The sequence below is a fragment of the Dioscorea cayenensis genome, chromosome 14 (assembly GCF_009730915.1).
Source record: "Dioscorea cayenensis subsp. rotundata cultivar TDr96_F1 chromosome 14, TDr96_F1_v2_PseudoChromosome.rev07_lg8_w22 25.fasta, whole genome shotgun sequence".
NCBI lineage: Eukaryota > Viridiplantae > Streptophyta > Magnoliopsida > Dioscoreales > Dioscoreaceae > Dioscorea > Dioscorea cayenensis.
The window spans coordinates 13548683-13620771 of record NC_052484.1 but is presented as its reverse complement, the minus strand read 5'-3'; the positions used below and the strand labels follow the sequence as shown (position 1 = coordinate 13620771).

At 35.1% G+C, this 72089-nt stretch overlaps 1 protein-coding gene, 1 long non-coding RNA gene, 1 other non-coding gene and 1 pseudogene across 3 annotated transcripts; 3 read left to right on the top strand and 1 right to left on the bottom strand.

Moving 5' to 3' along the window:
* The first annotated feature begins 3225 nt into the window (after positions 1-3225).
* LOC120276152 (phospholipase A1-Igamma2, chloroplastic-like) lies at positions 3226-4686 on the top strand. The gene has a single exon (XM_039282883.1). The coding sequence runs from the start codon at positions 3226-3228 to the stop codon at positions 4684-4686; it is 1461 nt and encodes a 486-aa protein (XP_039138817.1).
* Positions 4687-27267: 22581 nt separating this feature from the next.
* Positions 27268-28158, bottom strand: LOC120276151 (annotated as a pseudogene).
* Positions 28159-39341: 11183 nt separating this feature from the next.
* Positions 39342-39497, top strand: LOC120276596. Its single transcript, XR_005541311.1, has one exon. It is a non-coding gene; the product is annotated as a 5.8S ribosomal RNA (ribosomal RNA).
* A 9402-nt stretch (positions 39498-48899) lies between these two features.
* Positions 48900-49664, top strand: LOC120275148. Its single transcript, XR_005541066.1, has 3 exons — positions 48900-49024; positions 49109-49272; positions 49396-49664. It is a non-coding gene; the product is annotated as an uncharacterized LOC120275148 (long non-coding RNA).
* The last annotated feature ends 22425 nt before the right edge of the window (positions 49665-72089 follow it).

Here is a 72089-nt window from a genome sequence, read left to right as displayed (position 1 = left end):
TTGTTACACTTTCAAAATTTTGTCACAAATTTTACGATGCAAAATGAGAATGTTGCAAGACCTCATTGCAATTCATGGGTCAGGTGAAACGATATTGCAATTTGATTTGCAATGATATGTGACTCTAGTTTTGTGTCATATTTAATGTGTCGCAAATCATATTGCAACTGTGTGAGATTTTTTTTGCGACACATTTTGATTGTAGTGAATTGTGTTGCAAATTAATTATTTATGAAATTTCAAATTGCAAAACAGTTTACCATTATTTGCAATAATTTTTGGAACAATTTTTTGCAAGCCTATGAATGAGAAAATTTAGATTTTACCTTTGTTTGGATCTCCCTTCTTCTTATGTATGTTGAATTTCAGATAGAATTTTCTATTTTGATTTGTGCATTCCAGGGCATTATTTTAGAATTATATAATTGTTCAAATATTTAAAATTTTTAATAAAATTTTCATTTGTATTTTGTTCTATATTGAAATTTTATGATAAAATTAATCTCTTATATTATTTTTTTGTTCAAAGGATATATTTCTATTATTTTTGTAAAAATATTGTAAATTTTACTATTTATTTAAAAGAAAATTTTTCATTTAATTTTTTGAAATTGTTTTAGAGGTGACCTCTAAAAGTTTTCATAGTTGATTTAAAGTGTCATTAGAAATCATTTTGAAAACTAACACCTATCCCAATGATCGCCAAAGAAAAAAAAAACTAACTCTAAACTATAAAGCTGATTTTATAAAAGGTAGTTTACAATTAGATGAAGGAACTGTCACTAAAGATATCGAGCCAATTTTAACCTATTCTTTAGACTTTGAAAATAGCTAGCCACTATTTTTTTGGTTTGTTTTTGATCTAGTGTTATTTGTTCATTAAAAGTAGATTTCAATTTATAGTTTGCATTAGGGTCTTGTTTTTAATTTTAATATAATGCCTGGATATTTGTTTGTTTGACAATCATATCAAGGGTTAATTGTTTTGTTTTGTTTTGTTTTGTTTTTTGTTTTTTTTTTAGAACAATCCTTTGAAGTGAAATATATATCACAAAGATATATTTTTAAATCAAATTGAATTAATTCAATGAAGTGGCACTACAAGAAAAAATGATATTTGCGACACAAATTTCAATCATTTGTGACAAAAAAACAAAAATGTTGCAGATTTAATCAAATTGCGTCGTGAAAAAATGACCATCCAAGAATGTCTCCGATTTTTTCGGAAAATTTTTTACACCTACCATATAATGGTTTGCGACATATATTGCGACACATTATTTGCAACGATTTATTGGCGTCACAAACTTTGTCGCAAATGTTGGCACCTAACATGCAATTGATTTGCGACACAAATTACGACACATTATTTGCAACGATTTATTGGCGTCGCAAACTGTGTCGCAAAATTTGAATCCGTTGGGTTGAACTTATTATCAATTTTTATATCATTAATTATTTTTTATTATTAATTATTTTTTCCAATGTGATCTTGAGTGCCATGTTACTTTTAAAAAGGTTAAAAAGAAAGTGTTATGCATGAATTATAACCAAGTCCAGAAATATTTGAAAATCACCACACATTTGCATATGCATCCTTTTCATTTTCAAATTTCAATTATGTAATTTATTTTATTTGTATTTTATTGTATTTTTCGGTTGAGACTCTATATAAAATTTAATTTTTAAACAATTAAAAAGGTTATATGGGATAGATATATCATAAATTCCATTTTAATAAGGGTATTTCTCAAAGCTCTATTCAATAATAATAATAATAATAATAATAATTAAAATTTTTTTTTATCAAAATAAGGGATCCATTACTGTATATATGGCACATAAGCAAATAGAAATTTATTTTTTAAAAATTATAAAAACTATATTTTTTTATAATTAGGGTCATGTAAAAAAATTATTAAAAAAATAAAAAATCTTTTGAATTGTTATTTTGTAAAATTTCAATAAAAATAATATTGAAAAAAAAATGTTTTTAAAGAAATGATATCAAACCAAAAAATTTATAGCCTAGTGGTAACGATGATGAGTTCAAGGTTCATTTGAAAAAATAATAATAAAGATCATAGATTGTGGGTGTACGAGATAATTAATTCTCAGCTCATGTTCATACTCTTGATATATATAGTGTTTGTTGTTTTTATAAAAAAAAATTATCAAAATCCTATTTTATATTTTTTTTAAATAATTTTATTTTATTTTTTTATCAATCAACTATTCTTGATACGAACACGGTGACAAGGTAATTTTTAAATAATCATGGGCATGAAGCCCATGATTATGATTAATTAAATAATCCGATATTTAAAAAAATTATATATTAATATATATATATATATATATATACAACTTGGGGCTGAGTATGAGAGTCCCTTTTCACCGGGCAGTGGCCTAGTATGAAACGAACTTCAGCTAAGGTAGACTGAATTATTTCACCCATTGGTATCTTAACCATGGTAGCACAGCCATCAGAATAAAATGATTTTATTTTATCACCTCCCAAACTTCCAATGCGGCCATTTAAAAAACAGAGATACAAATTTGACTAGGGAATTTTCTTCTTGCCCTCGTGCACTGTGACCAAGTTCCCTTAGACTAGGCTTACCCAGCCACAAATAAACATAGAATGTTTCGTTGTAAATTTCTGTTCAATTTGTTTGGTTTAGAAGTTCAACACCACATCAGTTTCGAGATAAATGTCCATGGAAGCTAAAGAATACTTCAGCAACCTTGACAGTCAATTGTAAAGACTTGGACAACAGCTAATCCCAGATAGCACCAAATGACTCTCTATCTGGGATTAGCTGTTGTCCAAGTCTTTACAATTGACTGTCAAGGTTGCTGAAGTATTCTTTAGCTTCCATGGACATTTATCTCGAAACTGATGTGGTTTAAGAAAATAAAAGTCCCTCCATTTTCTCTAACATTAATTCTCTCTATTAAACCCTTTCAAACCCTCTCCTAAATAATCTTTCAATTATTCTAATAAGTTAATTGACCATGCACACACCAAATGGAATTTAAAATTACAAATCCCAACCAAACAAACAACCAACAACTTTGGAGCCATAATTTGTCTCTCTTTGTCTATATCTATCTACATAAAGACATGCATACATATCATTCCATCCAATAACACAAAGAAGAAGAAGAAGAAGAAGAAGAAGAAGAAGAAGAAGAAGAAGAAGAAGAAGAACTGTTCCATTGATGACTTTGGCCACCACAAACCACCTTCCTCTTCCTTCAAACTCCACCAAGACCATTCTCCAGCCCCTGTCCAACAACCGTACTAAGACACAGGTCCAATGCAGTAAACCCAACATTATGATCACCATCCCCAACATTATCTCTAACCTCTTACACATCGGCACTGCCAGAAACCCTTTTCCAGAGAACCTTTTCATCCAAGCCAGGCATAATCAGACCACACCGGCTGCATCTCCAAAAGAAAACATATCATCTCTGCAAGCTGAGCTCCATGGCAAATCCAACTGGTCCAACCTCCTCAACCCACTCCACCCTTGGCTCCGCTGTGAACTCATCAAGTTCGGAGAGTTAGCCCAAGGTGCCTATGATGGCTTCGACTACAACCCATTCTCTGAGTACCATGGTAGCGCTCTATACAACAAAGACCGTTTCTTTGAAAAGCTCGGTTTAACCAGCAGTGGCTACAACATCACCAACTACATCTACGCCATGTCCAACATTGAGCTCCCACAATGGATAGAACGCTCTCTCCATGCAAACACATGGAGCAAAGACTCAAATTGGATGGGCTTCGTAGCGGTGAGTGACGACACTGAGTCTCGCCGTATTGGTTGTCGTGACATAGTTGTTGCATGGCGCGGCACCGTCGCGACAACTGAATGGTTTGAGAACGTACACTTGAAACTTGAATCTATAAAAATTGGTGATGAAGAAGGAAAGGCCAAGGTAGAGCATGGATTCCTCAGCATCTACAAATCAAAGAGTGAAACCACAAGGTATAACAAGTCCAGTGCTTCAGAGCAGGCAATTACCGAAATCAAAAGGCTTGTAGCTAATTACCGAAGTAAAGGTGAACAAGTGAGGCTCACTGTCACTGGCCACAGCCTCGGTGGAGCGCTAGCACTGCTCAACGGCCACGAAGCAGCTTCGACCATTGCTGATCTTCCAGTGAGTGTCATCACCTTCGCAGGGCCTCGTGTGGGTAATGATGCATTCGGCGACGAGCTAAGAAAGCTGAACGTCAAGGTACTACGAGTGGTAGTCAAGCAAGATGTGGTCCCCAAGTTACCAGGAGTTTTACTAAATGAAGGGCTTGAGAAGTTGGAAGGCATCATTGGAGAGCTTCAATGGGTGTACGAACATGTGGGAATGGAGCTGAGCCTGGATGTGAAATCATCGCCTTATCTAAAGCATCATGAGCTTGATTTGGCTGGGTTTCATGGTTTGGAAACATACTTGCATCTTGTTGATGGTTATGTGAGTGAGGAAGATGAGTTCAGGAAGAATGCTAGGAGAGATGTTGCACTGGTAAATAAGTATGGAGGGATGTTGCGTGAGGAGTTGAAGGTGCCGGAATCATGGTATCAGTTGGAACATAAAGGGATGGTGCTCAATGCTTATGGCCGGTGGGTGATGCGGCATCGAGAGCCGGAGGATATACCTTCGCCGGATTGCTTGTAAGATGAGGACGATAAAGCTTGGGTTGTTGAAGCACAAACCATGCGTCTACTAAAAAAGTATATTTGACACATTGTTTTAGTAATTTTTTTTATTCCATTTAGCTTGACTTCCAACGTCCGATTCCAATATTATTATTATTATTAATATATATAATGGAGGGTGGAGGGTTTAAACATGATCAAGCATGGATCATGGATCATGGACCAAGAATATCAAACACATTATACAATTGTTTATTATTATTATTTTTTAACACTTGACTTAATTTGATTGATTCTGCTAATTTTTTTTATATAAATATGAATAAACTCTAGAATAAATTTAAACCCCGAGTTTGTAAAGAATGAAATACCTAATGATTTTATTGGAGGGATGGTTGTTTATACAGAAAAAAGATTCAACAAGACTTGTCCCTTCTCTACGAATTTAAACCCATAGAGTCATTAAGTTGATCTTATATCTTTTCCAAGTCATCTCCGATCTCAATATTAATTTCAACAAGTCTTGTCTCTTTTTCACGAATTTCAATACTCTTCCCAATCAGGGTGATTTAAACACTCTTCATTGCAGCGCTCATTGCTGATAACTTCTTTGGGTGTACTGTTAGCTGGGAGGCGACCTAGGAGATAGAATTGGAAAAAGCTTATCGCCTTAATCAGGCCAAAGCTTGGATTCTGGAAGGCCAGTTTTCTATCTATAGGAGGCAGACTCATTTTGAAAAACTCTATATTGTCTGCTATTATGACATATTGGATGTCTCTATTATCAAACTTCCCTACTAGGTACTTAGATCTAATGATCGCATTAGAAGAGACTTTCTCTAGAGAGGACTGGATATCAATAAACCCAAGTGTCATTTGGTTAATTGGAAACGATTGTGCCAGTCGAGGGAACAAGGGGTTAGGGCATTATCAACCTTGAGGAGTTTAACTGCACCATCCTAGGCAAATGGTGGTGGAAAATCTCTCAGAAAACTTCTAGTGTGGTCATCTCCCTATCAAGTTCAACTATTTCCATTACACACCAAATTGGAGCCTCTTTCCAAGAAAGTAAAGGCGGTGCTCCTTTTTTTTTAAAGGCATCAAATCGTCTCTTGAGGCATTCTGTTGTTGCTCACAAATGGTCATTATTGATGGAGCATCCATCTTATTTTGGCTTAATAATTGGTACGCCGATCTAGCTCCTAAATATATTTTGCTTGATGCTTTCGCGCTTACGTAAACACCCTAGGTGGAAGTCAAAGACGACATTGTGAGCTTCATGTTAGCCCTGCCCAGGCATGACCATTTCCTAGAAAACACCTAGAACTGAATTAATTCCATTCTGTTGCCCATTCCGACTGCCTGGTCTGGAAGTTGACTACAAATGGTATCTTCTCAGTTAGATCTTTTTACAGGTTTCTAATGGACTAGGGGAAGCGATGTTTGATTACTCCGAGCAATTTCAAAAGCTTTTGTCCTTGGAAGATCAACATGTTTCTCTGGCTTATGTGGGATAATAAAATCCTCACTATGGATAATCTCTTTGATAGAGGGTGTAATAAGCTTTCCACGGCAACATGCTCCCTCTATCACAGTGACATTGAGATAGTGGACCATTTGTTTTTTGGTTACAGTGTTGCCTCATCAACTTTTCATGCATGTCATTGGGTTGATGCAACTCCAGTTACAAAAGACAGAAGTTGGAAGGCATTGCATTCAGTTCTCAAGGTCCTCACTGCGTGACGAGCGCAACCCTGATGATAATTATGAAGCGTTCACTAGCTACTTGTTCACATTATGCACGTCTGCTAACTGGTTTCCTACCCCTAGGAGATGGTAGAGACCGTCGTCCAGTTATTGTGCCTTTGCTGTGTGCTCCCCCTATGTGTTTCACCACTGCGTGTTGTCTTATTTTGTTCCTGGTGTTTGTTTTCTTGTCTGTGGTCTTGGGTACTTGGTTTTAGTACCATGTCCTGTGGTTGTTTTGCCTGTTTTCTTTGTCTATTCCCTCTCTTGTTTGTACTCTCCCCTATTTGTTCGTTCTTTGTTTTTAATGCATAATTTATCCACTTTTCAAATAAAGAAAAAGAAAAATAAAATGATTGAAGTTTTAAGAAAAATATATGGATATGATTTGGATAAAAACAGGTAAAAAAATAATAAAAAAATACATAAAAAGGGATAATTTTCAGAAAAAAAGAGGTAAGAATAAAATATATTATGAAATGCATCCGATGAAATTGGATTTTAAAATAAATAAATAAATAATATTTTTATCATGGTTTGATATTTAAGATTTCTCTTGTTTTTAAAAGATCGAATTAAAATAAATAAATAAAAACTATCTTGGAGAAGGGAAAGAGGAAAAAACGTGAGGAGAGATGGGAGAAGACGAATAGAGGAAAAAGATCCTGTTGGTCCGTCCTCGGGCAAAAAGCAAGAGTCCCCGGAGCTTGACTGGAGAAGGTATGTTATTCTGCTTCATAGAAAATATTTACATATATGACATGTGAGGGGATGTCTGCATGATAATAATGGTTCCAAAATCGAAGTTCAACTCATTTATCATATACACCCTGGCGGTCCCCATCTACTCATGTTATTTTTTTCGTTAATCTATGCTCCATGTTATGCATTTTTTTTAGGATGATCCATGCACTTCAATGCTTCGTGCTCCATGTTATGTTGGTTTTTTAAAAAGTTGATCCATTTACTTCCACAGCCTATGTTATGCTTATACTCCATGCTCTGTTTTCTAATTTTTAAATAAAATCAAAATTAAAATTTTCAAATAAATAAATTTAAGATAGGAAATTTTTTTTAGGTATAATACCCGAATTGGTCACTGTACTTTTCTCTCTCTTCCCTTTTGAACCCTCTACTTAAAAATGGGTCCCACTAATACCTCTACACTTGAAAATGACTCAACTCATTTTCAAGAGCAGAGGGATTAGTGGGGCGCATTTCTGAGTAGAAGGACCAAAAGAGAAGAGAGAGAAAAATAAAAAGACCAAATATTATACTTTTTTTTATTCTTATCTTTCCTGGAACTAGTGGGAAAAAACACTCAGAGTAAAACAACAAAAAAAGAAAGATAGAATAAAGGGTGGAAAAAAGAAAGAGATGGAAAGGAGAGGAAAACATGAAAGAAGGGACTCAGGATGGCCAAAGCTTCTTGGGGAATTTTTCAAGAGGAAGAAAGAGATCAGATAAAGGAAAGAGTTAAGAGAGAGAGAGAGAAAAAAAAGAAAAAAAGAAAAAATAAAAAAAGGAGATCAGATCGGTAAGGAAAGAGCTTGCAGAAAGGGAACCAAAAGAAGTCAAATCGAAAAAACCTAACAAAGATAATTTACCATCATCAAGATCCAGGTTTTTTCTTCTTTCTTTTTCCCCATCTCTCTGTGGTTTAAAAAATTTATGAGTGTACACAGTTTGTTAGTCTTGACATAAGAGAAATAGTCTCTCAGCTTTTTATGGGACCAAGCATCACATAATTTTTTGTCTCTATTATCTTGATATTAGAACAATAGTGTTTCAGATGTCTTAGGGACCAATCATTACAGGGACTTACTCTCAAGAAAACAAAACTAGTAAGTAGTTATTCTCTTACTTTCGGTCACCGGGCCTTAACACAGGTCTTTGTCCTTTAAATGGTCACTCACGACCTATCCTCAGATAGAAATAACCAACACATATGAGTTTGTTCCAAACCATGTAAAACTCTTATTTAGATGAAATTGAGGTGCATCATATGAGTATTTACCTGAGAAATAATTGAGGATTGTAGAAATTATGAATAGAGAAATTCGAGGTCATATTTGCAAAATATGTTAAAAAGTGCAATAAAAATAAATTGAGGATTCATTTGCAAAAAACTATGAAAAAGGTGAAAAGTGAAAATTTAAGGTCTTGTATACAAAAAAATTGTACAAGAACATGAAACGTTGAAATTTTTTGGACTTATTTTCAAAATTATCACAAAAATGTAAAAAAAATATAAAAATCTCTTATTTATTTACATAATTATGTAAAGATATAGAAAAAGAGTTCGGGATTTATTTGCAAAAGCCTGATGAAAAATATGAAGAGTTAGAGGTTTAACTTGCAAAAATTATGAAATTTGTGAAAAGAAAATAATTCAAGGTCTAATGTGCCAAAATGTCATGAGAGGGATTAAGATACATTAAAAAAAACCAAAAAGTAGGAAATTTTGTGAAAAAGGAGGACTTCTTTCAAAGTTTACAAGAATACTCTTCTTTGACCAACTAATGAGTTCTAATGTAAGATGTAGGGCATGTTTGATTGTTATTTCAGAAAGAGTTTTCTGTTTTTAAAAACAAACAAACTTGTTTGGCCTAATTTTTTGAAATTGTTTCAAAAAACTAAAAGGAAAAAGATATTTTTAAAAACAAAAAACTGAAAACAACTTTGGGATATTTCAAAACTTTTATTTTTAAAAACAACCTAAAATAAAAGTGAGACTTATCTATAGGGTTTTCAAAACAGGCCCTTCTCTCATACATCTAAATTGGCTGGCACTACCCACTCCACTCTATCTCTGGTAGGTTTCTTTCATTTCGATTTTAGCACCTCAAGCGCAGTTCCCCTGGGCTACACCTCCGATAGGTTTTTTCTACAACATTATCCTTTTTTCAGAGTTTAGTTTCTCTTGTTTTTTATGAAAAAAATAGTTAAATCAAGTTTGCTAATTAAGTAGATTACCTATTTTGTAGTCTCTTATTCTCATAATTTTTTTATTTCTTATATGACATACATTATAGATGGCAACTAGCAAAATGACTGAGGAACAAGAGAATTTTGTGGTCCAAAAATGTTCTTAAATCCTACATAGATATCATGGTGGAAGAAATTACAAAAGAAAATATGAACAATGGAGTGTTTTGTTCTAAAATTTGGAAAATTATTTTAGAAAGGTTGAATACCATTGTGGAGCATAGTTTTAAATTGATCCTTTTCTAATGTCATATATTAGAATATTCCTTTTATTGGTGTTCTTGATTTTACCTAGATGAACTACTTTTGTTTAATTTTAAATTGATCTTTTTTCTAGGATCATATTATCTTCACTACAAGAAAAGGGTGATTTGGCGTCACTCATTTTGTGGCGGTTTTAGCTAAATTGCCACTATAGTTGTACTTTGTGGCGGTATACACGGCAGTTTTATCAACGGGCAGTGTTATATTTTAAATGGTGACGGTTTGTGGGTAAAACGACCGCGAATACTAATACATTGGTGGCAGTTGTATCTAAACGACCGATGAATCTGTGCAATTTCCGGCATTTTTATAGACAACTGCCGTGAATGGAATTTTTCATCACCCACTTAGTTATTTTTCTTTCGCTCCAGTTAACTCCTTTCTCTTTTTATTTATCCATATTCCCTTTTCCAGTCAAACCCCTTTCCTTTTTCTATACATTGATATACCATATAGATCCATCCGATTCTGAGAAAATTCTCCGGCCCCTTTGTTCGATCCATCGATCTCTCTGGATTGTTGAACAATTGCATCGGCATCGTTAAGGATCATAGCGCCACCCGAAGGAGAGAGAGAGAGAGAAGATAGGACCTCAGTGCCACCCTTCAAGTTCTTCGAAGATCTGTGAGTTTTCATGGTTTTGTGGTCCCATTTTGTTATTTCTTTTGCTGTTTTGGTTTCGGTGTGACAAATCCCTTTCCCTTTTCTCTACGTTGATATACCATATAGATCCATCCGATTCTGAGAAATTTCTCTGGCCCCTTTGTTCGATCCATCGATCTCTCTGGATTGTTGAACAACAACATCGGCATCGTTAAGGATCGCAGCGCCACCCTTCAAGTTCTTTGAAGATTTGTGAATTTTCATGGTTTTGTTGTCCCATTTTGTTATTTCTTTTGCTATTTTGGTTTTGGTGTGACAAATTCCAATTTTTGAAGAAGCTAGTCAGAATGTTTTTCCTTTATATATATATATGCTAAAGATTTTTCTTTCAATTTCCCTCTAATTGTATCTTTTGAGAAGGTTTTCTTTATGTGAAAATTCATTTTTGTAACAAATATAGTTCATATTTTTCTTGAAGTTGAGGAAATCTTATGATCTTATCAATCTTAAATGTAGGTAGCTATTGGTTGTTTCCAAAGGATTTTTTTTCATTATCTAGATTTTCTGCATAAGTATCTATTTTCATAAGGTTTTTTTTGACTTATAGTATCAGTAGTAACTTGTTAGCAGATGAACAATGTGATTTCCATGTTCTATTGCATTATTTATGTAATATTATTTCTATATTTCCTCAGTTTTCTTCTGGATGGAATACTCATGATACAGGACTATCTAGTGATGAATTGATTGCTTAGTTAGGCTCCAGCAAACTTTGCTCATTTTTCCGTCAGTATCATTGCATCTCCTGATCTTGGCCTTCCTTCGTCAAGGTTGCTTAACCATCGCAACCACTCAATGTTTGCATCAATGCCTCCACCACCGTCCCTGACGCTTAGAAAATTGTAAGTGTTCTCATTCCACTTCTTTCTTAATGCTACTTCTGGTTCTTGAATGTATTTATTTAGATTCTTCTGGTGCTCTTGAAGCATTGTTTAATTGACCTGAGATTGTTCCTTAATTATGAAATTTTCTTAACTTTGATGAATTATGTAAAACTATATAGTGATTGCATTTATCTATTGATTTTTTTTATACTATTCACAATTCACAGCAGTTTGTTCATTAGAGCAATTTGTTCATTCATTTAAGAATTTGTAGATGTATATGCGTTCACTTGGGTTGAGAAATTGTTTGTTTTGCCATGCTCCATGTTGTGCCTCATGATTATTGTTTCTATTACTTAATGTGAGACTGTAAACACATAGTTAATATATAATGCAATATACTCTTGTGATTATAGTTCTTGATTGGAAAAGAAAAAAAAATAGATCTGTCACTATGAAATAAAAAAGTTAATATGAGTTTTGACTTCCTTGTTTATAAGAATCAGTGAGTTGTGAGATCAAAATGAGGGGAAGTTAATAAGTTATTGAGAAATCTATAGGCTATGGTGCTTTGTTGCCACATCAATTAAGTATCAAAGTACTCTTTGAGATAATTGTTACTGATTGCAAATGAAACACCATAAACTATAATTGTGTAACTATTAATTAAAAAATGCTTATTATTCATATGAATTAGTGATATATATATATATGCATGAGAAGTTAACTAAGTAGTTAGACTACGTGATGTCTTGGATCATGGGCTGAGATTATACACTCTCTTTGATCATGAGCGATGCACTGAATCTCGCATCCTTGCCGGCGACTCCATATGTTCTTCATCATGCCTTCATGCATATATGCATGATCCTAATGAACTTTGGAACTAGTAAACCACTTTATTTATTAACCCTAATTCACTTCTAATGATTTAGAAGTGAGCTTTGGATATATGCATGATCCTAATGAATTTTGGAACTAGTAAACCACTTTACTTTTCTTATTATTCTAATGAATGACTATCTTTTGTAGTTCTCTTTAATACTTTTATATTGTGCATATTTTTATTAGATTAATAAAATGAAAACTCATGTTAACCACTATACCTTTTTAATATGTGCTTTCTAAGTTCATGTTCAATTTTTTTTTCATTATTTCAATGTTCCATTTGCAGTTTGATCAGATTAATAATCCTAATTTTCTATGCTTGGCTTACCAATCATTGACTTCATAGTATGCTCCCCTCATCAAGCATGGTTGGTATGGAGGGCCTTTTTTAATTTGTAATTTTATATCGTTGATGTAAATATTTTTAAATATATGTGTGTGTGTTTGTGTTATGTGGATAAAAGGCACATAAATTAAAATTGAAATTAAGACTTGAGAGAATGTACATGCTTGGGAATCAAATTCCTAAATTTTCCCTAAAAAAAGTTTTAAAATTTGTATTAGCGTAGCATGCACATAAAGCATTTGTCATTTATTTTCATTGTTTAATTATTTTGTGGGAAAAACTGCCCTACATTTTATTCAATCATACATGAAATGGTTGAGTTATTTTTACGTCTCTTTAAGTCAATAATTGGAGCCTTGCAATATAGTTTTGTTGAAAAAAGATGCAAATTCAAACCTAGATTAAAACTTTTCAATTTTAATCAAAAAACTGTTACATGTCCTGTTTAGCACTTGAATATCTTGTTCGTTAAAACATTTATTTCTATTTCCATTTACTAAAGCTTTCTCCCTCTTTTGTAGGGCTTTCTTGCTCATAGCGTGGTACCTTTTTATAGTGTTCTCTTTTGCAGTATTTTCTCGATTGTGGATGCCCTCTCTTGGTGGTGGCGGTGATCTCAATCAATTCAGGTACCATTCAATCTAGAATTAATGTCATTAACTATTGTATTTATGAATTCATGTTTCTAAGTATGACCAATTTGTATTAATAAATAAATGTGGTGTTGTTTGTTTTTAGACAAAGTTTTTAATAAGCATGGAAAAATCATGGATTACAATGCCGCGAAACTCAGATGCATATGACCAAGGTGTTAAGAATTTTATTGAATTTGCTTTCCAACATAGTTCAGTCAATGATATGATACTATGTCCATGTCCTATGTGCCGGTTTAGTAAACATAAAAATCTTGTTGAGGTATATGATCATCTTATTTGCAAGCAATTTCCAAAAGAAACAACTAATGTTCCAAGTGACGTCGAAATTGCTTCACCAAGACATGTTGAAGACTGGTGAACGCGATCCGCAAGTGCACGGAGTCGTCAAGTAATACCTCTCGTGCGAGCACGAGAGGGTCGTATTCCCTGGGCCCAAGGATCTACCCTTACTTCCTCTTCGCTTATTTTCTAGCTGACAGATTCGAAAGGTTTCTCTAATCTATTAATTTAAATAAGATAACTACAAGTGGAGACTAAAATACGGAGAGGGGTATAAAATCAGGGGAAAGGAACGGTCACGGATGCGGATTCCCTATGGGCTACTAAAGTGCACAGGATGCTAAGAATGTCATGCAATTGAAGGTTTGGACCTGGAGATTTCATACATTAGGTCAACCCGATGGTCACGGCCATTGACCCCTAATCCGGTATAAGTATTGACACAGAATTTCTTCCGATCAAATCCTCATAGAATTGCATTAACAAGTGGGGAAATCCCAAATTAGAGCCGGAACACAACTTGGTCTAGCCCTAATGGGGGAGGGGTACAGAATACCCGATGGTCACGGCGTATTCGTACATGAATCCCTTCCAAACTTGGTGTGTCTAGTACAAGGGCGATGGTCATGCTACCAAGTACAACCTAGCAGTTGGTTTACAGAGTTCTCATGTAAGCAACACATCAAATGCACCAAGAATGAATCTCAAAACACAACAATTGCAATAAACAAACTTAAATCATCCAAATACACAAGTTCACCGGCATCCGGTGACCTTGGGGTCTACTCGTCCATACAAACAAATCCAAGCAACAAATCCATGCAAACAACTACAAATGGCATAATAAAAACTCCCTCAAACAATGGAAGAAGGAAGACAAGCCAAGCTAGGTGGAAAGGCTTCCACGGACGCCGCAATGGGGGCGGCTTCCCTCGTCGTCTACAAACTCCCAAAGAAGAGATCGATGGAGATCTAGCCAAATCCGAGCTTCTCCCTTAGATTTCCCTTCTCCAAAACATGTAATCTTGCCTCTCAAAGACCGGTGAAAATCGGCTTGAAGAACTCTCCCCCTAAAACTCCTCCTCCTGCCCTAGAAGAAATCAGCTTCTTATATACCCCGTCAGTCCATGCGGGCTCCATGCGGGCGCATGGAGCCCGTGAAGCTCACAGCCAATTGCCCAAAAAAAACCTGCCGGTGCTACAGTGCTCACGGCATCCATGCGGGCGCATGGAGCCCGTGAAACTCCCAGCCAAATGCTCGCAGCAAGAACAATGACCTGCTACAGTACCGCCACAGTGCCGGGACCCCAAAAATGCCATTTTTGATGTCGAATTCATCCGATTTGCATTTTTGAGCATTGTTTGACTCATTTAAGACCTGCAACACCAAAATAACCAATTTAGACATAAAACTGGCATCAATTCGTTAACATATTCACAAAAGATACAAGATTAATACATATAAAATACATACATTTAGGCGTTTATCAAAGACCCAATTAGGGATATGGTAAATGATGCTTTTGGAGTACATGAACCTATTCAAGAAGAAGGATTTGACACAACAGATGAGGGGATTAGACAAAGAGGTGAAGACATTGAAGACACGCCGAATGTCAACCATGCTAGGAATGCAACATATGAGTTTTATGAGTTATCAAATGATGCTAAACAACCTCTTTATGAAGTTTGTGCAAATTATTCAAAACTATCGTTCATATTGAAATTGTACCACATCAAGTGTCTTTGTGGAATGAGCAATAAGGCATTGACGATGATATTAGAGTTGCTTTGTGATGCATTTCTGCATATAAAAATTCCAAGCTCTTTTTATGATGCGAAGAAAACCATCACGGAGCTTGGATTAAACTATGAGAGAATACATGCATGACCAAATAATTGTATGCTCTAATGGGGTAATAAAAAAGATGAAGAGAGACAAATTTGCAAAATTTGTAATGCTTCTGGATGGAAGGAAAGGAAGGGTCGTTCAGATGTGTCATCAAGTGGTAATAGAGCTACAAGGAAGATTCCTGCGAAAGTGGTTAGATATTTTCCATTGAGACCGCGATTACAACGGTTGTTCTTGTCTACAAAAACAGCCAAGGATATGAGATGGCACAGCTTGGATGGCAATAATGATGGGCTTGTGAGACATCCAAGAGATTCTGAAGTATGGAAAAAATTTGATTCAACAAATAGTTGGTTCGCAGCAGATCCTCGGAATGTACGTCTTGCATTAGCTACAGATGGATTCAATCCCCATGGCAATATGAGTCAAAATTATAGCATTTGGCCTATTATTCTCATCCCATACAATATGCCACCGTGGGTGTGTATGAAACAGACTTCTTTTATTATTTCAATGATAATTCCTGGTAAATTTAGATGTTTACTTACAAACTTTGATAAGGGAGTTGAAAGAGTTGTGGTATGATGGCGTTGATACATATAATTCCTTTGCACATGAAATGTTCAAGATGCATGCTGCTTTGATGTGGACAATTAGTGACTACCCTGGTTTGGGGAATTTGTCTGGGTGGAATGTTTATACTGGGCGTGCTTGTATAAATTGCAATTATGCCTTTGATCCTTGTCACTTGCGTCATAGTAGGAAATGGTGTTTCATGGGTCATCGACGCTTCCTCGATGGTGGTCATAAATTTAGATTGAACAAGATCAGATTTAATGGAGAGCAAGAGTTATGAAGTCCTCCTAAACTATTATCAGGTGCAGAAATTTTTAAGCAAGTTAAGGACATTAATGTCACATTCGGCCGTCCCATGGATAGTCAACTCAGAGGGAAACGAAGACATGGTGCAAGTACTTCTACAGATGAGCCACAACAATGGAGGAAGAAAAGCATTTTCTTTGAGCTCCCTTATTGGGAACAAATTTATTGCATCACAATTTAGATGTCATGCATATAGAAAAGAATGTGTGCGATAATGTACTTTTCACATTGTTGAATGACAGTTCTCACTCAAAAGATCATCTCAATGCTCGTAAGGATCTAAAAGACATGGCTTGCAAACCAGACTTGTGGCCATATGACAATGGAAAGTTTGGTCCAGGTGTCTACACAATGAATAAGCAATGGAAGAAGTTATTTTTAAATACTCTGAAGAATATATGTGTTCCAGATGGTTATGCAAGCAATATTTCTCGGTGTATCGATGCTAATAATCTTAAAAAAATTGGGACATTAAAAAGTCATGATAGTCACATACTACTACAACAGCTTCTTCCACTTGCTATGCGTGCAGGGGTTGATGATAAAGTATCTGCGATACTACTTTAGTTATGTTCATTTTTCTGGCAAATATGTGGCAAAACATTGAATGTTAAGGAATTGGCTAATCTACAAACCAAAATTGTACTAACATTGTGCCACTTGGAGATGCTTTCCCCTCCCTCCCCCCCCGATTTTTTTCACATTAATGATGCACCTCATTGTTTATTTGGTTGATGAAGCCAAACTTGGAGGTCCAGCCCCCTGATTTTTTTCACATTAATGATGCACCTAATTGTTTATTTGGTTGATGAAGCCAAACTTGGAGGTCCAGTCTATTACTATTGGATGTACCCGATAGAAAGGTAGCTAATTGTTAATCACTTCATTTATAATTAATAACAACAACATATATATATATATATATATGTTATATGATTATGAGCCATTTGGTGTTGTAGGTACTTGGGACTACTTAAATCATATGTGCGAAACAAAGCACATCCAGAGGGATCTATTGCAGAGGGTTATATTGCACAAGAAGTTATTACATTTTGTTCGTGATATCTAGATAATATTGAGACAATATGGAATCGATCTAGGCGAGTTGATGATAAACCTATCGCTCTTCAACACTCAAATGCTCGAATTGCAGAATTATTTTCATATGTTGGGAAACTTGTAGGCGGTTTTACATGGTTTACTTTGTCATCCATTGAGCAGTTGCAAGCGCATTGGCATGTGCTAATAAATTGCCCTGCAATTGATTCTTATGTTCAGTGAGTATTGTTATTGTGGGCTCCTTTCTTTTCACCTGATCTTTGATTTAGGGTTTGACCGGTTAAAAAGCATGGATCACAAATAAAATTTAATTTTTTTTTATGACTTCAAGAGATTATGGGTTCATGACTTCCATTAAAGGCAAGCCTTTAATGCTAATTGCCCTGGATAGTGTCGCAGGAATCTCCGATTAAGAAATAAGTGTGAATAAGAAAATAGTTTGTGACAATCAATTTTCATTCATTTCAATAAATAAGAATTCATAAATTTCATCGAAGATACAAGAACTTTGAAATCATCTGTGAACTTGTGTCTGAACTTGTGTCTTGGACGTTTTGCATTTTGGATTTGATTTGCATCTTGAATTTGATTTGAATGACTTCTCCATGTTGATGAACCATAGACTTGATTTTGACTTTTCATAAGCTTCGACTTTTATGCTTGTGAAACTTTTTTGCAACTTATGAACTCTTCAACACTTTAGTCTAGAGGTTGTTGAGCTCATTGGTCGATTTGTTTGAAACTTGGAACTTGGATATTTGGACTTGCATCTTGGATTTGATTTGGAACTTGATTTGATTTTTGTAAGCTTCGGCCTTCAGGCTTGTGAAACTTTTGGCAACTTATGAACTCTTCAACACTTTAATTTTGAGGTTATTGAGCTCATTTGTTGATTTTTTCTTAAAACTTGGACATTTGATTTTGCATCTTATATTTGATCTGAATTTCAAGCTGTAGATTCTCTTGTTAATGAATCACAAACTTTGTTTGACTTTCCATAAACTTCGGCTGTCATGCTTGTGAAGCTCTCTTCTTGACTTGTGAAACTCTTTGAGTCTTTGACCTCTGATGTCTTGAAACTAATGATTTCAATTGTCGATTTATATGATTTTTTTTGTTTAAATATTGACTTATGAAACTCTTCGAGTCTCTGACTTTTGATGTCTTGAGACCGCTGAGTTCAGTTGTCGATATAGATTTTTAAATATTGACTTATGAAACTCTTTGGGTCTTCAACTTTTGATGTCTTGAGACCATTGAGTTCAATTGTCGATTTATATAGATTTTTTAATATTGACTTGTGAAGCTCTTTGGGTCTTCAACTTTTGATGTCTTGAGACCATTGAGTTCAATTGTCGATTTACATGGATTTTTTAATATTGACTTGTGAAGCTCTTTAGGTCTTCGACTTTTGATGTCCTGAGACCATTGAGTTCAATTGTTGATTTTTTATGATTTTTTTAATATTGACTCTTTTCATATCTTGAGTCTTGACTTGGTTTCTTTGGTTTTGATTATGTATATCATGTATGTCGCTGCATATGTGTGAGCATTACATTGCATGCCTGATTGCTGTCTTGAAATGAAAATCTCACGACCGCCTTAAAATTTATATATTTTTATAATAAATTTTTTTCATTGTATCAAGATGAATAAGTCACCATTGCATGTACTTTATCACCGTGTTGCATACTTTGCTGCCACCTTAAATATATATATATATATATATATTATTGATTCCATGATGCAAATTTAGTCACCACGTCAAGATAAGCACCCTTGTTGCTGCTTCGAGATTAGCATTTATTATTTTATTATTATTATTATTATCTTTTTATACTTTTTTTTTTCTTTTGCATGCTTCTTATTATTTCATTTTTTCCTTCTTCTTTTTGTTTTTTTTTCTTCTTCTATGCATGCTTCCCATCCATTTTTATTTTTATTATTATTTTTTGGCCATGCCCGTATGCATGCTTTTTTCTCATTTATTTATGAATGCGTGCATGACATGCTTCTCAGACGTATGCATGTTTTTCTCTATTTTCAATCAATTTTTTTTCTTCTTTTTTTTATTTCATGCACATGAGAATGCAGCATCACCATAAATATATATATATATATATATTTTTCACACATAATTATGATAGAATGAATAGTTCTGCATTGTCCTTGAGTGTCCCACGATTTTTTTTATTTTTATTTTTAAAATTCTTCTTTAAATATGCAAACATGCTTCTCATCATTTTTTTTTTATCATTCATTTTTTTACCATGCGAGTATGCATGCCTCTTTCATCATTCTTTTATTCATTTTTTTTATGGGCCCATGTGCTTCTCATTTTTTTTATTATTATTTTTTAGTTTTATATTTGCCATGCACGTATGCATGCTCATCAGTCGAATCATATGGTAGAAGTGCATGCTTGGATTTTTTTTTTTTCAAAATCTACTATTAGATACCCTTTCTTTTCTCTCTCATTTTACAAGAAGAAGCAACACTAGTACACTAAAAATTGCCATGTTAAATGAGCGGGAATCAAAAACAAGCTCCATTTATTGAAAAATCGGCAAGGCTTCTTTTTATCTTCTCATTAAGGAAATAGATGCATGATCCTCCACTCATGCTTCTATTTATAAAATTTTGTCATGATTCCATTTGCCATGTGTCTTATTCTTAAGTTCGCATATTACTGCCAAAAACAAAAATAGCCACCACATCCTTCTCATGTAATTTTTATCTTTTTTTATTTTTTTAAATTTTTTATATTTCATTTATTCTTTTTTTTTTTTCCATTTTATCATTACGTGTGTTTTCCATGCTTGCCTTTTAAATTTTCCTTTGCTTTTCTTGTGGGTATTAGAATCAGAGCTCGATGATCATGTTGGACCTAAACGATGCTAGTTCCTTGCTTGTCCGAGAAGCTTAGCTTGAAATCAAAACATGAATCGCCAACTTGAAACCCTATGAACACTGGCACAAGCTTTCACTCCCCTTTGATAGCATATAAAGTTCTTCTTGACGGCTTCCAGCAAGTAAGAATTAATTACCTTAATTAATTCTTACATACATCGGTTGATGGGCATCCAAACTAGAAAAAGAAACCACAGAAATTACCAAGGGGTTCATACAAATGATCCTGCGGAACATCCCAAACATAGAAAACAAACAAAAATCACAAATCCCCAATCCATCAACCCCGAAAGGATGAAAATGACCATATAATAACCGTGAAAGATAAACTTGCTTTGGTTAATGTCACTGTCAGTGATGATTTTATTTCCAAAGAAGCAGGGATTGAAGCCATGCAGGTGGTTCCTGTTTCATACTCTTAGTCAACAACATGGCCAGCTTCACTGCCCATGTAAATTCCTCTCATCTCCTTACTTCCATTATATATATATTTTGAAAGACACATGAATAAATAGCATGCTTCTTAAAATGTTTTCTATCTTATGCATGCATATAATGAATCCCTTTCTTTTTATCATGCACATATGCATGCTTATGAATGGGGCTGGCTCCAGACGTCATTAACCAGGGGACAGGAGAAACATACGACTTAGTTACCACCACAGAGGCTGAGGAGCACCGAGTGAAGAGTGGATTTCTTCTGGATATTATAATTAGCAAGGGTGCGGCCACCCTCCAATTACTTCCCAGCGAAGATGAGACACTGCGAGTTTGGAGAGATGCCTTCCTTGTCTTGGGTCTTCGCCATGGCCGAGGAGGAGTAGATGATGGAATCGCACGAAAGACTTGGCCTTTCTGGGCACAGTGTGTCTCGATAGTCAATGACAATCCCTTCATATCGGATCGGGTTTCAACCCTTTGTGACAAAATATCCGACCCGTTATCTTCGTCAGCTTCTTAACGGGTCGGATCATTTTTCATTCCATGTCCAAACCCGTTAAACTTGTAACATTTTAAATAGATTCTTAAAGTTTTGGGATATTTAATCATCCAGTAACTTTTCATAGATATCAAGTTACTAATTGACAAATGAAAAAGTCTCACTAAACACATCAGAGAGAAAAACTTATTTACTTATTCCAAACTGAATCCATATCAACATGCAGATCATGCTTTATTGATTATAATTACATCTAAACATAAATTTGCATAAAAATTCTGGAGCCAATACAAATATATATGTTGTTTCTTTCTGCAGCATTATATGGTACAAGAAACATGCAGATACTAATAAACTTATGCATGAGAAGTTTATCTATAGGCATGAGGCCAGTTTTTATCATGCTATGTACGACTCCAAGGTCCCAAGAACATGACTTTCCATATAGGATCTTCAAAACCCCATTCTTTTCTCCAATCAAGCTCTCCGCAGTTTTGAATATCATTATTAGCTCTCTTTTGGCCTGTCACCATAGCTGAACCATAAGCTTTTCTTAGCTTGTCTCCAACAGTTCTCTTCATTTCATGACTCAACGTCCCTTCTCCAGTTAACTGAGGAAGCCTCATTGCTTAAAGTCTTTTCTTGTATTATCTTAACTTATGGTGTTAAGGAGGATATATAAGCACTGAGAGCATAAGAACAAAGAGCCATCTAGCAATGGTTGTGTGACAAGTGTGCGATTGTGGAGGTTGAGGCGGGGTCGACAAGGGCAAAGGTGGAGAATGATGACCATGTCGGGACAGACCATCTCGGTGGCTATATGAAGAAGGGTTTTACCGGCGATGGGGCAATTAACATCGGCGGCTCAGAGCTCAAGCAAGAATTTTATGACCTTATGGTTGCAGTTCTCAACGGCATTGTGGAGAGCTAGCGCATCATCAAGACAGAGGCAGCATGGTGACAACAGCAACAGAGGCAGTATGATGACATTGAACAATAGCAATAGAGGCAACCGGCAGCAACGCTGATAGCAATGCCAATGAGAACATTAGGGGCGCTTGGCGGAATTATCTCAGCCACTCAAGCAACCACGGCGGCTTCAACAACAAAACGGCTAGCAACAATGGTGTGAAGCTGCTTGGCGGAATTATCTCAGTCACTCAAGCAGCAATGACGGCGGGAGACAGCAGCATCAGGCATGATTGGTGGCATTATCTCAGCCACTCAACCATGACGGCGATTTTTCCTCTTCTTTTTTTTTCTTCTTCTTCATTTTTTTTCTTCAAATCTTCTCTTCTTTTCTTTTCTTTTTTTTAATTTTTTTTTTGGCCTCCGGTCCCCCCAAGCTTCCTTCATTTTTTTTCTCTTGTATCTTTCGTTTCTTTTCTTTTTTTTTTCTTCTCTTTTTTCTCCCTCTCTTTTTCTGTTCCTCTTGTCTCTTTAAAGAACTCATTTACTTTTATCTTCACCACCAAACTTCTCCGCAAAATCATAACCCAACCTCCATAAAATCATAGCCCATAATGAACCAAGTCAAAAGATAGGATAAAATCAAAATTTAAAATTTAAAAATTGATTTTTTTTAATATAATTAATAAAATTTTGATAGAGGATAAAATCAAAATTTAGAATTTTAATTAAATTTTCAAATTTTAATAAAATTCAATCTGCCTCGAGATATGTGTTTGGGAGCCCCAGGATTCGCATTTTCTCAGGTTGCCACGAGATCTGGCTACATGAAATTTAGAATTGCCTCGGGATATGTATTTGGGCTATCCTAAGATTTGAGATTGCCTAGAGATATGTGTTCTCAAGGGCAATCTTGTAATTTGTATTTATGCCTTGAGATAAATTCTCAAGGGCAATTTTGTAATTTGCATTTTACCTCGAGATATAGTCTCAAGGGCAATTTTGTAATTTATATTTTACCTCGAGATATGTGCTCTCGACTAATTTTGTGATTTAAATGTTTTAGATCGCACCGAGATTTGTGCTCTCGGCTGATCTTATGATTTAAATGTTTTAGATCGCATCGAGATCTGTGCTCTCGGCTGATCTTGCAATTTAAATATTTTAGATTGTCTTGAGATCTGTGCTCTCGGCTGATCTTATGATTTGGATATTTTAGATCGCCTCGAGATCAGTGATCTCGGCTGATCTTGTGATTTAAATTTTTTTAAATTATCTAAAAAATGTCTTCTGGACTTATCTTGAATATATCCAAATATAATGAAATTTATTTATTTTAACCATATGTTGTCCCAATTCAATTATAATTTTACTGTATGTAATTTTTAAAAATTTTTATTCGATTTGAATCAGGACATGCAATTTTTTTACATAAACAAATGCCCCCTTCTTCGTAATTTTCTCACGAAGAATTTTAGTGAGATTGAGTGAGAAAAGTACGAATCCTTAGTTTTTTTATAGGCATCAGCTATTTTATATCGTTGTTAGCTTAATCCGATAAAAGGAATTAAATTCAATGTTGTTCTAGTCCTTTCCTTACCAATGGATATCTCGAGCTTGGCATAGAACCTTCTCCATCTTTCTCTCTTTCTTTTTGAATGGGGCCTTGTATTTGTAAACATTTTCAGCCAAATTTGGGATGATTTTATAAGCCATTCATCCACTCGATAGCACCATGGGCGAACAGGGAAATAGACAGACATGGTTCTTGAACCAAAATTTTTTATGATGATCGAATGAACTCAAAATCCAATCTCCACCATTCATTTTAGAGATAATGACCTTATAAATTACTATAAAAATTTTCACTAAAATTTAATATGATTTGATATAGTGATGCTTGACTTGATGATGAGTTAGCTGGGCAGGAATTTAGACAGATTCTGCCTCAAACTTGCCAAATTTTTTATGATAGTCATATGAAATTAGAATTTAATCATCACCATTCACATTGAAGATCAGAACACCTTGATTGTGTAGAAAAAAAATTCAAAAGAATTGGAGCTCTTTTGACCATATGATCTTGAGCTAGAATTTGAATATGGCGTGATGACAATCATCAATGAATTTTGTGTTTGATTTGTGATTTTATTTTAATAATGGATGGACTTGGGGAACAATCATAACCATTCACATTGAGCATTGTCATGTATGGAGCCTTCAAAAAAAAAAAAAATCAGACCGATCCGAATTTTGGCATAGTTCGATTAACATATTGATCAACATTGAGCGTAGAGAAGTGGTATCTTGCATCATAACTGACATTCCTACTCTCTTCTATAAATCATGTAGATTTCAAATCAAATTTCAACCGTACAGATTGAAGAATAAACATGTATTTATGATTTGAAAGAAATTTCAGGGCAATCAAAGATAATTTGGTCACCCAATGAAGACCTTGATTGGAGCAACACCATCAAAGAAATTTCCGACTTTAACATACATAAGTGTCTTTTTCTTTTTGTAGTTTTTTAAAAACACAGGCACACATGTATTTGCCTCAGGAAGCACGCTTAATTGTGCATGACTGGTCTACATGGAGCTGGACGTTGCGTCATTGACAAACACATGTCTCTGAACGTAGCACAAAAATTCATGAAAATGAATGTTTTGCCTCGAGAAGTACATTTGATTGTACATGACTAGTCTACCCTTGTGAAGGACCAGATGTTCCGTCATAAGCAAACATTTTTACATTAAATATAGTATTTCTTTATAAAACGACTGTTGATGGGCGATATCAATCTTTCTCTATTGGCGTCAATAATTTGATACACGCCTCTTTCATAGACGATCTCCATAACATAAGGGCCTCCCTAATTTGCTTTGAATTTGCCATCAGCATGCTTGTTGGTGGCTGGTCTTCTTAACACCCAAACCATATCTTAATACTGTTTGAATGTTTGGATGCTTTGCATGGTTTGTGCTTAATATTTGAAACCTTTTTTACTTGCTTAGCTCAATCTCAATAATAGAGCTAATGAGCTCTAAAGTTAAAAAAATTTAGGCTTGAGACTTCTCAGCAATGGAGTTGACAAGTTTTAAAGTGGAACATATTTAACATGGTTCTAGAAGCCTTTTCACTTGATTGGCTCAATCTCGATAGAGAGTTGATAAGCTTTTAAAGTGAAGTATATTTAGGCTTGAAACTTCTTCAGCTTGTTCTTAATAGTAAAGGTAACAAACCTCAAAGTGAAACATATTTTGGAAGCTGTGGAATCGAAAATATGCATCCGGCATCATGAAAAGACACCAGACGATATATCGAAGCACAAATATCATATTTGTTTTGTGTGGGTTCTTTCATTCCTAATAGGTGCAAGCCCCTATTATTAATTACCCCAGATTAGAAATCATAGGAACCTCCGATTAAGGGCAAAAGTACAAGTAAAGGGACAAGAGAATTTGCGAATTATATATTTATTACATCACTTATATGTATATATATATATATATTTATCATCGCCGCTGCCTGTGCCTTGTCACTGTGTTGCATGCCTCATTGCCTGTTTTAAAATTTTTGTTGACCACCGCCTGTGCCTTGCCATTGCGTTGCGTGGCTTATTGCCGTCTTGAAATGAATAAGTCACTACTATCTATGCCTTATCATCGCATTACATGCTTTGCTGTTGTATGCGGTAGGCATCTCATTATCGCTTTGAAATTTATTACTGCCTTTGGGTTGAAAATTTTAATCATTGACTAACCCCTGATGCTACTTTGGATATAAGGAAATGTTGTTCAAATACTAAACAATACCAAGCCTGATATATATATATATATATGTATATATATATATCCGTACTTGTATTCTTTCTCTTATGGTAGGCCTGCACTCTGGGATGTATTCTCATATGCATTGTGATGCATGCCTTCTCATTATATATATATATATATATATTTGCATGCTTCCTCATGAATTTGCATGCAAACTCTTCATCATTCATCATTTTTTTATTTTATTTCTTTTTTTTTACATATATGTCTTTTTCATGATGGGCCGATATTTTTTTTTTTATTATTTATTTTTATTATTATTTTTGCATGTATATATGTTTTTTATGGTGGGCCCACTATATTTTTATTCCATACTTTTTTCATTTCTCATTTCATGAACGTTGGCATTTTGCTATTTTTATTGTTATTATTTTTTGCTTTCATGCACGTATACTATGCATGCCTTTATATATATATATATATATATTTTTAATAGTGGCCACCTCTTTATGCATGTCTGCATATTTGAATGCTCATATGACATGTTTTCTCAAATATATTTAATACTTCTCATTTTATCTTATTTTGTTTTATTTTATTTTTTGCATTATTTCCCATTTTTTTGTTTGCATGCTTCTCATTATTTCATTCATTATTTTTATATGCCATGCATGTTTCTTTTATTTATTTATTTATTTTTGCTTTTCATCTCATATACATGCATGCCTGCACGTTGTTTTTTTTAGACCGCCACCACCATCCTAACATCATCATCAGCATTATCATCAAAGCATCATCATTAATATGCATGCATGCTTATCTACTCGTACATTGAGATTTATTTACTCTTTTAAATGGTGGCACCGAATTTTTTTATTTTATTTTATTTTATCTTTTTTTTTATACACATAAGCGTGTCATCCACAAACCCTTACATCAAAATTCTGAATTTTTTTTTATAGCAAACAGAAAGTTTTTTTTTAATACCAATAAATGCCCTTATTTTAACATCTTCTAAAATAGCTTCACATCAATCCTGTTTTACAAACTTTGGCCTTTCTTAGTTTCGACGAAAAAAATAAGAGCGTGACAGGCAAAATGAACACTCGAATGGCATGTTAATGTGTATAGAAAATCCTACTTAAATTCAACCTTCTAAGTCAAATTCATCAAGAATGTATCTTCACTATATCTCATAAGCCCTTCACTTGCTTGTCATCTACTAATTCTTTGATGACATCTACCGGTATAACCGCAAGACGGTTCTTGTGATCAAAAGCTGCGAGCTTTTATTATTCAATTGCTTTTTAGGTGTTAGCCTTTGGTTTTCATTTTTACGCTTTGGAGTCCGAGTGATGCCAAGCCGGTCCCTAAACCTACACGTGCACTATTGATGATTCATTTGTCGAGCACAGTACCATTTGATGTAGATCCCGATCCCGATCCCGTACTAGGTTCCTTGTCCCTGTTCGTTCGGTTGAGCTTGGGTTGTGCTCGCTCCGGGTTGATAATGTTGAGCGGATGTGCAAGTTGTGGCAAAGCTTGGGTAGGAACAGCGTTGGGGCGCATTTGGTGGCCTCTTGCTGCTGCTTTCTTTCAGTACTTGTCTTTGCGACTCTAGTCGCCCTGTTCATCGACTCCCCTTCCACGGGGAAGAGCCTTGTTGATCATAGATGAATTAATGGATCGGTTGACTGATGACCTGTTGGCCTTTCCAGAACCCAGAGACGCAGCCTAGAATGCCTATACAAGCTCGGGATGAGCCCTCAAGAAATCTCGACTTCTTGAGCGTGTCGCATTCACCGCCTTTGCCCTTTCGCTTCGGACATTTGCCCTCTCGCTCTCGGAGTTGAAATGTCTTTATCCAGTTTTCTGAGTCACGAGTCCTTGAATCCTCTTCTCCAAGTTGCTTAACAAGTATATCGTAAGTTTTCTTTTCATTCTGGAGAGAGAGTTTGTAGGTACCCATACAGTTGAATGCAATTGCAAGAGCATGATAGCAAAGCTGCGAGTTTGAATATGCTCCGAGCTAAGAAGTCGTTCATTCTTTTTTTCGATGCTTCTTGCAAGTACCGAGTGTAGTATCCATTTTTCCCGATATCCCGGTACATCATAGCAACGTTTATAAAAGTCGCTTTGCAACATCGGGATGATCGGTCCGAGACGATAGGCTAAGTAATAGTAATGTACGAGACATGTGCCGCTGACACTAATTCTATTTGATTGAGGCCATGATAAAATAGAGCCATGTTTCCATAGCTGTGTGCAGTGTCAAGGTGGTCAAGACCGAGACAGCGTTCGTTTATGATTAGCTCTTTGTCTTTGTTGCATGATGGCCCCATCAATGTCACCCGCATGATAGAGAACCATAGCAAGATATCTACAACAACTAGCGACTTCTCGATGCATGGGTCCAGTAACTTGTTGAAATAGTGCAAAAGCTTCGGAGAATAGGACATATGCTTCACTTAACATTCCTTCGATCAATCGAGCTTTTCACGTATCCATGAGATCTCTTGCGTGAGTGGGAACATAAATCTAATCCGATGAGATCACTTTTTGACTAGTTGACAAGCTGTTCCATAATGACAAAATATGCATCAAGGCGTTTCTTCGCTTACGTGATGGTCTATCTTATCACCAATAATACTCATCAATTTGCACAAGGCTTCAATATCTTCACCATTAGGACTACGGTGTCCATCCAACAAGGTCCCGAATGCAACACAACATTATCCCTTACATCAACAATGCGGGTTGAGAGAAAGCGGGGAGGCATGATGAAGAAGCGGCGAACATCATGCACTCGTTGGCAACATCAGCAGCGATAACATCAACTTTTTCTTCTTACTTTTTTTGTCCTCGTTTCCTTCTTTTTTCTCGATTGATTTTTTAAATTTTTAAATCTTCTCTTTTATTTTATTTTATTTTTTTTGGCCAATCTCCCTAGCCTCCTCTTCTCTCCAGGTTCTTGTGATAGCTCCTATGATCTGCAACTCCTGCGTCTTCTCAACGGAGGCACGGCCACCATGATTGTGAGCGGCGGCTACAGGTAATGCAGCGACAATAGTATCAAGTACGTTGTTTAGAGGCATTATCTCAGCCATCAACAACAACAGCGGCAACAACATCAAGCGGCGGCGATCATCAAACGGCAGACAGTAAGAATTAGTGAATATCGGACATGGTTGGCAGCATTATTTCAGCTATTCAACCATGTCCGCGACCTCTTTGATAGGCAGCAGCGGCGACAGCATCAGCGGCGGCGACATGGAAATTCTCTTCTCCTTTTTTTTTTAATATTATATATATATATATATCTATCTCTATATGTGGTAGCATAGGGGAAAAGATAAGAACCTTCAAGCTTTTTTTTTTTAAGAGAGATCTCCCACTTTTTCTTTTTCTCCCCCTTCCCCTTTTAAAAAGATTTTTCCCTTTTTATCATTATCCCCCGATCATCTCGTTCTTACCCTAACCTCCCGTGAAATAGCAGCAGATTAAACCCGTGCAGCGGATCGAAATAGGATAAGATTTTCATTTTTTTTAATTTAAATTTATATGTATAAATTTTAATTAATTAATTAATTTTTTTAATTAATTAAGAATAATTTTTTAAATTAATTAAGAAAATTTTATCATTATTATTATTTATTTATTTTTTATTTTTTTATCTTTTATTTATTTTTTTAATTTTTTTTTAATTTTCTTTTTTTTTTATTTTTTCCTTATTTTGTTTTATTTTATTATTATTATTATTTTATAATTAATTTCAAATTCGAAATTTGAAATTCAAATGTTTTTTTTCTTTTTAACATTTTTTTTTAAATTTATATGTATATATTTTAATTAATTAATAAATTTTTTTAAAAAAAATTAATTAATTAAATATTATTATTATTATTTATTTATTTAATTTTATTTTTTTATCTTTTTATTTTTTTTATTATTATTTTTATTTATTATATTATTTTTTTGTTATTTCGTTTTATTTTATTGTATTTTTTAATTAATTTCAAATTCAAAATTTGAAATTTAAATTTTTTTCTTTTTTATCATTTTTTTTGGTCCCCCTTTTTTTCACGCGAGATCCCCTCATAATCATAACCTTGACTAAATCAGAAGAGGATAAGATTTTATTTTAAAAATTTAAAAATTTTAATTTTAATTTTAATTTTTTTTAATTATTTTTTATTACTATTATTATTATTTTAATTATTATTATCACTATTTATTATTATTTATTTATTTTATTTTTTGAAATCCAATTTGCCTCGGGATATGTGTTTGGATGCCTCGGTATTTGTACTTTCTCAAATCGCCTCGAGATATGTTTTCAGGCTATATGAAATTTAGGATTGCCTCGGGATATATGTTTGGCTATCCTAAGATTTGCGATTGCCTCGAGATATGTGCTCTCAAGGCAATTTTATAATTTGCATTTATGCCTCGAGATATACTCTCAAGGGCAATTATGTAATTTTGCATTTATGCCACGAGATATGTTCTCAAGGGCAATTTTTTTTCTTTAAAAATTTTCTCTTTTTAAATTTTTCATTTTACCTCGAGATATGTCCTCAAGGATATGTATTTTTTTGCATTTATGCCTCGAGATATGTTCTCAAAGGCAATTTTGTAATTTGGTATTTTTGCCTTGAGATACGTGCTCTCGGCTGATCTTGTGATTTAAATATTTTATATCACCTCGAGATCTGTGCTCTCGGCTGATCTTGTGATTTAAATATTTTAGATCGTCTCGAGATCTGTGCTCTTGGTTGATATTGTGATTTAAATATTTTAGATCTCCTCGAGATCTGTGCTCTCGGCTGATTTTGTGATTTGAATATTTTAGATTACCTCGAGATCTGTGTTATTGGCTGATCTTGTGATTTAAATATTTTAGATCACCTCGAGATCTGTGCTCTCGGCTGATCTTGTGATTTAAATATTTTAGATCGCCTCGAGATCTGTGCTCTCGGCTGATCTTGTGATTTAAATATTTTAAATTATCTCAAAAATGTCTTCTGCACTTATCTTGAATATATCCAAATATAATGAAATTGATTTATTTTAACCATTTGTTGTCCCATTTCGATAATGATTTGACTGTGTGTAATTTTTTTAAAATATTTTATTCGATTTGAATCAGGACATGCAATTTTTTTTACATAAACAGAAGCGTTTTCACTTAATTCACTCAATCTCAATGCCAAAGTCAATGAGCCTTGAAGTGAAATACATTTAGTATACAAACTTCCTCCACTCATTCTCGGTGATGAAGCTGGCAAACTTCGAACTGAAACATGTTTGACATGATTTTATTATTATTTTTTTATTTAGAGCTTTTTCACATTTTTTTAATCTCAACAATGAAGCCAATGAGCTGTAAAAATAAAACATGTTCAGGCCTAAACCTTTTCCACTCGTTCTCAACAATGGAGTTGACAAACATCAAAGTAAAACATACTTGACATGATTTTCTTTCATATTTGATTTTTTCTTCTTTTTTTTATGTTCTTTTTCACTTTTTTTTTTACTGCTTGATTTGAAGTGAAAAAATATTTAAGCATAAGACCTCTCCACTTGTCCTCAATGATGTCATTGACAAGTTTTGAAGTAAAATATGATTTTAGAAGCCCCCCCTTTTTTTTTACTTGATTAACTCAATCTCAAAAGTGGAGTTAATGAGTCTTGAAGTGAGACATATATAAGTTTGAAACTTCTTTCACTTGTTCTTAGCAATGAATCTAACATGCTTTGAAGTGACATATGCTTAGCATTTTTCTTTTTTAACTTTCATATTTAAAGGCTATTCACTCGCTTTGCTCAATGAGTTTTGAAGTGAATGTATTTAAGCTTGAGATTTGTTCCACTTGTCTTCAACGAAGAGTTGACAAGTTTTGGGCTAAAACATATTTAACATGGTTTTGGAAGCCTTTTTACTTGACTGGCTCAATACAAAGTTGATGACTTTTAAAGTGAATTGTATTTAGGATTGAAACTTCTTTATCGTGTTCTTAGCAATGAAGCTAACGGGCTTTTAGCAATTTTTAAAAAACTATTCACTCGTTTTGCTCAATGAGTTAAGCTTGAGATTTACTCCACTTGTCTTCAACAATGGAGTTGACAAGTTTTGAGCTGAAACATATTTAACATGATTTTGGAAGCATTTTCACTTGATTGGCTCAATCTCAATAGAGGGTTAATAAGCTTTAAAGTGAAGTATATTTAGGCTTGAAACTTCTTCAGCTTGTTCTTAACAGTAAAGTTGGGAAGCTGACAAGCTTAGCAAGGAATCTAGGATTTTCTTCCTGTTTGTGTGCTATCTCACATATACCGCTTTCGTTTTGCTCCCTTTATGCAACAAGTCAATCAAAGGTCTGTGACTTCAAAAGCAGTCTCATTTTCTCTAATACAAACCTTTTTTTGTTTTTTGTTTTGGTTTTGTTTTTTTGTTTGTTTTTTGTTTGTTTTGTTTTGTTTTTTTTGTTTTTTTTTTGTTTTTGTTTTTGAATTTTTTTCTTTTTATTTCAATATCGGTTTTTCTTTTTCTAGCATGTCATTCCCATATCTGCACCTCATCACGAGGTTCATCCATTATTTCTTTAGCTACACCAACAAGATCTTTATAAAAATTTGAAGACCTCAATGCCGCTACACCTTGTAGTGAAAACTACTTTTCTGTCAATTGGATTGCACTAGATAATCCTGAAATTTAGGAGTTAACGGATGAATGGTTGGATTTAGAGATATCATCATTACGACATCTAACATAGTATTTAAACTTGCGACTTCTTCCACTTATCCTCAGTGATGGAAAAATTTTTTTTTCTATTTTTTTTTCCCTCACCCAGGAGTGAGACATGATTTAATAATTTTTTTTTATTATCATCATTTTTTATTTTGATTTTGATTTTTTTGATTTTTTTTTGATTTTTTTTTGATTTTATTTATTTATTTATTTTTGTGAACTAAGTGAGATGACCTTTTTGCTCAAGTGATTATTTGACCATTTCATTGATCACCTGTACAATATGTACCTTAGGGCCACACTTTTTTTTTTTTTGGACAATAGCTACGAGTAGGGAACCTTATGCCCCTGCCAACTTATTATGGACTTGCCCCCTTTCTGCAACAAAGGTCGTGACTTCAGAAACAACAAACCCTTTCTTTTTTTTTTTTTCAGTTGTCATATCTCAGTCTTCAATTTCAATGAGATTTGGTGACTTGCCCCCTTTGATCTAATTATTGACTAGAATCGAATCTCATCAATTATGGATTTTTTTTTTACAAGTCTGTATATGAGCTTGGCGGTGATGCTGGCAGACTTAGCATAACTTTGATAAAGTCCGGCATCACAAAAATTTGACTTTGATTTTGATTTGATTTTTTTTTAATGACCCGTTATAGATAGAGTCAGAAAGCAACTTTACTTCGTGCCCCCATTCGAATAAAGTATCGATGAGACATGAGGCATTGATATTTCTTATCAACATCTTTTGATTTTTTATTTTGGTTTTGATTTTGTTTGTTTATCTTTTTTTTTTAATAACCCTTTATAGATAGGGTCATAAAGAGACTTTACTTTGTGCCCCCATTCCAATAAGATAATAATAAGAAATGAAGCATTTCTTTAACAACATCTTTTCACACTTAATTTCAAAGATGGGAGAAATTGTGTCCCCACCGGGCGTGCCAGAATTTGTGGGCTCCTTACTTTTCACCCGATCTTTGATTTAGGGTTTGACCGGTTAAAAAGCATGGATCACAAATCAAATTTATTTTTTTTATGACTTCAAGAGATTATGAGTTCATGACTTCCATTAAAGGCAAGCCTTTAATGTTAATTGCCCTGGACAGTGTCGCAGGAACCTCCGATTAAGAAATAAGTGTGACTAAGGAAATAGATTGTGACAATCAATTTTCATTCATTTCAATAAATATGAATTCATAAATTTCATCGAAGATACAAGAACTTTGAAATCATCTGTGAACTTGTGTCTGAACTTGTGTCTTGGACGTTTTGCATTTTGGATTTGATTTGCATCTTGAATTTGATTTGAATGACTTCTCCATGTTGATGAACCATAGACTTGATTTTGACTTGCTTTTATGCTTGTGAAACTTTTTTGAAACTTATGAACTCTTCAACACTTTAGTCTAGAGGTTGTTGAGCTCATTTGTTGATTTGTTTGAAGCTTGGAACTTAGATATTTGGACTTGCATCTTGGATTTGATTTGGAACTTGATTTAATTTTTTTTTTTTTGTAAGCTTCGGCCTTCAGGCTTGTGAAACTTTTGTCAACTTATGAACTCTTCAACACTTTAATTTTGAGCTTGTTGAGCTCATTTGTTAATTTTTTTTAAACTTGGACATTTGATTTTGCATCTTATATTAGATTTGAATTTCAAGCTGTAGATTCTCTTGTTAATGAATCACAAATTTGGTTTGACTTTCCATAAACTTCGGCTGTCATGCTTGTGAAGCTCTCTTCTTGACTTGTGAAACTCTTTGAGTCTTTGACCTCTGACGTCTTGAGACTACTGAGTTCAATTGTCGATTTATATGATTTTTTTTTGTTTAAATATTGACTTGTGAAACTCTTCGAGTCTCTGACTTTTGATGTCTTGAGACCACTGAGTTCAGTTGTCGATATAGATTTTTAAATATTAACTTATGAAACTCTTTGGGTCTTCGACTTTTGATGTCTTCAGACCATTGAGTTCAATTGTCGATTTATATGGATTTTTTAATATTGACTTGTGAAGCTCTTTGGGTCTTCGACTTTTGATGTCCTGAGACCATTGAGTTCAATTGTCGATTTTCTATGATTTTTTTTAATAATGACTCTTTTCATATCTTGAGTCTTGACTTGGTTTCTTTGGTTTTGATTATGTATATCATGTATGTCGTTGCATATGTGTTAGCATTACATTGCATGCCTGATTGCTGTCTTGAAATGAATATCTCACGACCGCCTTAAAATTTATATATTTTTATAATAATTTTTTTTTGTCGTCTCAAGATGAATAAGTCACCATTGCCTGTGCTTTATCACCGTGTTACATACTTTGCTGCCACCTTAAATATATATATATATATATATTTTATTGATGCCTTGAGGCAAATTTAGTCACCACCTCAAGATAAGCACCCTTGTTGCTGCTTCGAGATTAGCATTTATTATTATTATTATTATTATTATTATTATTATTATTATTATCTTTTTATACTTTTCTTTTATTTCTTTTGCATGCTTCTTATTATTTCATTTTTTCCTTCTTCTTCTTTTTGTTTTTTTTTCTTCTTCTTTTTTTATGCATGCTTCTCATCCATTTTTTTATTTTTTATTTTTATTATTATTTTTTGGCCATGCCCCTATGCATGCTTTTTTTTCTCATTTATTTATGAATGAATGCATGACATGCTTCTCAGACGTATGCATGCTTTTCTCAATTTTCAATCATTTTTTTTTCTTCTTTTTTTTTTATTTCATGCACATGAGAATGCAACATCACCATAACTAACTTCATGTATTATATATATATATTTTTCACACATGATTTTGATAGAATGAATAGTTCTGCAATGTCCTTGAGTGTCCCACGATTTTTTTTTATTTTTATTTTTAAAATTCTTCTTTAAATATGCAAACATGCTTCTCATCATTTTTTTTAGTGGAAATTGCCAAAAACACCTTGTAAGTTTGCAATATTGTCAAAAACACCCCGTTAGTTTTGCACTCCTCAAAAACCCCTTCCTTTTGAATACAATGATTTTTTAAACCCCCCAAACATCTAATAGTGATTGATAGAGTTAATTTGGAATTTTTTGGACGAAATTGTCCTTTGCGTGGGAAGTTATGGCAAGTGTGACGTGGGTTTGACTATAATGCCCTTTGGGTACAATGAGTTTCTATTTGAAAAATGAAGCTTCTATTTAAAAATATGAGGTATGAGGTTCCGTTTAAAAAAATGAGTTTCCTGCTTTAAAAAAATGAGTTTTCTATTTAAAAAAATGAGTTTTTTTGTTTAAAAAAATTGAGTTTTTTTGTTTAAGAAATGAGTTTTTCTGCTTTAAGAAAAGAGGTTTCTGCTTTAAAAAAATGAGGTCTCTGCTTTAAGAAATGAGTTTTTCTGCTTTAAGAAATGAGGGTTTTTGTTTAAAAAAATGAGGTCTCTGTTTAAGAAATGAGTTTTTTTGTGGTGTATTTATCACCCCCAAAAATCTCTTTATCTAGCTTGACTCGGGCCAGTGAGACAAAAGCATGCGGCTCACAATCACGATCACGCTTGCATGAAAAAAATGGGATTTCATGTTCGAGAAAAAGGTGCAACCTTTCGATGCCTTCGCTCGACGACGAGGAGCATGCGGTCTTCCCCGAGGTCAACGACTGAAGAAGATGAAAGAGATGAGGTCGACGACGTGGGAAGACGATGAAGACGAAGACGGCGAGATCGAACCCTCATCGGGCGCCGCTTCCTCCCTCCGTTCCCTCGCCACCGACTTAGGCACCATGGATCCAAAACCCCGAATGATCCCTAACCCTAACCCTATTGCTATCCATGTTGCGGTCTTCGCAGTCGAGAATGGTTCCGTTCAGTTCAGCCCGTCTTTATCCGACGTCGCCACCGAAGACCTCACCACTCCGACCGCCGAGGAACGTCGCCAACCGGATCGCCAACGCCGATAAAGATTTTCTCCTTTAAGACCCCACACGAGCAGGGCCACCTTCGAGATCGCTCGCCCGGATCCGGAGCTCAAGACTCAAGCGCTCGCACGAGATCGGCGACGATGAGATACTCAATGTCCCTACTCAATGAGGTCTCTATTTAAAAAAAATAAGCTCTCTGCTTTAAGCAATGAGTTCTCTGCTTTAAGAAATGAGTTCTCCGTTTATATGCTTGTTTGTCTTTGTTTAACTATCGATGTTTCGCTTTAATATATTGCGCTTTACGCTTTAAAAAAAGTGCTTAAATATCGTTGTTTCTATTTAAATATGTACGAGTGCAACCTTCGATGCCTTCGCTCGACGACGAGGAGCATACGGTCTTCCCCGAGGTCGACGACTGAAGAAGATGAAAAGAGATGAGGTCGACGCATGTGGAAGACGATGAAGATGAAGACGAAGACGGCGAGATCGAACCCCTCACTCGGCACCGCTTCCTCCCTCCGCTCCCGCCACCGACTTAGGCACCATGGATCCAAACCCCGGAATGATCCCTAACCCTAACCCTATTGCTATCCATGTTGCGGTCTCCGCAATGAGAATGGTTCCGTTTCAAGTTCAGCCCTCGCCTTATCCGACGCCGCCATCGAAGACCTCACCACTCCTACCGCCGAGGAACGTCGCCAACCGGATCGCCAACGCCAATAAAGATTTCTCCTTTAAGACCCCACACGAGCATGCCACCTTCGAGATCGCTCGCCAGATCTGGAGCTCAGCACTCAAGCGTTCACGCGAGATCAGCGACGATGAGATACTCAATGTCCCTACTCAATGAGGTTTCTGTTTAAAAAAATGAGGTCTTTGTTTAAAAATAAGCTCTCTGTTTAAGAAATGAGTTCTCTGTTTATATGCTTGTTTGTCTTTGTTTAACTATCGATGTTTCGCTTTAATATATTGCGCTTTACGCTTTAAAAAAAGTGCTTAAATATCATTGTTTCTATTTAAATATGTACGAGTGGCCAAGATTAGTTGGTTTTTATATCCGGGATTAATTTATCATGTAAATATTTGTTTTTTTCCGCTTTAAATATTAATGTTTTTTTGTTTAAAAAAATGAGTTTTTATGTTTAAAAAAATGAGGGTTTATGTTTAAGAAATGAGTTTTTCTGCTTTAAGAAATGAGGTTTCTGCTTTAAGAAATGAACTCTTTGTTTAAGAAATGAGTTCTCTGTTTAAAAAAATGAGCTCTCTGTTTAAGAAATGAGTACATGCAAAAAGGAATGCAAAAAAGAATGAAAAAAAATGTATGCAAAAAGGTTTAAGGGCAATGATGGAATTTCATAATGCAGGGGGTAAAAAGGAAGTGAAACAATAAAGGAAGGGTTGTCTGAGGTATGCAAAACTCACAGGGGCTGTTTGGGAAGTTTTGAAATTATCGAGGGGTAAACAGTAATTTTCCCATTTTTTTATCATTCATTTTTTTACCATGCGCGTATGCATATGTGCCTCTCTCATCATTATTTTATTAATTTTTGTTATGGGCTCATGTGCTTCTCATTTTTTATTATTATTTTTTAGTTTTATATTTGCCATGCACGTATGCATGCTCATCAGTCGAATCATATGGTAGAAGTGCATGCTTGGATCAAAATCTACTATTAGATACCCTTTTCTTTTTCTCATTTCACAAGAAGAAGCAACACTAGTACACTAAAAATTGCCATGTTAAATGACGGGAATCAAAACAAGCTCCATTTATAGAAAATCTGGCAAGGCTTTTTTTATCTTCTCATTAAGGAAATAGATGCATGATCCTCCACTCATGCTTCTATTTATAAAATTTTGTCATGATTCCATTTGCCATGTGTCCTATTCTTAAGTTCAGCATAGTTCCGCCAAAAACAAAATAGCCACCACATCCTTCTCATGTAATTTTATCTTTTTCATTTTTATTTTTTTAATATTATTTTTATTTTTTTATATTTCATTTATTCTTTTTTTTCCATTTTATCATTACGTGTGTTTTCCATGCTTGCCCTTTAAATTTTCCTTTTCTTTTCTTGTGGGTGGAGCCTGCGGCTTAATTTGACTCAACACGGGGAAACTTACCAGGTCCAGACATAGCAAGGATTGACAGACTGAGAGCTCTTTCTTGATTCTATGGGTGGTGGTGCATGGCCGTTCTTAGTTGGTGGAGCGATTTGTCTGGTTAATTCCGATAACGAACGAGACCTCAGCCTGCTAACTAGCTATGCGGAGGAATCCCTCCGCGCCGCCTTCTTAGAGGGTCCGTGTCCGCTTTAGGCCACGGAAGTTTGAGGCAATAACAGTGTCCGTGATGCCCTTAGATGTTCCGGGCCGCACGCCGCTGCTAATCGATGTATTCAACGAGTCTCATAGCCTTGGCCGACGGGGCCCCGGTAATCTTGTAAAAATTTCATCGTGATGGGGATAGATCATTGCAATTGTTGGTCTTCAACGAGGAATTCCTAGTAAGCGCGAGTCATCACTCGCGTTGACTACGTCCCCCGCCCTTTGTACACACCACCGCCGCTCCCTACCGATTGAATGGTCCGGTGAAGTGTTCGGATCGCGGCGACGGGGCGGTCTCGCCGCCCGCGACATCGCGAGAAGTCCACTGAACCTTATCATTTAGAGGAAGGAGAAGTCGTAATAAGGTTTCCGTAGGTGAACCTGCGGAAGGATCATTGTCGAGACCCGCCGCAAACACGCGGAAGACCCGAGAACACGCGGAAGCGCGGGGCGCGGCCGGGCGAGGGAGCGTGAGGGCGCAGCGCGAGCGCCGCGTCACCCCCGCCCGCCCGCCGGCGTGCCGCGCGGACTCCCGCGCCCCTCGCCGCCGGCGCCGCCTCGGCGGCGCGGGCGGGGCGGGCGCGGGAGGACACGACCCCACAACCGGCGCGGGAAGCGCCAAGGACGTCCCGACCCGACGCGCGGGCGGCGGCGCCCGCCGGGCGCCGCGCGCCGGCGCGGAGGAAAGAAACGACACTGGAGTCACACGACTCTCGGCAACGGATATCTCGGCTCTCGCATCGATGAAGAACGTAGCGAAATGCGATACTTGGTGTGAATTGCAGAATCCCGTGAACCATCGAGTCTTTGAACGCAAGTTGCGCCCGAGGCCACCCGGCCGAGGGCACGCCCGCTCAGGGCGCTCACGCGAACGAAGTCGCCCGGCAGCGCGCGCGTCCCGGACGCAGAGATCGGGCCCTCCCGCTGCGCGGGCGGGTCAAGACCGGGCGGTCGCCCTCCCCGGAGCGGGGCGGGCGCGACGAGCGCTCGACCGGCCTCGCCGAGATCCCGAGGTCGCCGCGCCCCTCCGCGAGGGGTGGGGGCACCGCGCCGCCAACGAATGACAAGGGCCGCCCGCGGAGGGGATGACCCTTCCGCAGCCCTCGCGCCACTGACTCCCGTGTCAGCGGGCCACCCGCTGAGTTTAAGCATATCAATAAGCGGAGGAAAAGAAACTTACGAGGATTCCCCTAGTAACGGCGAGCGAACCGGGAAGAGCCCAGCTTGAGAATCGGGCGATGATCATGTTGGACCTAAACGATGCTTGTTCCTTGCTTGTCCGAGAAGCTTAGCTTGAAATCAAAACATGAATCGCCAACTTGAAACCCTCCGAACACTGGCACAAGCTTTCACTCCCCTTTGATAGCATATAAAGTTCTTCTTGATGGCTTCCAGCAAGTAAGAATTAATTACCTTAATCCTCCGTTCATTCATGGCATACAAATCCACTTCTAACCCATCCTGATTATCCACGTATGTAACCAAGTTTGCAATGATGAGCTCATGTCTCATCAACCCCGAAAGGATGAAAATGACTATATAATAACCGTGAAAGATAAACTTGCTTTGGTTAATGTCATTGTCAGTGATGATTTTATTTCCATAGAAGCAGGGATTGAAGCCATGCAGGTGGTTCCTGTTTCATACTCTTAGTCAACAACATGGCCAGCTTCACTGCCCATGTAAATTCCTCTCATCTCCTTACTTCCATTATATATATATTTTGAAAGACACATGAATATATAGCATGCTTCTTAAAATGTTTTCTATCTTATGCATGCATATAATGAATCCCTTTCTTTTTATCATGCACATATGCATGCTTATGAATGGGGCTGGCTCCAGACGTCATTAACCAGGGGACAGGAGAAACATACGACTTGATTACCACCACAGAGGCCGAGGAGCAACGAGTGAAGAGTGGATTTCTTCTGGATATTATAATTAGCAAGGGTGCGGTCACCCTCCAATTACTTCCCAACGAAGATGAGACACTGCGAGTTTGGAGAGATGCCTTCCCTGTCTTGGGTCTTCGCCATGGCCGAGGAGGAGGAGATGATGGAATCGCACGAAAGACTTGGCCTTTCTGGGCACACTGTGTCTCGATAGTCAATGACAATCCCTTCATATCGGATCGGGTTTCAACCCTTTGTGACAAAATATCTGACCCGTTATCTTCATCAGCTTCTTAACAGGTCGGATCATTTTTCATTCCATGTCCAAACCCGTTAAACTTGTAACTTTTTAAATAGGTTCTTAAAATTTTGGGATATTTAGTCATCCAGCAACTTTTCATAGATATCAAGTTACTAATTGACAAATAAAAAAAATCTCACTAAACACATCAGAGAGAAAACCTTATTTACTTATTCCAAACTGAATCCATATCAACATGCAGATCATGCTTTATTGATTATAAATCCATCTAAACATAAATTTGCATAAAAATTCTGGAGCCAATACAAATATATATGTTGTTTCTTTCTGCAGCATTATATGGTACAAGAAACATGCAGATACTAATAAACTTATGCATGAGAAGTTTATCCATAAGCATGAGGCCAGTTTTTATCATGATATGTACGACTCCAAGGTCCAAAGAACATGACTTTCCATATAGGATCTTCAAAACCCCATTCTTTTCTCCAATCAAGCTCCCCGCAGTTTTGAATATCATTATTAGCTCTCTTTTGGCCTGTCACCATAGCTGAGCCATAAGCTTTTCTTAGATTGTCTCCAACAGTTCTCTTCATTTCATAACTCAACGTCCCTTCTCCAGTTAACTGAGGAGCTTCATTGCTTAAAGTCTTTTCTTGTATTCTCTTAACTTATGGTGTTAAGGAGGATATATAAGCACTGAGAGCATAAGAACAAAGAGCCATCTAGCAATGGTTGCGTGACAATTGTGCGGTTGTAGAGGTTGAGGCGAGGTCGACAAGGGTAGAGCTGGAGAATGATGACCATGTCGGGACAGACCATCTCGGTGGCTATATGAAGAAGGGTTTTACCGGTGATGGGGCAATTAACATCGACGGCTCAGAGCTCAAGCAAGAATTTTATGACCTTATGGTTGCAGTTCTCAACGGCATTGTGGAGAGCTAGCGCATCATCAAGACAGAGGCAGCATGGTGACAACAACAACAGAGGCAGTATGATGACATTGAACAGCAGCAATAAAGGCAACCGGCAACAATGATGATAGCAATGCCAATGAGAGCATCAGGGACGCTTGGCGGCATTATCTAAGCCACTCAAGCAACCACGGCGGCTTCAACAACAAAACGGCAAGCAACAACGGTGTCAAGCTGCTTGGCGGCAATATCTCATCCACTCAAGCAGCAACGATGGCGGGAGATAGCAGCATCTGGCATGATTGGCGGCATTATCTCAGCCACTCAGCGATGACGGCAATTTTTCCTCTTCTTTTTTTTTTTTCCTTATTCTTCATTTTTTTTCTTCAAATATTTTCTTCTTTTTCTTTTTGGCCTCCGGTCCCCCAAGCTTCCTTCTTTTTTCTCTTGTCTTTTTTTCCTTTCTTTTCTTTTTTTTCTTCTCTTTTTTCTCCCCCTCTTTTCTGTTCCTCTTGTCTCTTCAAAGAACTCATTTACTCTTATCTTCACCACCAAACTTCTCCGCAAAATCATAACCCAACCTCCTTGAAATCATAGCCCATAATGAACTAAGTCAAAAGATAGGATAAAATCAAATTTTAAAATTTAAAATTTGATTTTTTTTAATTTAATTAATAAAATTTCGAGAGAGGATAAAATCAAAATTTAGATTTTTAATTAAATTTTCAAATTTTAATAAAATTCAATCTGCCTCGAGATATGTCTTTGGGAGCCCCAGGATTCGCATTTTCTCAAGTTGCCACGAGATCTACCTACATGAAATTTAGAATTGCCTCGGGATGTGTATTTCGGTTATCCTAAGATTTGAGATTGCCTAGAGATATGTGTTCTCAAGGGCAATCTTGTAATTTGTATTTATGCCTTGAGATAAATTCTCAAGGGCAATTTTGTAATTTGCATTTACCTCGAGATATGGTCTTAAGGGCAATTTTGTAATTTATATTTTGCCTCGAGATATGTGCTCTCGATTGATTTTGTGATTTAAATGTTTTAGATCGCATCGAGATCTGTGCTCTCGGCTGATCTTGCAATTTAAATATTTTAGATTGTCTTGAGATCTGTGCTCTAAGCTGATCTTATGATTTGGATATTTTAGATCGCCTCGAGATCTGTGCTCTCGGCTGATCTTATGATTTCAATATTTTAGATCACCTCGAGATCAGTGATCTCGGCTGATCTTGTGATTTAAATTTTTTTAAATTATCTCAAAAATGTCTTCTGGACTTATCTTGAATATATCCAAATATAATGAAATTTATTTATTTTAACCATATGTTGTCCCAATTCGATTATAATTTTACTGTATGTAAATTTTTAAATTTTTTATTCGATTTGAATCAGGACATGCAATTTTTTTTACATAAACAGTTATGTCTGTTTATGCCATATTGTAGTGAACATTATTATTAAACTACTACTTTGAATATAATAAAGAATTCAGGACCATTGCAAGAAGACAATTACGTAGCTGAAGTAGAAATCCTATTGAGGTTGATAAGATGGTTCATAGAGAGTTTAATCAGTGGTTCACAACTCTAAATTATTTTGATTTGTCTTTAGATCAACCGAGATCGTGACGTGCTCCAAGATTCCGATAAGACTTTGCTAATAGCTCTTGCGCAGGGACCAATCAAACAAGCAAAAAGATACAAGGCATTCAATGTTAATGGACATAGGTTTCATACTATGGAACGTGATATAGGTTTAAACACACAGAATAATGGAGTTTTCGGCACATTTGGAACAAGGAGTTATTCAAGCAATAGTGATGTTAACATGTGCTATGGAGGAGTGCCATATTATGGAAAATTAGTTGACATCATTGAGATTAATTACAATGGATTACTTGCTATAACTTTGTTCAAATGTGAGTGGACCAACACAACTCACCCTAGAGGTTTAAAAACTGATACATTGGGTTTTACCTCAATCAATTTTGCAAGACTTATACATACTGGGGTAAATGAAGATGATGAGCCATACATTAAAGCTTCTGAGGCACATATGGTATTTTATGTTGATGATCAAAAGGAAGATGGGTGATGTATGCCAATACATGTAAAACCTCGAGACTTGTATGATATGGGCGAGGATGATTTAGATACCATGGCCAATATTGAAGCGTATCCATCACAAAATCTAAATAGTTTATTTCCTGATGAAGATGCACATTTACCTTTGAGTCAAGATGATATACATGGTCCCCATAATTTGCATGAATCAAATGTTGGTGAACATTTTGAAGCTGAAAACAATAACTAAATAATTATTTGACACTACTTTGTAATTATTAGCTTCTATTTGTACTTATTCTTATGTATTATTTTCCTCTAAATGTTATCAAATTAATTACTTATGTGAATTGTTTGTAGTATGCCAAGGACAAAAAGACACATCACGGCTAGTCATTCAGGGAATTCAGTCGGGGACCCTCACCATTCTACAGACCAAGGTACAGCTATGCCAACACCATAGATTAATGCACAAGAGCAGGAAGATGGGCCTGTGCATCAATCAGAAGATGGCCCTGTGCATCAGTCAAGATGAAAGCGTTGAACCTCAACTAGTCAGGGGCTTTAAAAGGAGTACAAGAACATGGGATGTGCAAGTTAGAGGTGATTAATCTATGTATATGTATATATATATAATTCATTTGATTTTTATATAATGAATGTTTCTCAAAGTTATAGGTGGTTACATATAGCAATATATGTAGTCTCATTTTCTCTTAATGGCAAATGGAAATGGGGAGGTGAAGCGTCAAAAAATGCGAGCAATTGACATATACTCACTTCCACCAGGAGAGAAAGTTGTTGTGGAATGGAATAAAATAAATCAGCCTATTGAATTATCAGGTGGTATGCTTGCTCAATTTCTAGGGCACATTGCAAGCAATTGGCAAAATTTTCCTATCTGGTATGATAAGTGGCAAAAGATTCCAGAGTGCTATAAAGATCATGTGTGGAACAATATTATAAAGGTTCAAAGTTATATTTATCATTGGCATCTTATGGGTTATATTTTTAGTACAATTTCAAATACAAACTAATATATATATTTATTTATTTGTAGTCAAAATTGGAGGTTAATGATGATGGACATAAGAGATACATAATGAAAATCTTAGCAAAGAAATGGCGAGACAATCGATACAACTTATATAACTCGATGAAATGTGATCCCGATGGTCCCAGTGAAGCCAACATTGCGAGGAAACCTCCAGAGATTCCTTTGGAGCAATGGGTTGCTTCCGTGGATTATAGAGCTCGGCCTGACACGAAGGTGATATGCATAAATAAAAATTGATCGTTTTATTATTGAGAAGGTTTTTAATGTTTAAATTGGACTGTGCAGGCAAAAGCATAACAAAATACTAGAAATTTCACCCAACTAACAATGCCTCACACATTAGGCTCAAAGTCCTTTGCTCGGCTGCAAAATGAGATGGTTATTACTTTCACCTAATGTGTAGTCTTAATTATGTCAATCAATCATGTGACAAAATTACGTATATATTAACAACTTTAATTCTTGGTAGGAAAAGCAACTTGGTCGATCTATTAGCAGAGCTGAATTATTTCAAGCCATCCATACAACATCCAATGGGTCTTTTGTAAATGAAGAAGCGAGGCATAATCATGTAAGTTTAATATTAATAAATATGATGTGTTTGATGCTTGTATGGCATGTGTTTATGTGAAAAACTCTATTTCCTTAATTTATAGGAAAATCTAATAATTCAAAGTCAAAGCTCATCTGAAAATGAAGCATTTACAAGTGTTTTCGGAAAAGAATACCCAGGGTATGTTCGAGGTATGGGACTTTGAGTTGTTCCAACCCAAGTTTATGGATCATCTTCTAGCTCAAGCAAGAGAAATGAAGCTAGTGGAGGCACACAAATTGAAGTTGATGACCTCAGGGAAACTGTGCAACAATTAAAACAACAAGTGCTAGAAAATGAACAGCAATTTCAGCAACAAATAGCATTTTTGACCCAATAGTTAGCAAATCAAAACCAAAACATGGCACCTAATCAGGTTTTGTTTAAGTTTATGGTTTTAGAGTTATTGTTTGCTAAAATTGTGCTAATAAGGTTGGTTTTCTTGGTTACATTTATAGGAATTCATCCTTTTATTCATATGTGATATTTAAATTCTTTGCGATAGGAAATTGTTGGATCACCAATTATTGGAAGACGTTCATCACAAGGCAGTCACACAGCCCAATGTGAAGAAAATTCAGACCATACTGCATAGGTTGATGATTAATCTTGTATGTACGTATATATATATCTTCATGTTGCATTTTATTTTCTTTCATATATTTATGTAGCTAATTTAGTTAACTATAACTATCATTGGATTTTGCAGGCTACCATCAGGAGACAATATATTCTCGCATGTAAGCCAGAGTCTTGTTTAATGCCAAAACTTGCTTGTTCTTTGCTGTTAGGGTTAATTTTTCTCGTGAACAATGCCTTAACAAGAGAATAACGATGGAATTTAAATGTGTTTACTGATTCGATTAGTGTTGTATTTAGTACTTGTCATTTTGTGACTTTTGTTTTGATACCTTAAGGTCAGCCAATGCATTTGGCTCACAAATTTTGTTTCACATTATGTGTTTTAAAAGATTTCGTTTACATTTTGTGCTTTAATATATAAAAAGTGGTAAGCATTACATTAGATTCCTTCTTAAGCTGATTGGGTAAGAATGATAAGTTTGGGAAAGAGTGGCAGCTTTGCAGTAGTAGGTCTCACCGTTTGGGAAGGTATATTAATTCTTTTTCTCTCTATCTTTCTTTATAGATCCTTCATAATGAATTTTTTTTTGTTTTCCTTTGTTTTCTTTCATTTTACATTAGACTTTGCATCTTTTTCGTTCTTGCAATTAGTAGAGAGACAACAAACTTTTGTGTACCATCTGGATTTACTCTTCTTTCAAATGGGGAATGGTAAACTTATCCTATATCAATTAATCATTTCACAGTCTGCAAATTAGTTTACCTCAAGTCCTTTCCTCTTTTATTCAAGTTTCATTGTCTTGTGCTTCTTTTATTGTTTACCTTGGTAAGACTTTTGTTGCATGTTAATCGCTATAAAGCATTTGTGGCAACATTCTTAAAATTGATTCCAAGTTTGACGCCCTATCTTGGAACCATATTTTGTGTTCTATGTATATATTGTACCCTAGGTTTACAGGTATGTCCTTTTTAGCTTTTTTTCCTAAGAGAAATGCTATTCCTAATCAACACTCTCAGTTATATAAGTATTAATTATTTGATTTTAACTTTTCATCCTTTTTATTTTCTTTATCTTCCCAGTCCATATATCTCGACTTCCCAAATACCACAGAAAGCTACAGGCTCTATTGTATTGTCAGGTAGGACAATGCAACATCCATTTTTCCTATTCATATATTTGAGGTGGTTCATCAGTTGTTTGCATTTATGGCTAGATGTTTTAGCTATGATGATAATGCTTACCATTTGTTTTTGTATTTGTTTGTTTTAATTTTGTATGTGGCTGTCCATTTGTATACTTCCAGAGTAAGTATGTAAATCTCTTCTCCTAGCATTGATATGTAAATCTCTTTGGTCTATTTTGTTTCCCTCCTTTGTTTTTTTTTTTTCTTTTTGATAAATTGTTATCAGATATGGTCTTAATGATTTTCAGTAAGGACTACAGAGTGTGCTTGGTGTTTAGATCAATGTTCTTGGAAACATGAAACATGCTCGTGGTTTTAGTTATCTGAAAAAAATACTAAATGGACCAAATTAAGATCTATATTGGATAATTAAAGTATAAATGTAATTTATCTTTATTGGAATGGTCATAGGAAATACATTTTATTCGATTTCTTACAGTTTATGCATATGTATATGCTGGTCTGACAGGTAGTGTTCTTCCTTTTTAAATGATGAACTATTTGATGCAGAGTCTAACTGGTTGTGAAATTTTTGTGGTAGAGAGCGCATATGCGAACATCCTCATGAGTTCCTATGAGTTACCTGATGGGTAGTAAGTTCATTAGACTCACATCATGGCAAATACCCAATCTGATTAATAGTCTCTCTGATAACTTGTTTCAGAACTGTCAAGGCCAATCATTTCTTCTTGTTTCAAATTAATAGGGCTTCTTATTTCAGCTCTTAATGGTTGCCACTATTTATCATTGGCCATGCAGGACCATCGAAATCGGTGCTGATAGGTTTAAGATTCCGGATATTCTATTTAACCCATCTTTAGTGCAGGTAATTGCTCATATCTTATCATAATGTGGAGTAGCTATTTCTGATTTGTTATATATATATATATATATTGTAGATGAATATCATTGTAGATGTTTCTTGTTTAAGTTTTTCTTCCAGATGCCCTTTTATGGTTGGAGTTATTTTTTGCTTCCTTAGGGACTCAATATCATTATCACATTTATGCCATATGGGCAGAAATTTAGTTTAAAAGTTTTAATGAAGAATCACTCTAAGCTCATCAAACTTTATGCTTTCAATGAGAAATTACATTAACAACACTCACTTTTATTTAATGTGATTTATTTTGGAAGAATGCATTCAATGTTGTATTTCATATCAAAGTTACATTATTGACAAAACCTTGTTTCTTTATTAACATTTGAATCTTGAGAAATAATGTCCGTGGAGAGATTTGTTTAAGGGGCAAAACCTTGTTTTCAGGTTATTACAAGAATGTAGAACTCACAAATGAAGTATTTGTTAATGGGTGGTTTCACACAGCCAAGTTATCTTTTGGACATTCTAAACATGTCAAACATTGGGTAGCTTTTTCTCTTCTTTGCAATTAAATTAAATAATGGCTTGAAGTCTACATATTTTTGGTGCAGAATTTTCCGCTAGAGCTAAATTTCATTTTTTTTTTCTGCATACGTTATAATGTCTGGTTGATGATAATTGTTGGCTGATCTCTTTTATATTGAATTGAGAAATGGCTTGAAAGTCTGCATCTTTTTGGTGCTAAATTTCCTGCTAGAGCTAAATTTCTAATTTTTTTTGGCATAGGTTATAATGTCTGGTTGGTGATAATTATATGCATGATCTCTTTTGTATTGAATTGAGAACTTGTTACATGAGAAAATTTGGTTCATGTAGGTGCTGAGTTGTAGCCTGATGGCGCAATGAAGATTAATGACAGAAAAAAGAATATTTTCAAATTATCCCAAGGAGAATATGTTGCTGTGAAGAACATTGAAAGTGCATATGCCCAATGCTCACTCATTACATCAGTAATGTTACCTCTGCATCAAATGATAAATATAAATGTGATTTATATGTCCACTGTTTAGGATCATGTCATTTATTACTTGTAGATTTGGGTATACGGCAACAGTTTTGGCGTTGCTGTCCCTGAAAAGCAAGCACTTGAGAATTGGGCAGCAGTCAATGATCTAACTGGCAACTATGTGGAACTCTGGATCCCAAGTAGAGGAAGTATATTCTAGAGGAGCTCAACAACACTGGCCGACGACTTCAAGTATGTCATATATTTCAGACCGGTATAATTCATAAAAATACACTATCTCTTAATGCATATATCATTAGTATTCAATAATCTTGTTCATATTACAATTTTTTCAATCAATTCTTTGGACTTCAGAATGAAGGGGAGGCTTATGAAGTCATTGTAAACAATCAGAAACTCTATATAAACAAAGCAAAACAAGGTAGTTGATTTGTTTATATATGACTATATATTCTAGTAAATATTGAAGACATTGAGTTCATCCCTGGGTTTTATTTCACATATTGAAACTATTCTAGTAAAACAAGGTAGCTTCCAAAAGGATTCCAAGATGACATTGAGTTCAACCCTGATGAGTTCCAAGAAACCTGATTGTATATGAAGGTTGTTCATAGTTGCTTAGGCTAGGAGGTTTTTCAAGACTCATTGAATTTAGAAGAATAGGCCTACTTCTTAGCAGTTTTTTTGTTTTTTAAGATTAAAACAAATTTGTAAATTTGACTTGTAATTATTCATGAGTTATCAATAAATTATTATTATTTTGAAATTTTAATTGAATGATGATCGATCAGTGTATATATATATTTGTAAATTTTTATTATGTGACTACAGAGAAATATATATATATATATAAAATAAAACAATTAAAAATCAAAATTAATTATTTTAAAAAAATTGACACACGGCGGTTCAAGAGTGAACCGCCACCATGAGGTAAAGGAAGCCTGACAATATATGCAATTGTGGCAGTTGCAAACTGTCTTAACTGGCTACAATTGAAGGTCATTTTCTAAACCGCCGCGAATCTTAGTGTTCATATTCCTTGTGATTTGCGGCCATTTTCAACTGTCAGGAATTACCATATGCCTTTAGTGGCAGTTATCACGGCCGTTGATTAAAACCGCCATGAATTGATGCGCCGACGCTGGCACTCAAGGCGATTTTGTAACTGCCACCGGCTGCATTTAGTGGCGATTAAAACTGCCGTGAAATAACATAAAAACCGCTACTAAATGCTCTATTTCTTGTAGTGTTGTAGACTCTAGATATCCTTGCACTGGAAACTTGCTACCACCTTATAGGGGTGAAAGATATCATGCTCAAGAGTACCGAGGAAGAGATCAACAAGCTAGAAATGGCAAAGAGCTTTTTAATTTCAGACATTCCTCATTAAGGATGACAATTGAACGTTGCTTTGGTGTGTTAAAGGCTCGATCTCCAATTCTAAAATTGATGCCTCGTTATAAGCCTTCAAGGCAACATCTTATAGTAATAGCATGTTGTGCTATTCATAATTATATACGAAAGTGGGATTGACGTGATATATTGTTTAGAGAATGAGAGAATATGAATATTGAAGAAGTGGAGGGTTTTAGGAACTAGGGGTGAGCAAAAAAATCCGGATCCGATGATCCGATCCGATATCCGATTTTTTGACCCTAATTTTTTGGGTACCCGATCCAAAAAAAAGGGTCGGGTACCCAATCTACATTTTTTTAGATGCAAACCGGGTCAGATCCGAGTCGGGAGAAATTAAAAATCAGATATCCGAATTCGATCCGGTTTTAAATTTATATTATATATTATATATATATATATAATTTTAAATTTTATATGGTCTAAAAAGTAAAAATGACAAAAAAAAATCCAAATCCCTCATCTCAACCTTTTAAAAGTTATATATATATATATATATATATAATAATAATAATAATAATAATAATAATAATATTAAATTTAAATTTTGTAAAGGCTAAAAATAAAAAAATATATCCAAATGCCTAATCAAATAAATTAAAGAGTTATATACTCATATAGTTATATATATATATATATATATATAAATTTAAATTCTACAAGGTTAAAAGTAAAAAAAATATTTCAAATCCTTGCCTCCCATTCACCGATAGCCATTACCCCGTCTCTTCTCTCTAGTAACTAATGATCATTATAGATGAGATGCTTGATGCTTCAGAAGTTATTTGGATTTTGTAATGCTTAATCTTTAATAAAACTCTTTATTATTTTTGTTATGACTTTTGTTGTGTGAAGAATAATATAAGAGTTTAATGCTAAGTTGTAAGTTTTCCATATTTGTTTTTGTGTAATGTTGTTATATAAAATAAATCTATAGAGTAGATAAAATTTAAATTCGGATCCGGATATCCGATATCTGATCCGGTTTAAACTGGGTACCCAATTTTCGGTACCCGGTTTAAACCGGGTCGGATATGGGTCGAGTTTTTGTCGATCCCAAAAACCGGATACCTGATCCGGTTTTAAAAACTAGATCGGGTATCCGATTTTGCTCACCCCTACTAGGAACTTAGGTTACAATGAGGAGAACTTATGAAGATTATCCGATGAAAGTGAGACTAAAATGGTGATACATCATAATCATATTGCATACTCAATGTGGCTACATTATAATAATTATGAACATTAAACTTATACTTTCTTTGGCTACATTATAACAATTCAGAACATTGAACTTATGCTTGCACTTTTCATTTCTGAAAATGTTAATGAACATTGAACATAATGCATTATAAGATCATATTGAATTCTATTTGTATTCATTTTAGGCTCATATTTACAAAATATATTATTATATTATTTATTTAAGGTAATGTGGTTATTAATTTACTGTAAACCATGCAATAATATCAATTACATAAAACAACTGAATCAAACAAGTTTTGTATTTTTTTGTTTTTAAAAACTTTTTCCAAATGATTTTTTTCTTATTTTTAGATTTGTTTTCGAAAGACTTTCATTCAAACATGTTCTTTTTTTTTAAATTTCTAAAACTTGTTCTGAAAAACATTTTTACAAAATTGTTATAAAAACATAAAAGCAAAAATGAAATTAAACATGCTTGTATTCTTTGTTTTTACAGTCTTCTCACCCTTGTTTTTTAACGCTTAAAGAGAGGTCTTTGAAGTCTCCTCTCCTTCTTTGACCCACTGAAGAGATCTTATGCAAAGTTGACTCTCTCTATGATAACTTTTTGAATTTCTCATAGGGAGATCTTTAAAACATAATCTCTTCCTTGATAAATTGTTGATGTGCAACGTAAGGTGAAAATTCTCTTTGAGAAATTTTTACTCTTATTTATTGACGCTCACAAAGAGATCATTGAAGGTCCTCTCCACTTTTTGTTGTTTGACTCACTAGAGAGGTCCAATTTAAGGTGAAATCTCTTCTTTGAGTGTTTTACATCCTTGGTTCTTGATGCTCACGAGAAGGTCTTTGAAGCATTCTCTTCTTCCTTGGCCCACTGTTAAGGTTCAAGGTAAAAATTCTCTTTGAGAATTTTTTACTCTTACATCTTTAAGCTTAGAGGTCTTTGAAGGTCTTCTCCATTTTTTTTTTGACCCACATCTTTGAAGGTTTTTTACTCTTCTTATGACCCATTGATGGGGTCCAATGCAAGGTGAAAACAATCTTTGATAAGTTTTGTACTCTTACCTTATGACGCTCACAGGGAGATTTATAAAGATTTCACTCTTCTTTTGAGCCACTAATGAGGCTCATAGGAAGGTCACTGAAGACTCTCTATGAAGATTTTAACACTTTTATGAGGTCCAATGTATCGTGAAAATTCTTTTTGAGAATTTTTTCACCGTTGCCTCTTGATACTAACCGGGAAGTTATAAAGATTTCACTATTCTTTTGAGCCATTGATGAGGTCAAGTTCAAGGTTGATTCTCTCTTTCGAGACTTTTTCAACTTTTGCCTCTTAATTCTAACAAACAGGTTTTTTTCACTTTTCTTTTGACCCACTAATGAGGTCCAATACGAAGTGGATTCTCTATTTTGAAAATATCTCACTTTTGCCTTTTGACGCTCATAGGAATGTCTAGAAATATTTTACTCTTCTTTGACCCACTGATGAGGTCCAATGCAAAGTAGACTCTCTCTCTCTTTTGAGAGTTTGTCACTTTTTCCTTTTGACGCTCAAAGAGAGGTCGAGAAAATTTTCACTCTCTTTTGACCCAGTGATCAAGTCCAATACAAGGTGAACTCTCTCTTTTGAGGACTTATCACCCTTGCTTCTTGATGCTCATACAGAGGTGTTAAAGGCTCTCCACTCTCTTTTAGACCCATTAATGATGTCCAATCCAATATGTACTCTTTTTATGAGAGTTTTCCCTTACTTGCCTCTTGACCTTCACAGGGAGGCCCTTGAAGACTCTATGAAGATGTTAACCCACTGATAAAATCCAATGCAAGGTGGACTCTTTTGTTGAGAGTTTTCTCATGGTTGCCTCTTGACACTCACAGGGAGATCATTAAGGACTCTTCTTTGAAGATTTTGATCCAAAATATGGTCTAATACAAAACAAAATGCACTCTTTGGTAAAGAAGAAGAGAATGATGCTTTATGAAATGAAAAAAAAAAAAGCCTTTCTCCAAGTAAGGATAAAAAGAATAGCTTTTTGAATGTCGATTAAGAAATGAATCCCATGTATTAGTCTATAAACTAACACGGAGAGCTCCCACGTGGAAGCATGGGTCTCTTATTAGTTAATGAATGTGATATTTCAAGTAAAAAATTTAAAAAAAGGAAGAAAGATTTCAAACATCTCAGAGAAACTAAGATAATGACTCGATAATGTGAGCAAGTCATGACTTGGTAATTTCAAAATAAAACTTTGAAACTCAAAGATACAAAGAAATCAAAATGCTTAAAAATTTAACAAATCAAAGTCTTAAAGGCTTCACAAGCATAAAATGCGGAAGTCCTCAAACACCAAAATTAAAGGAGATCAAGTTCATGATTACAACTTGAGATCCATTCTGAAACCAAACAAGCCAAAGCTATCACCCAAAAGGTCATAACTCGATGATGTGCAAGTCAAAGCTCAAAGCATGGGAGAATCAAGATTTAAAAAAACACAAAAATCAAATGAATGATGAATGAACTTTGAAGTCTCAATACATTAAAAGATAGAGAACGAAAGAGTCTCATAAGTTAAAGGCTTAAAGGCTTTTGAAGCATGACATACCAAGTCTTTGAGAAATGAAAGTCGAAGGAAACTGAGTTCGTCATTCTCCAACATGGAGAGATTAATTACAACTTGAGATCCAAATTATGTTCAAGATGCAAAACAAAAAAGAACCTCGAAGAAGGTCAAAGTGAACAAAGTTAAAGGAGACATTCAAGCATAATTTTCAAAGAAAAAGTCGAGGAAAACCAAAAGTCAATTAGCTCAAAAGATGTGAAGATAGAAGAAAATTAGGAAAGTAGGGTTAGAAAAACTAAAGTTCCTAGTCTTTGTACTTCTGGTTATGTTCATGTGCTCATGTACCTTTTGGAATTAATAAAATATGTTTTACATTTTTGCCCAATAATTTCTCATTCACAGTTGTTCTTAATTAGAGAATCCCATGACATTTTGCTGTGTAATTAATATAATGGGCTTGCCCCTAATAGAAATTATGAACTTGCAATCACTTGAAATCATAAAAAATTAAAATTTGACTTGCAATTTAACTTATTTTTAACCGGTTAACTCTAATTAAAGGGCAGTAAGAATAAAGGACCTCACATTCTCTAAAAAATTAAGGACACCATGCCCTTGTACGTATGATTGGTTACGTGCTTAATAAGCTAAAATTATTATGCTTTATGTGTTGTTCCATGCATGTTGTCAACCTCTCTGATGCGGGCTGTATTGAGGAGATGGCATGCGCGTTCCCAGCCTTGTTGACCCCAAAGAAGGATGGCACTTGGCGCATGTGTGTCGATAGTCGAGCCATCAACAAAATTACTATCAGGTATCAGTTTCCTATCCCTCGCTTGGATGACTTGCTTGACCAGATTAGTGGTGCTACGGTGTTCACGTGATTGGACCTGAAGAGTGGGTACCACCAAATACACGTGCGGCCTGGTGACGAATGGAAGACCACCTTCAAGACGCGTGAGGGACTATACGAATGGATGGTGATGCCATTTGGTTTGTCCAACGCCCCCAGCACGTTTATGAGGGTCATGAATCAACTACTGCGGCCCTTCATTGGCAAGTCAGTGGTCTTATACTTTGACGACATCCTCATCTATAGTCCAAACCAAGAAGCGCACCTTTTGCATGTTCAGGATGTCCTGGCTGTTCTTCGATCCCAACAGTTCTATGCAGCAAGAAAGAAGTGTGTTTTCTTCACAGCCAAGGTATTATTTCTTGGTTATGTTGTTTCAGGAGCCGGAATACAGGTGGATGAGTCCAAGATCACGGCAATACAACAGTGGCCGATTCCCACAAGTATCACTGAGGTGAGGAGTTTCCATGGCCTCGCTTCATTCTACAGACGGTTCATTTCACATTTCAGCAGTATTATGGCGCCTCTTACTGAGTGTGTGAAGGGAAGCAAGTTCTTATGGACACCTGAAGCAGATGCGGCGTTCCACCTCATGAAACAGCGCTTAACCACTACATCGGTCCTGGCACTGCTAGACTTCAACCATGCATTTGAGTTGCATACTGACGCATCGAAGGTCGGCATTGGGGGTGTGTTAAGCCAGCAAGGGCGGCCCGTCGCTTATTTTAGCGAGAAATTATCAGGGGCCCGCCTGAACTACAGCACATACGACATCGAATTTTATGCAATGGTCCAGGCTATCAAGCGATGGAGATACTATTTGATTCATCGGGAGTTTATCTTGTACACTGATCATGCCGCTCTCCGACATATCCACCAACAAGATAAGTTGTCCGCGCGCCATGGCCAGTGGATGAACTTTCTCGATGAGTTCACCTTTGTTGTCAAGCATAAAGCTGGCGTCTCTAACCGTGTGGCGGACGCGCTCAGTAGGCGGAGCAACCTTTTAGTCACAATGAGAGTCGAGGTACCCGATTTTGACTCTTTTAGTGATTTATTTGCTACTGACCAATATTTTTCGGAGATTTTCTTGGATGTCCAAGCGGCAAAGCGAACGGATTTCGTGCTGCATGATGGGTACTTATTCCGGGGAAATTAGCTCTGTATTCCAAATTGCAGCCTACCGATGCAGATCATTAGGGAGTTGCGTGGCGAAGGGCATGTGGGACGGGACTGAACACTCCACTTGGTTCAGTCTTCCTACTTCTGGCCGGGCATGCGCAAGGAGGTGGAAAAATTTGTCCAACGGTGCCGGATTTACCAGATCTCCAAAGGGGGAGCCACCAACGCCGGCCTTTATATGCCGCTGCCAGTATCCTTACGGCCGTGGACAGACATCAGCATGGACTTTGTACTTGGACTACCCCGCACTCAGCAGTGGCGTTGATTCAATTTTTTTGTTGTGGCGCATGCTTTTTCCAAGATGGCGCACTTCATCCCCTCGCAAGAAAAACTACATCGATGCTCGCCATTGTCGCCCAACTCTTCTTTTGGGATGTCTACCGCCTCCATGGCCTTCCGTCCTCCATTGTCTCCGGCGAGGATACACGGTTTCTTAGTCACTTCGGCGAAGCTCGTGGAAGATGTTGAATACGCAACTTAACATGAGCAGTGCATATCATCCTCAGTCCGATGGGCAGACCGAAGTCGTCAACCGCTCCCTGGGTAACTTGCTGCGTTGCCTTGTGGGGGACCATCCGAAAGGGTGGGGCATGAAGTTGAATTAGGCAGAGTTCGCTCACAACCATGCTACCAACAGGAGTACAGGGTTCAGCCCATTTCAGGTGGTGTATTCGACGCTTCCACGTGGACCACTTGACCTCCTTCCCTTCCCGACAAAGACTAAAGTCCATGGAAATGCTGCTGATTTTGTCACGGGGTTACAAGACATTCACAAGACCGTCTTTGACAATTTAACCTCCTCAAATGCACGTTACAAGAGGCATGCTGACCAACACTGCCGCCATAGTGAGTTCAAGGTAGGTGACTTTGTGTGGGCTGTGTTATCTAAAGAACGCTTTTCTGTTGGGGAGTATAATAAGCTCAAGGCAAAAAAATTTGGGCATGTCGAGATTATTGAGAAAATTAATTCCAATGCCTACCGGCTTCAACTCCCTAGCCATATCCGAACGGCGGATGTCTTCAATATCAAACATTTGTTACCCTACTATGGAGACTCTTCAGTTGATGAAAATTCGGGGTCGAATTCTATCCCGCCTGGGGAGAATGATGCGGGCCGTATTGAGGAGATGGCATGCGCGTTCATGCGGAAGTGGGACTCGAAGTGACTGAAGGGTATTTTAGTAATTCGTCGGGCGGTGGAGTTTTTGGGTTTCTTGGGCCTAGTCTGATGGGAAACGGGCCAACGAACACAAAGTCACGAGTTTGCTGTGCAAACTCGTGAGTCATGCATGATTTCGGCCAAATTCCATCGTTTAGGCCTCGAAACCCCTGATTTTGCTATTTTTAGTAATAATTGATTTCGCTATTAATTTGGCTAGAAATCTCTGATTTGTAAGCCGTTTATGGCGTTAGCATTTATTTTGTTAACTCTTTTATTTCTTGCCGGTATTTGAAAATTTACCATTTTTGGTATATTTTCGAATTATCTCCGTTTTAGGATTATTTTCATATCTTTGATTTTTTTTACTATTTAATGTAAACCTATGGGCGAGAGTAAGATCAGTTTTGTAATAGTTATTCTCTTGAGTAATAAAATTTACTCTTTTTTTTTTCCTAATTCCTGGCTATCTTTGATCAACAGGTTTTGAAGACTTGTACTGGGTATTCGTGCACGAATCAACAGTTCGAGTATACCGCTGCATCACTCTCTTAATGAACATGCATGCATGCATGCACACACACTCTGTGGTAATTAGACTTTTTCATATATATATATATATGTATATTTTTCATTTCCATCATGTTTCAATGTGTTTTTTGAGTAATTTTCATGTGTAAGTGTGCTTAAGAGTGTCCCAAGTCATTAGAAACAAAAATGAGGTCAATCGGACACCAATTGAGCCATTTACAGCCATTTTTATATAGGCAGAATGGGCATACCGGGGTCCATACGGGTTGGATAGACCCTGGTATGACAATTCCAGAAACTTTGAATTAGTTCATACGGGCCATATGGGGGTCGGTATGGGGCGTAAATTTAGGGTTTAAAAGCCCTTTTTCTCATCTTTTTCTCATTCTTTTTACACCTTTCCTTGAGACCTTTTCTCTTCCACTTTCCTCCTCCTTTAGAACCTTCATCCCCACTTCTCAAACCCATCATCCCTTGCCTTGAATCAAGAAGAAACTCAAAGATCTCTTCTTCCTCTATTGAGAAGTGCTTTCCCTTAGGGTTTTGAGAAGCTTTGAGGTAAGGATGTGTTTCATTTGATCTTCTTCTTTTCCCTTTCTCTTTTTTGGATTTTCTTTGAAGTTATTGATGGATAATCATGGGTTTTGGTTAAATTTAAGAATAGAAGAAGATTGAAGTTGTATAACCTTCAATCCATTGAGATTTGAGAAAGATCTTTCATATTCTAAATTAGGGTTACTGTAGCACCGAACCAAGTTTGGTTTCTTTTGCTTTTCTTGTTAGTTTTGAGGGTTGTGAAAGTTTCATTCTTGTTAGATCTTCTTGCTAGAGTGTTTAGCAAACCCTAGGAGCACTCATTTTCCCATTTTGAGCATTATTCTTCATTTCAATTGATCAAGTCATTGATGAGGTTTCATTGCTTGTTTGGTTGTTTAAATGCTTCTAGGAGGTGAGACTTCAATCAAGGGGAAAGAGCCGGTGGAGAAGTAACACCGGGGTGTTTTAGCTCACTAAGTTTGTGAGTTGGATTTACTAAATCACGGGCTATAAATCATGCATGATTTCTAATACTTAAATTGCTTGCCTTTGAATGATAAACTTCTTGTTGTTAAAACTCTTGAAATGTTTTCCATGGGATCTAGAAATCATGATGATTTATGACTTGGCTTATTTTATGATTGTTGGTAAAGATTATATATATTATTTGTGGTTTGGAAACCCTATGTTTTGAAATATATGTTTTCAAGTTTTGTATTTTCAAGAGACTTGGTATTCTTGCCATAATGACAAAAAACGCATGTATGAACCAAAATGAATTTCCTTGTGATGATGCTATATTCGACGTATATTTTCAAAGAATACTCTTGTATAATGTTCTTGATGAAAATGGCTTCATTGATGATGTTATAATCAAGTTATTCACTCTTGGAGTGAAAGTTGCTTACATGAAAACTTGTGATCTCTTGATGAGACTTATGCTATCATATTGATGTATATATTGAGCCTACAGGCTGGATTGTTATTTAAATGTTTTGATGGTGACATGGGGGGATCCCCAATGCCTACTACAGTAAGGGTTAGTGTTTCCACGGGCTGACCTTGTTGGGGTGGCGTGGAGTACTCAAATGAGGTTTCACCCTTTCAGGAGGCGCTTAGAGAGCCTGAAATGTGTGTAGGGTTAGGTGCCCGGAGTCACCACATGGGTTCCCCAATGGCCAACACCAAGATACGAGCATCTTGGTGGCTCCTGACCTAACCGAGACCACAGTTAGCGAATGGAGGGTTTTTCGAGGCTAGTTGTGATATTATTGATTATCCTAAATTGTTGATTTATTTATTTCTAAACGTTTTGAGCTATAAGTCATTAAAGAAATGTATGAATTTGGATTTCATACTTGTATGGATTCCGAGATGGTGTAGAAGGTGCTTATCGTTCATCTCTTATGTTATACTTGCTATTTAAAGTATTTTTAAATATTTTGAGAATCAAAGCATATTTTCGCATTTTATTTTTATTCAATCATGTATGAGATGTAGTTCCATGTTTAGCCCCTCACTGAGTAACTTAGTTACTCATCCCCTCTTCTTTTCCCTCCCAAGTGATAGTACGGCAGCGGAGTAAAAGTGTGAAGTGCTTAACATAGTTTATTTTGTGATTTTCTTAAGCTGTGTATGATACTTAAAACATTTTGACATGTATTAGAATGATCCACTAGGATGTTATACTTTAATATTTGGTTTTACCTCTCTTGGATATTCCTAATTATGTCAGTCAGGACTATGTGATGTATGAGAGTTATACCTAGTGTTATGGGGGATGCTATCCTTATTGTTATTGCTTTTTGTGTTGTGATTATCCATGTTTTTATCTTGTGTTACAATGTTGTTCTTGTGTAGTAATGTTGTTTTTTGTCTCATTATTAAATTATTTCTTGTTGTTATAGAATATTGTACAGGGAACAGGATAGCCTTACGGTGATCTAGAGTTGAGGCAGGTGTTTGACCTCCCCTGCATTATCGTGGCGGTATGTCATGTGTAGGACTCACGGGACGGGGTGTGACACACTCACAACCTCCTTGTAGGCCTCGCTAGACATCCTGTATGATTTACACCAATAGTGTTTGTCATTCTCCATCATGTGCCATTATGAGTATCCATTGTGGTCTTATATATTGTGGTTCCTGCTATACACTGTTGATAACCATGGCCTTTATTAAGCTGTAATGATGTTATATTACATTGTTTGACTAACAATCATTTATATAAAAAAAGGCGAGTCCTTTGCCAAATAATTAACCCATGAGCATAGTTTTTTTAAGTGTATATGTACTCTACATATATAAGTCTGGGGTTTACCTTTAGATAATATTGATCAAAGCCAAACATTAGCCATGAGAGGAAAGAATGATGAAAAATATATAAAAAAACAATTGAGGATTTTGACCCATGACAAAAAAAGAAAGAAAGAAAAGAGCAGAGAAAAAATGGGTTTATTTGCAAAAGTTATGAAGAAATGCAAACAAAAAAAAGGAAATATTTAACGGTTCTTAAATTATGCAAATTTTGTCGAAGAATGCAAAAAGACAAGAGATATTGGACTTAATTGTGAAATTGGACGGAAAAAAACAAAATGTGAGAAATCTGGGTTTATCTGCAAAAGTCAAGAAGAATGTGGAAGTATGGAAGTTAGAGGATTTATATACAAAATTGTAGAAAAATTGAAAATTTAGAGTGTCTATTTGTATAAATTATGAAAGTTGTGAAAAGTGAGAAGATAGGGTCTAATATAAAATGTGGCATGAAAAAAAGTGTAATATACAAAAGAGGAGAAAATAGGGAATTTGGAAATGTTGAGAGCCATTCTTATAAATTTGGAAGTCCACTTCCATGTGCTCTTGTAAAGTCCAAAGCAGTGCTAGAGGACCCTCCCTGTGAGAGTTTTTCCATTACCTCTTAAGACTCTATTGAGTGAGTGTAAAATCCCTTGAAGATCACTATATTTTGTTGTGTCCAAAGTAGTGGTAGAGAGCCCTCCTTATGAGAGCCTTTCTATGACTATTTGAGACTCTCTTGAGTGAGTGGAAAATCTATTTAAAACAACTATCTTTTGTTGAATCTAAAGTCGTGGTAGGGGGCCCTCCTTGTGAGAGCATCTTCATTACCTCTTGAGACTCTTTTGAGTGAGTGAAAAATCTTTTGAAAACTACTATCTCACTTTCAATCCAAAGTAGTGGTGAAGGGCCCTTTTTGTGAGAGCCTTTCCATTACCTCTTGAGATTTGCTTTAGTGAATAGAAAATCTCTTGAAGATCACTATCTCATGTGGAGTCCAAAGTAGTGGTAGAGGGTCTTCCTTATTAGAACCTCTACATTACCTCTTGAAATTCTCTTGAGTGAGTGGGAAACCTCTTGGAACTCTCTTGAGTAAAAAAACAAAAAAAAACACTCTCTTAAATACCACCAACTCTTGTAGATTCCAAAGCAGTGGTGGACAACTTTCCTTCTTGAGACCCACATGGGACAATAGAGGTCTTTCCTTAAAAACTATTGAATGATGCTCACACCTCATGTATAAAAAGAAAAAAAGAAGTTCTCTCAAATTGACTAAAAAAGCTCTCAACTAATAAAAAGAGAGAGTTCTCTAAGTGAGGATAAAAAAATTCTATAAGTGAGGCTGAAAAAACTCTTTGAGAAAAAGAAAAATATTTTAAATGAGGTGATCAGAAATAAATCTTTCATTGATAATGATGAAGAAAGAGGCTTCACAAGTGTAAGATATTGAATAATTCAAGTTCCAAAACCAAAAGAAATCAAGTTTATAACTTGCAAGAAAAGGAGGATCACCACACGAAGTCTATAAGCTATTTTAAGAGCAAACAAGTTAAAATATCCAAGTTAGTGACCCAATCATATAAATGGTCATGACTTAGAGGTACACAAGCCAAGGCTCAAAAGTAGTCTAGGTTTGAAAAGCTTAAATGTTTAGACAAATGAGTTCAGGAATCTCAAGACATTAAAAGTGAGTCAAAGAGCTTCACAAGTCCAAGACTAAAAGCTTCACAAGCATGAAACACTAAAGTTTTTTTCAAAAGTCTAAACCAAATGAAATAAAGTTCATGCTTCACAAACATAGAGAAATCACAACTTTTGATCCATCTGATATTCAAGATACAAACAAGGAAAAAAAGAAGACCAAAGTCAACAAAGTAAAAGGAGATATTCGAGCATGATTCTCAGCAAAAAAGTTAAGATAAAACAAAGTCAAAATGAACTCAAATAGTATGAGGGTAAAGAAAAATTATGAAAGTAGGATTACGAGAGCTAGAGTTTCTAATCTTGTATTTATGATCAAAGTTATGTATTTATGTAATTTTTTTTCTTTCCCTTTGAACTTAATAAAATTAATTTTTCTCATATCCATTACTTTTCAGTCACACTAGTTCTTAATCGGAGGTTCGCATAACTTTAATCTAGTGTAATTAACATTATTTGTTTGCCCTTAATGAATGTCATAAACCTACAATCCCTTGAAGTCTAAAAAAATTAAAATTTAATTTGTAATCCATCATTTTAATTGATTGACTCTGACCAAAGACTTGGTAAAAATAAAAGACCCCACAATGACAAATAATTTATATAGAAAAAATAGTGAGTATATGTAATAATAATAATAATAATAATAAAAGTTTATTAGCATGCTTTTATATCCCTAAACATGTAAAACCATAAGGGCGATTTCAAGAAAATTTAAAAATTTAATAGAACCAAGGAATAAAAGGATTTAAAGTGAGGAGTTCCATTCAAAATGATATGGATTTTATGATTTTTGGAATATATCGATAAAATACTATACAAAATTAATCTGATCAAGTGAAAATTTAGAGTTTAGAAGGGAGGAGATTATGGTCCCCGACACTCTTTTATATTATTATTATCTTAATTCTTTTAAATTTACTTTTGATCAACCTTTCTCTTATCCTCACCAACTACTGAATCTATTTGATTTTATCTTATCCCACCTCTGGCTTGATCACCTTGTTATTTAAAATAAAAAATAATAATAATAATAATAAAAAAAAAAAGCTTGGGGCTAAGCCCTGTCTTGCTCTCCTTTGTTACGTGATGTTGCTGACGGTAAGGACGTGAAGATCTTCTCGTCAAGAATTCTTCTTTTACTGTCGATTGAGGTAGGTTGCTTGCTCATTTCGATTAATATGTTTTAGGTTGTGATGTTTAGCTAATTTGATAGTGAGATTTGTAGTTGAATCTTTGTGTGAATTGGTTACTTTTATGTTATTATATTTCCTTTAATTTAGTTTGGATTGAAATGCTCGCGTTTTAGCACGTATAGTGTTTCACCTGTAACTCATAGCTTTGAGATTTCTAAGGTAGAATTTTAATAGGTTTTTGTGATAATTTTGTTTGGTGGTTGTGGGATGAAATCTTGTTGAGCGTTATTGTAGACCATTTGCTGGGTTATATATATATACATTCATATTAGTTATGGTATGCAATCACATGGCGTTGTTTTGTCATGGGTTGTTCTATATATTGTAGCCTCTTTCCATGCGGCCTCTTTTATTCATTTTTATTTTTGTTTTATGAGATAAATACTAAGTATAATTGAAGTGCTGTAGTGATGTTAGAGAAAGAGGCACTTTTGTAGAGTTTTGGCATCTTATAATTAATTTGAATAACTTTACCTTTATCTTTGAAAAAGGGTTTTTGTAACATTTATCATATGTGGTAAAATAGCAAAAACCATTAAAATAACTCTATACTGATTTTTGTAACAAATGTCGATTATATGTTGCAATTGTCACAGTAGATATACTTTATTGTGGCATTTCCAAAAAACTTCGTTACAGATATATTTTGACATTTATTGTGATATTTTGACAGTATTTATAAATAGATTCAATATGGATTTTATTCCAACAATTGTATATGTCTTGAGCAACACTTTTTTTTCATTTTATTCAACATTTGTAAATATCAGCACAAGTTCTTATCAAATTAATTTTGAAATATTGCAACATTTATAATTGTTGTTATAGAGATTATATAGTAATATTTGTTAAAAGTTTTTTATATTACTTATATTAACATTTTGCAAACATTGGTTTAACAAAATAGCAATTGTTAATACCAATTGAAGTAGATATTTGTAAATGTTTGTAGAAGTTATTCATCATATTTAATTTTAAAAGTAAATGTCATTTACAAAAGTTGTTAAGTGTCTCTTAAAAGTTTTATATCTTCATTTCATAATTGTTGTTTTAACCGTATAGTATTTGTGTATACCAACAAAATATAATATTTGGAAGTGTTGGGAAAATATTAAATAATTTTTCACAATACTAATGTAAATATTATTTATATACAATTTAATAGTAATAAACTCAGCTTTAAGTAGCAATTAACCAAAAGCAAATTCATGTACAAATAGTTGAGATATCTCTAAAATACTTGCTCATTTTTTAAATAATACCTGTAGTTGTGGGATAGATATAACATTGCCTTTAATTCCTCCAATCATTAATATTTACTATCCCAAACTCAACCATGTATCCATCATCAAGTTTGTTCTGCACTCACCTCATAAGTTAGTCGACAGCATATAAGTGGTATATCATGAAGGGAAGTGTTAGATGCGGAGGCAGTTGTGTATGAAGCCTTGTTTTGAACTAATCATTGTTTTTTTTTTGTTTTATGAATTCTTCTCTCAATTATGTTTTCTTCTTTTGAAATCTCATTCTGCACCCAAATCAATTATTTTTCTTGCCATAGGGATCCTATTAGGGTTATTTACTAGTCTACAGGTGCTCTAAATTCCTAATAAAGTTACCAAGTTTAGTATTAATGAGCAGTTGGTTTTGTTATAGGCCTTTTCGAGGAAGCCTGATTTTAGATTTGGATTGAAGTTTTAGAGCTGGGAGGTTTCCATATAAGTAATTCCGCATAGAAATCAATTTATTTAATAAATCATAAAGCTTTTGATATTTATGCAGTTGCTTAATTATTTATTTCTTAGTTAAATTTTGTTTTATTTGCTTCTTATTAAATTATTTGAGTATTCAATTATTAATTTGAAAATAATGTTATTACTTTCTATGAAAACTGGGATCATGAAATTTTCTATGCTTATGACAATCATCAACGACGTTCACCTACCACCGATAATCCACTTGAGATTCGTCATGGCCTCCTACATTGACAAGCCTTGGCAAAAGGCAGCGATGAACCATTTATGCGTGAATTCAACCAGATCCAAGATCGAAGACTCACTCTATAGGCACATTGGTCTCTCTCATCCTGGCTTCTAGGACCTTGTCTTCTCCTCACCTGCAACCCCCGGCGGCGATGAAACCTTGGGGAAATTTGGGAAAAGGCGAGAGAAGGCATGGAGATGGAGTCTATGCTAAGGAAATACTACAAGGATGCAATTATCGGGGGCCAGATCAAGAGCACTGCAATGGAGAAGGTCTGCAAGAAGGTGTTGGAGTCATTGCTGGAGATGAGGAGGATGGTGAAGGTTGATCTAAATGTGGCAAGGGATAGAGATTTGGTGTGCAAGAGTATGACGAGATGCTTGTTATACTACAAAGGGTTTCTGTCGTGCCAAGCTCACTGGATCATGCACTAGAATCAATGTTTAAAAAAGCGGACGAGGCGTACGCCTCGAGGCGCGCCTCAAGGCGAGGTGGTGACTGGTTGCCTCGAGGCATACGCCTCCATGGCCTGTGGTGAGGCTTGCGCCTCAACCGGATGAGGCGCTATGCCTCAAGGTGGGAGAGGCGTGCATTCATGAATAAACATAAAAGAAAACGTGTCGGTTGTTGCGATCCTTGCAAAGGCCGGAGACTGTTGTAGCGATCCTTGCAGAGGCTGAAGATTATACGGAGGCCGGAGATCATGCGGAGGGGATGCCATCATGCCAATGGTGGATTCGGTTGTGGTGGGCATGGTGGATTCATACGGGTGGAGGCTAGGTGGATTTAAGATGATTATTATTAATGATTTGAGTGGGCATGGTGGATTCATACGGGTGGAGGATTTAATTTCATATCTTTGATTTATTTGGATTTAAGATGATTATTATTAACACTTATGGTGGGCATGGTGGATTCATGCGGGTGGAGGATTTAAATATTAACTTAACACTTATAATTAATATAAATTAACTTTTATTCATTATCTACAAATTATCTAAAATAATAATCATCTTAAATCCAAATAAATCAAAGATATGAAATTAAAAATAATGAATCATTTTATTATGAATTTTATGATTATTTAGTCTATTATATCAATTATTATTTACAATTTTTAGTTTTTTTGTTGAGGCTTACACCTTGCCTCGAGGCTTACACATCACTTCATAAGAGCAAAATGTCTCAAGTACGGCTTTCGCCTTTTTAAACCTTGACTATAATCAAAATGTATGGCCTATTTTGATTTATTTTTTTAGACCAGTTTTATTAAACTAATTTTAGAATAAGTTTGGAATTAAAAATAAAAATAAAGTATTTTCAAAACCAATCTAAAAGCAAATATATATATAAATAAATAAATAAATAAATAACTCATATGATAAAAGTTTTTAAAAATATTTTTTAAAAACAAAAAAATGCGAAACTTGTTTGATTTAGTTGTTTTATGTAATTGCTAATGTTACATGTTTTTACAATAGTTTAATAATGATATGACTTAATAAATTAATATAATAATATGTTTTTTTTTTGTAAAACATGAACATAAAATGATTATAAATAAAACTCAAGATGACATTATTATTTATATATTCAAGATTAAATAATATTTATATAAATAGTTCAAGCATAATCAAGATGTTGCCTCCAGGCTTGTATGGGGTCATTAATTTTATAATTGAAAATCGAGTTTTTTCAACCACCAAAATGATATTCGATTGCCATCTTAAAGAGGAAAGTTTAAAATTAAAATTTTTTTCTGTAACTTTTCTTTTGTTGATCTTCGCTTCGGTACTCTTGAATATAATATCTTTCACCCTTATAAGGTATCAAAAACCTCTAGTGCAAGCAAGGGCGGATCTAGAGTGGAGGAAGTGGGGGCAACTGCCCCCACTCAACTTTGTAAAATTCATTAAATAATATTTAAAACTTTTATTTTTACTCCCACAAAAACTAACAAATAAAACCTATATAAAAACAATTTAAAAATTATCAGATGACTTATATAAAAAATCTATTTTAAAAAGTTAATTCCCTTCCCCATCACTCAATTTTGAACCTTATCATATTCCTCTCATTCGGTTCTCCTATATTGAAGCTTAGAGGTGTGAATTAGAGAGCAGCCTGCAATCCTCGCCAAGTCGCCATTCAGCTGTTGCAATCCTGCAAATATGCATTTCAAGAACTTAATAATTAATTCAGTGAGATGAAAATAAAGTTACTTCTTAATTTGTATGACTTCTATAATATCTTTGTGATTCTTTTGCGGCTTTTAATAAGGTAAAACTAATTTTTCTTGCTCAATTTTATCCATAAGAGTTTTCTGAGATGGAACTTCTTATTCTTAACAATCAGCTTGAGACTTACATTATTTATTTACGATCTCATGGTGAGTTTAAAAGAATAAAAGGTATCAATTGTTGGGACGCAGTGGTTAACCTGGTCCATAGTCCCACATCGCCTGTGAGAGCCAATCTCCCTAGCCTTATATATCCTAAGCCAATCGTTTCCTCTAACTGCAGTTATGGAGAAGTTAGGGTGGTGGGTCCCTGTATTAACATCGATAACCTTTCTTTAAAACTTGTTGAGGCAAAGAAACACATTTTGTGCTCATTGGTGTACTTGTAAAATTAACTTTCACATTGCCTATTTCTATTGCATCAGGAAAGAGCTTTTTCTACCATAAAGATTGTAAAAAATCACTTATGTAGCTGAATGGAAGATTCTTAGATAAATGATTGTTTGATTTCTTATATAGAAAATGATATATTTTTGTAGTATTGATAATGAAAAAAATCCTGCACCATTTTCAAGCTATTAAAACACACAGAAAGCAATTGTAATATGTTACTTTCATATGATGAAAACTTTTGATGAACTTATGTTCCATTATTTTTATATGTACCATTAGTTTACACCCTCTGAGAAAAAAATCTTGGATTCGTCCCTGATGCAAGGATATCTAGAGTCTACAAGATAATATGATAATAAAAAAAAATAATGAAACCTTAGATGGCGTTGGGATTGTTTTTTCTTTAATTGTTTGTACTTTTTTATAGATTTAAAAGATTAAAATTCAAAAATTTAAAGTTTGTTGTATGCCTTTCTCATTGATTTTTAAAACAAAAATTTTAAAAATATCTAAAAGTTGCTCTGAAATTTTTATTTTTAATAATGCTTTATTATTTTTAAATTTTTAAAATAATTTAGACAAAAACATATTATTAAATAAGTTTTTTAAATTTTTTTAATTACTGAAGACTGTTTTAAAAATAACCATCAAAAAGCCCTTAATCAATGGAGTTGTTTTTATTATTTTTATTTTTACAAAATATTTTAATTTAATGAAAAGCCACGTCAGTAGAAAATAGCAGTGGAAGTAATAATGCGAGTTGGGTTTTGAACTTAATTGACCAAATCTAGATAAATGAGGAACTAAAATTGAACAAATTCAAAATTAAGAACCAAAAAGGAAAATGCAAAAGTAGAGGGACCAATGTTGGTGTTATACTAATTCTTTATGATCCTAAATGTTTTATTGGTTTACTTCCTTCCAAGGTTGTCAAGCTTATAAATTTATTATCACCTTTTTCATATTAGGAGTAGGTTGACTAGCAGGTAGCGTAACTGTGGTTGTCAAACGTCAAGCGTGTTCCTAGTTTATGTTTTATGAAAGTTTAGGAGTAACAACTTTTTAAAGTAAAATAAATAGGATCAATAACCGTTTGGTATGTTGAAAAGTAATAACTTTGCATGGAAAGTAAAGGTTGTGAAAGACTTTCACACATTTGGTTTTAATATGAACTATGCAAAGTAGCGGTCTTCATGTAATGACACTTTCTTTTTGCCCAAGGAAAATGATTTATAGTAGGGTGGGTTTGAAAAGGATTACATAGTACCTGTTAAAATGTCAGACAAGTGAAATTCCAACACTACCCCCATATTTAAGTAAAACTATTTCTTTTTTTTTTTTCTTTCTTTTCCAAAACTCTATCGCAAGAACTCTATTTTTCCTTCATAATAGTGGGAGCTTTGTGACATGGTAGTGCACTCGCATGCCCTGTCACACCAAGTAAGCTAGTTGGCATGTGTCAACAAGCTCATAGAGGCATACAAGCATACCAGCAAGCTTATCCATGTTGTTAAGCCCCAAACATAGTCTCAGGGACTGGTGCACAAACAAAATCCCACACACCTATAAGGTGAGGACCTAATAGCCATGCAAGATCTCATAATCTATCAAAGCCATAAATTAATTTTAGGTACATAATGAATACAAGAGAGTTTGAAAACAAAAGGTTTCAAATACATAATTCGAAGTCTACAACATAGACAGATACAATAGTTCTATCTACACCAAGTGTACATCTGCTACTCAATAGTAGAACGACGAGCTACCCACCAAACTACTTTACTCCTTATTTGAAAAGGGAATACTAACAATATCATGATCTTAATAACCCAGTTAGCAATCTACTAAAGTAATTAGAATCACATGGAATTTCAAATTAATTCATCTTCAAATATTAAAATATGCCAAAAGTTTGCGCATGGGTGGATCTAAAAAATAACATGAATATCAACTCATACTACATATCAGAGTGTAATAACTATCAAAATACATGCCTTGTAACCAGGGTGATTAAATAAAAATTCAGTTTACAAAATATTATATTTCCAAAAGTATATGTCTCCTAAACTTACTCTGGTCATTTATTTTACCATGGTGACACTTTAATTAGAATATTATAAGTTGTTTATTTTACATCAGTGGTCTAATTTTGAATGTCAAAGGTTATTTACTTACCTAAGTGACTTGAATCAATATCAAAGACTTTTTATTTTACCTCGGTGACCTAAGTCAAAATATCAAAGGTAGTAGTTATTTCACTAACGCAAAGGTACAAAACTACCGTCATATTTTCCAAAGTTTAAGTCGACATGGCCAATATTAACAGAGTTTGTACATAATTTATTTGGAGATTAATTAGAAATAATCATAGACAGAATAATTTTAGTGCTAAAGTTCAAAAATACAATATTTGCAAACAAAATAGAAATATTGTGTAAATAAATAATTCCATTTCCAAAACTAAAATCTTTTCCAAATTTATAATCCAAACATTTTAATTTTCCTTTAAGCAGAAAAATCGACATTTGCACAATCCCACTTTTAGCGAAATTAAGTCCTTAACTCATTCACCGAGATATTTTTTAATGGTGCTTACTCTATCTTCTTTATTTTAGGATATTTACCTTTGGCTCTCAATCTATCCTTGTACAACGTTTGCACATTGAAGATTACATCCTTGCTCTTAATGATTTTTTTTACTCTGGTCATTCCATAAATGATACTTAAACTCATTGTCATCGTAACTAATAGAGAAGCATTTCTTAGATTTACTATCAATCTTCGCTCTATTTGTAGAATCATTGTGAACATATGATAAACAACTAAACACTTTTTAAAAAGAAAGATGATCATTTTTATCACTCTAAACCTCCTCTAGTATATGGTAATCAAGTGGTGTTGAAATGCTCTTTTGATTAGATACATTGTAATGCTTATGTAAAATCCCAGAATAATTGTGGTAATCCAGAGTGGAATGTCATACTCATAGCAAGTTTATTCAAGTTCTATTCATACGCTCAACTACACCATTCTATTTAGGCATACTAGGAATGGTTTTGTCCATCTGGATTCAGTTTTACTCACAATATTTCTTGAACTCTCCATCTCCATATCCTATGCTATTATCAGAAAACAAGCACTTCACCTTCAAGTTGGTCTCATTCTCAACCATGGCACTCCACCTTTTAAAATTATCATAAATATTAGATTTATTTAATTAAAAAAACCTATACCTTTCTGCTTGAATCATTAATAAAGGTTAGGTAATATCTGGAGCCTCCCAAGGATGACAAAGGAGCTAGTCCCAACACATTAGTGTGAACCAACTCCAACTTTCCTACTTATGTTTCACTGCCGCCTTGTGAAAAATTCACTTTTTCTTTTTTTTCAAGAATAAAACATTTAAACGGGTTATATTTGACAAACTTCAACTCAAGCAACTTTCCATTTGATGATAGGGCGTTTCCTACTTGCTCATATTTCCATTGTTGTAGTATCTACAACCACTAGTTTCTTTGAAAGTGGATCTAAAAAATTCCAATTTTAATTCCTCAAACAACCACCATAGCTCCTTTATTAACCTTCCAAGAATCACCATTAGGGGCCGTTTGGTTCGTGGTAATGTAGAAAGATTACCACGTGTTACGTGGTAATCTGAAAATATTACCACGTTTGGCATTACACAAGTGGTAATCTAGATGGTAATATCACATTACCAACTTATAAATATTACCAAGAAAGTGGTAATCTCATTACCACCAAATTTGGTGTCTATCTTGGATTACCGTGG

What these genes read in the sequence shown, in the direction of transcription:
- LOC120276152 (XM_039282883.1), top strand. Translation starts at nt 3,226, where the DNA reads ATGACTTTGGCCACCACAAACCACCTTCCTCTTCCTTCAAACTCCACC.